Here is a 72,089-nt window from a genome sequence, read left to right on the forward strand (position 1 = left end):
TTATTGGATACAAAAGTTGAACAAAAGAGGATGAAGGTAAGGAATATGAGGCTGATATGTTTAGATCAACTTATTTAATAGAAATGCAACAGATAAGTTTGGATTGAAAGGGTTATACCAAACAGCTTGCTCTGAAATGGAATCAGTAATAATACCTGAGTGTTATTGCTTAAAAGACAAAATATTAATGAGGAAATGTAGGCTACCTCAACTACCAAAAGATGAGCAGTGATCTATGGTAGTGGTAGTTCCATCTGAACATCATAATGAAATTTTACAAGTCACTCACGAGATTCTAATGGTAGGTCACTTAGGTATTCGGAAAACACTGGCAAAATAAACAGTAAAGCATTTTTACTGACCAGGATTACAATGTTCGGAGGTCAGTTAGCTCAGTTGACTGGTTTGTGATACAGAGCGATACCAACAGCGTGGGTTGAATTCCTGCACCAGCTGAGGTTACCATGAACTGCCGTCTGTCTTCAACCACCGCCACCCTCATCTGAGGTGTAGTGACCCTCTAATAAGAGAGCAGCCCTATGGTCTGGTAAAACTATGGCAACTTTGAACTTTTTATAGAAAGATCTGATCACATTTTACCAGCCTTACATCAATTAAACTTCGAAGAACTGTTTAGCAGAGTCTTAATAGATTCTGTAAGATCCCTGCCGAAAGTCAGATTGGGAATTTGTATTGTTTAACAAGTATGGATATTTGCACAATATTTCCCAAAACAGAGCCTTTAGGAAAAAAATATTGAAAAATGGTAATGTAAAAGTTAGTTCAATTTGATTCACAAAGTATGAATTACCCAAAGAAATACAATCATAGAGTCATAGAGTCACAGAGATGTACAGCATGGAAACAGACCCTTTGGTCCAAACCGTCCATGCCAACCAGATATCCTAACCCAATCTAGTCCCACCTGCCAGCACCCGGCCCATATCCCTCCAAACCCTTCCTATTCATACACCCATCCAAATGCCTCTGAAATGTTGCAATTGTACCAGCCTCCACCACATCCTCTGGCAGCTCATTCCATACACGTACCACCCTCTGTGTGAAAAGGTTGTCCCTTAGGTCTCTTATATTTTTCCCCTCTCACTCTAAACCTATGCCCTCTATTTCTGGACTCCCCAATCCCAGGGAAAAGACTCTGCCTATTTACCCTATCCATGCATCAAGATTAAAATTTTATGCCTCAATTATTCAAAGAAACTACTATTTGCTTGAGAATAAAATAATTTACATCTTCTGTTAATCACTCACAATCTCAAGGTGCATAGGAAAGGTGGCATTAAAAGTTTGAAAACCATGATTGAACTTGTTGTCAGTAATATCATATTGATTGGAATAAAGAAATAGCTATATTACTATTTGCTATTAAGAATGCTCCTAATGAGGCCATAAGATTTAGTTCTTCTGAACTAATATATGGACATGAGGTGAGAGAATTACATACTGATTAAAGGAAAATTGATAAACCAGAGCTCAGAGACTACATTTCCAGCCTGTGTTTCCAGTTTCAGAGAGAAATTGACTAAAACAATAACTAAATAAACATTTTAGGGGTGCTCAAGAAACAACAAAAACCAGAGCAGGTTAAAAAATAGACCGAAATTCAAATTTTATTGCAAGCAAGGGAGTTGTGTTGTTACTTATCTCTGGGGCATCCTTAATTGCAAAATCGAGAGAGCTTGTTAAATCAAAAAGAAGCTCAATCTTGTAAATTATGCAGAGACTCTACCTGACAGGAAGAAATAAACAATGAGCTGTTACAGTAACAATGTAAAGAGATATAGTATAAAGGAAAAATTATGTTTATAGTTGTGAAAGTGGAGAATGAAATTGAAAATTCCTAAGTTGTCTTTCCAGCAATCAAACTGGATATTACAGAGCAATGAGGTTTAATAGCATCTTGATCTATCTTCCAAAAAATTACCAAAGTGACTTATGAAGCATTCCAGAATTGGCCAGGAAACCAATTTTGGCTGGTCGTGATTTCTGGGCGGCACGGTGGCCCAGTGGTTAGCACAGCTGCCTCACAGCACCAGGGACCCGGGTTCGATTCCAGCCTCGGGCGACTGTCTGTGTGGAGTTTGTACATTCTCTCTGTGTGTGGGTTTCCTCCGGGTGCTCCGGTTTCCTCACACAATCCAAAGATGTGCAGGCCAGGTGAATTGGCCATGCTAAATTGCCCATAGTGTTAGGTGCATCATTCAGGAGGAATGGGTTGCTCTTTGGAGGGTTGGTGTGGATCTGTTGGGCCCAAGGGCCTGTTTCCACACTGTAGGGAATCTAACCTAATCCAGATGTTAATCCGGATATGTGTTGTCTACAAAACAACATCTTTAAAGACTGAATCCAGACAAAAGCCCAAGTTCATGATAAAAAATAACAAAGTCATAGTAGCTGGAGGACACCTAATGTGACGCCACTGAAACCAAATGAATTACAAAGATTCTTCCAAAAACAATGTGATAACAAAAGGAGACTCATTTCCTATTATAAGATTAAGCTGCGTTAAATAAATTAGGTGCAAGACTCGCCACAAAAATTGACTTGCTAAAAGGAATTGAAATTTTCAGATCAAGTTCCTTTGAGTGAACCAGCCAAAGAAATATTGGTCTTTGTAGCACTAGATGGACTTTATCAACGTTAACTCATGTTGTTTGAAAAGAAAAATGCAACAGCTACATTCCAATGATGAACAAATAAAGACATTGAAGGAATATGTAACTATATGGTTTACAGTGTTGATTTAATTATTTTTAAGTGTGGGAATAACAGTTGCAGAGTCATAGAGCCAAACAGCACAGAAACAGACCCTTTGGTCCAAACAGTCCAACCAAAACATAATCCCAAACTGAAATAGTCCCACCTGCCTGCTCCTGGCCCTTACCCTTCCAAATCTTTCCTATTCATCTACTTGTCCAAATGTCTTTTAAACGTTGTAATTGTATCCACATCCACCACTTCCTCAGGAAGTTCACTCCACATACGAACATTTGCCTCTCGTGTCTTTTTAAATCTCTCTACCCTCACCTTAAAAATGTGCCCCTTAGTGTTGAAACCCCCATCCTAGGGAAAAAAACAACTATCATTAACTCTATCTATACCCCTGACGACTACCTCTCAACCGCCTACATTCCAGTGAAAAAAGTTCCAGCCTATCCAGCCTTTCCTTATTACTCAAACCTTCCATTCCTGAAAACATCCTGGTAAATCTCTTCTGAACCCTCTTCAGCTTAACAGTATCCTTCCTATGATTGGGTAACCAGAACTGGACACAGTATTCCCGAACAGGCCTCACCAATGTTCTATACAACCACAACATGACTTCCCAATTCCCATACTCAAAGGATTGAGCAATGAAGGCAAGCATGCTAAACGCCTTCTTAAACATCCTGTCTATCTGTGCAACATTTTACAGAATTGCTTGATCGACTGAAAAGTTAAGTGATAGTGGGACTTTATTTGCGTTGTGAGAGTTTTAAAATAAACATGGAAAAGCAATAGCTTGCTCTCAGTTTAGTGGACTCAACAATTCAGTTTGTTTTGCTTAAAGGAAGAACGCAGAGATTGGAAAGATTTCGGTTTTGGTTTCAGTTTACCAAAACCCCTGGTTGACTTTTGATGCAAGAAAATTTCTCCTGAAGAAAGGAATTAGTTAGAAAATAGATTAACTCCCTGTGAGTGTTTAGATTGAAATGTCTTGAACTCTTTGATATTCGGGTAAATTGATGGTTTTGGGAATAGATGGGATTGTATTTTTACTGTTTTGAAATCTTTCAGATTGTGTTATATGTAAACAGCTTGGTTTATTCTAGTTCATCTTTACTTCTATGTCATAAACAGCTGTTTTCTTGTTAAATTCACATCTGCAACATTGTGTGCTTTTGTTCCAGTGAACAATTGCTGCATCACATTAAAAAGAACTACATATGATCTATCAAGCCAGATTTCAGTCTTGAGTCTCGATGCCAGCAGTGTTTGGTGTTGGTTCAGTGTTTTACAGAAGGACAAAATGGAGACTGAGTGACCAGTTAGTTACTTTTGTCAAAAGCTAAATTCTTGCCAGGAGAAATATTCAACAATGGGGAAAGAGAGTTGTTTGGTGTTAGCTCTTCAACATATTCAATAAGTCTACAAAGCCTTACTTTAATCCATTACCTCTCTTAGCAAGGTTTCATACAAAGTATTTTAGACTTGTTTTAGGTGGAGTTTAATGTTACACCATTTCATTTGACAATCGTTCATGTAGCAAAAATAAACAAAATCATAGTGCATGCTTTGCCAAGAGCAAATATAGAGGAAAACAAATGTAATCCCTGGAAACCCATGTCTGCGTGGGCTTCCTCTGGACGCTCCAGTTTCCTCCCACATTCCAAAGATGGGCAGCTTAGGTGAATGGGCCATGCTAAATTGCCCATTGTGTTAGGTGCATTAGTCAGGGGTAAATATAGGGAAGGGAAATAGGTCTGGGTGGGTTACTCTACGGAGAGTCGGTGTGGGCTGAAAATGTGTTGCTGGAAAAGCGCAGCAGGTCAGGCAGCATCCAAGGAACAGGAGAATCGACGTTTCGGACATAAGCCCTTCTTCAGGAATCTAATCTAATCTAAATACATAAGGACTTTTCATAACAATCATATTCTACTCAAGTCCATTTAGATTAGTTTAGATTACATTACCTACAGTGTGAAAACAGGCCATTTGGCCCAACAAGTCCACACCGACTCTCCGAGGAGAAAGTGAGGACTGCAGATGCTGGAGATCAGAAAAGTCCTTATGTATTTAATGTAAATATATTGTCTCTGTCAAAGTGAAATCTGTCTTAGTAAAGCAGAAATAGGGATAAAAAAAAACAGTTATTATAGCATGAAAATACCTTTTAAAGATACAGTTTTTTTCATTATGAAGGTTTCACTCGGGGATATGACTTGCCCAGTATTGGCATCCGCTGAGACCCTAGACGACAGTTCCACATTAGGAATATCAACTTTGCTGCATCAAATGGCCCTTCACCATCTTTGGCTGTTTCTTATTAATTGTGGTTAAAAATGAACTTGCCCCACTTCCTCCATAGTCTGATTTCCTTTGGTGGGGGAATGCAGATCAAGGGAGCACTATTTTAAAATTAAAGCAAAGCTGCTGAGAAATTCAATTAAAATATAAGGTGGGCATTGGAAATCAAAAGCCTCTGAATGCTGAGGGTGAAAGTTTCCAAGATTGAAATAGCTAGTTTTTTTGTAAGGTGTGTAATGGAGTTGGGATGTGTGATCTATAAGCAGAACAAACTCAAGGGGCAGAATAGTTTGCTCATGATGCTTCGCACAATGTGTCAGACATGACCAGGTAGATGGGGAAGTGATGCTGCTTTTGAAGTCACATTACCTTGTTGTACAGAACATGATACTGTTTAATATTCACATTTAAAGCGTGGCAAGCATTTGCTTTGTACAAAGATTAGGACATCACAGACAAGATTCCAAAGACAAAGGCAAGAAGCCCCAAAAAGACGGACAGACAGACAAACAAACACTGTATATTTGCTATTCCACAGAGGGAATGTGGCTGGTTCAGATCAAATCATGAAGGAGACTTTTATTTTACTGTTAAGAGCTCCAAATCGCTGATACCCTTACCCTAGTGCAGCTGCTAAAAGAGAAACACAGATCCTCACACACACACACAGACGTACATGCATGTGCATGTACACACGTTGTACACTGCTGCGTGTAGACACACTTGTGATGGTACACACATACATGGACACACACGTATGTTTTTTACTCTGTAATATCTGCCAGCACTTTTTTTCTTCTGGATGCAGGATAATGTAAAACAGAAGCAGAGAAATGTACTGGGCCAATTAACATTTAAAGTTCACAGTATTTGAATAAATTAAGAAAAACACATGACAATGTCTTTGAAATTGTCCTGTTTCTCCCCTCTCTTCAAGATCTTCCACCGCTTTCAAAGTGTCCCAGTTTTGTTTTATTTAGCACTCCTGGTTTTTGTCCTTTCGAATTTTCAAAACAGCAACCTTTAGTGGAACCAGAGATTTCTTTCCAAAATATAATATAAAGAATAATTCACATTAAATATGACAAAAATAAAAAATAAATTAAATTAACTGATTCAGTACAATATAATCTTCAAGTGCCCAGCAAATCAGGTGCTGCCTCAATATTTTGTTTGTTTGTTCAGTTTCTTTGTGTTTGAAGACATCTTGGAAGTCTTTGGCCTCTTCGTCTTCACTAAATTAAAAACTAATCCCAGTATGTTTGCAGGACCAGGACCGAGGGAGAGAGCGAGTGAAAGAGATGAACAGGGCAGGCACTAAGGCCCAATGTTGCAACTTTTTTTTGAGACCGGGGGGAAAAGGAACAAAGTTTGGGGTGTTGCACCAAGTTTGCACCCAACTCGGTTCACAAAGTTTACGCGATTTGCACCTCCTTCCGAGATACTTCGTCTTCTGAGCAAGAGCTGTTGGAAGAGTAGCCTAATTCTGTGCTACACTGCAGGAATTTTGTGCTGTGGCTGTTGAAATCCACACTCTCTGACTCCGACCTGCTCTCACCCCCCGCTGCCTTGTCTAAGTATTTCCCAGCTCGCTGCTTCTCTGCCTCCTGCGCTGCCTGCTCCTTGGCTTTCCGACTCCGTTTCCACTTCATCCTTCGGTTCTGGAACCAAATCTTCACCTGAGTGAGATTAAGACAGACAGAGAGAGAAAGAGAATAAATCAACAGTAGTTGACTGGCCAACTTTAAGGGCATTTAAATGGTAATTGGATAAACACATGGATGATAATGGAATAGTGTAGGGTAGGTGGGCTTCAGATCGGTTTCACAGGTCAGAGCAACATCGAGGGCCGAAGGGTCTGTACTGTGCTTTAATGTTCTATTTTCCACGATCAATGGTCTTACAAGTCAGACTCTCCTTAAAGACTGATTGGTTAGGAGTATATTCACTAGAGTTCAGAAGTGAATTGTACAGAAACCTATAAATTTCTAACAAGACTAGACAGGGTAAACACAAAAGAAAACACAGCAAGGGTGTTCCCAATGACCAGGGCAGTCCAGAATCGGGGGGAAGGTCACAGTCTAAGGATAAAGGCAGCATGGTAGCTCAGTGATTAGCACTGCTGCCTCACAGACCCAGGGACCTGTGTTCAATTCCAGCCTCAGGCAATTGCCTGTGTGGGTTTGCACATTCTCCCTGTGCCTGCACAGGTTTCCTCCGGGTGCTCCAGTTTCCTCCCACAGTCCGAAGATATGCAGATGGTTTGGCCATGGGAAATGCAGGGTTACAGGAGTAGGATGAGTCTGGGTGGGATGCTCTTTGGCTAGTTGGTGTGGACATGTTTGGCTGAATGGCCTACTCCCATATCGTAAGGATTCTATATATGATAGGCCATTTAGGACCAAGCTGAGGAGAAATATCTTTACCCAGAGAGTGGGGAGCCTGTGGAATCCTATACCACAGAAACTGGTTGATGCCAAAACATTGAATGTTTTAAAAAAGGAGTCAGATTTAATTCTTAGGGCTAAAGGGATTAAAGGGTATGAGGAAGAAAAAGGGAGCAGGGAACTGAGCTGAATGCTCAGCCATGGTCATATTGAATGGTGAAGCAGGCTCAAAGGGCCGAATGGCCTACTTCTGCTCCCGTTTTCTGTGTTTTGCCCACTGAAAGAAAACTTGCCATTTAGAACAAAGAACAAAGAAAATTACAGCAGGAACAGGCCATTCAGCCCTCCAGGCCTGCACCAATCCAGATCCTCTATCTAAATCTATAGCCTATTTTGTAATGGTGTGTATCCCTCTGTTCACTGTCCATTCATGTATCTATCTCGATACATCATCAATGATGCCACCATTCCCACCCCAACGACCTCCATTGGCAACATGTTCCAGGCACCCACCACCCTCTGCGTGAAGAACTTTTCCACGAGTATCTCCCCTAAACATTTTTACAAGATTAAAGAATGTTTCCAGTGCCAAAGGAGGCTGTTCAGCCCATCAAACTTGCACTGGCTCTTTCAATAAACATTACCCTGAGCCAGTCTCTTGTTTTTTTCTCCATACCCTTACACACTATTTCTAAGGGAAGAATCATCCAGTGCCTCTTTGAATGTTTCAACTGAACCTGCCTCTACCACAATCCCAGGCAGTGCATTCCAGACCCTAACTACTCACTGCATTTATGTTTTATTTTTAATGTAATTTTTTTAAAAGTTAGTTCACTCGGGGGGTGAGACAGAGCCGGCATTTGTTGCACATCCCTAACTGGGTGATAAACATTACGAAGGCATCTACGGATCTCAGTGCACCTTGAGTGTAGGGCTATTGTGCAAATGCTGCAAAGTCGAATTATAATGGGTAGCTCCTTGATTGTCCAGTACAGACATGATGGGCCAAATAACCTCTTTCTGTGCCAAATTAGGATTCAAAAATACAAAAGTCCACAGCAGTACAGTAAAATAGATGAGATTCTTGAGACACAGGCATTGTTAGTCATTTGCCCATCCTGAATTACCCTTGAATTGAATGCCATTTCAGAGGGTAATTAAGAGTCAACCATCTTGCTGTGAGTCTGGAATCATGTTCAGGCCTGACTGGGAAAGGACATTAGATTTGCTTCCCTAATGGACATTACTGAACCACCAAATCACCCATTTCACTAATTAAAAAAGCAATTAACAAGCGCTGCCCACCAGAGCAACAACTACAAAAATAAGAAAGAGTAGGAAAAGAGAGCATAAAAACTAGGAGCAGGAGTAGGTACACCCTGTTAAGGAATAAGTTCCAGGATTTTGACACTGAAGGAACAGTGATATATTTCCAAGTCAGAATGGTGAGTGATTTGGCAGGGAGTTTATATTGGAAGGTTGGGTTTGGAAGGTGCTGTCTAAAGATCTTTGGTGAATTTGTGCAGTGCATCTTGTAGAACTAACTAACATTAGGTAATTATATTAATTACGAAGTGTTTTAATATAGTAGAGATGGAGAAACTACTTCCAGTGGCAAGGGACAGTAATCAAAGAGATAGGAGCAAAATCCTGCAGATGATGGAAACCTGAAACAAACACAGAGAACACTGGAGAAACTCAGCAGGTCTGGCAGCATCTGGAGAGAAAACCTGAGTTAATGTTTTGAGTCCAATATGTCTTTTCATCAGAACAGTACAGTTCTGAAGAAGATTCATGTTGCACTCGAAACATTAACTCTTTCTCTCTCCACTGATGCTGCCAGACCTGTTGAGTTTCTCCAGCAATTTCTGTTTTCATCCCAGTGACCAGGGAGCTAGAGATTTAGCAAAACTGGCAAAAGAACCAGGGGACAGATAAAAAGAATTTTTTTAAAACAATGTGTGAGTGTGATCTGGAAAATTCTGTCTGAAGAGTTGAAAGTAGCAAGTTCAATCTGAGGAATTCCCCGCCCAGTGAAGTAATTGAGGCTACCTCATTGCATGTTTTTGAGGCAAAGATGGGTAGATTTTTGAACAGTGAAAGATTTAAGGGTTTCGGTGAGTGAGCAGGTAAGTGGAGTTGAGTCCACAAAAAGATCAGCCATGATTTTATTGAATGACAGAACAGACTCGATGGGCCAGATGGCCTACTCCTGCTTCTAGTTCTTATGTTCCTTTATAAGAGGGAATTGCATAAATACTCAAGAGGGATATAATTTGATTAGATTACTTACAGTGTGGAAATAGGCCCTTCGGCCCAACAAGCCCACACCAACCCTCCGAAGAGCAACCCACCCTACATTTACCCCTTAAGCTAACACTACAGGCAATTTAGCACGGCCAATTCACCTAACCTGCCCATTTTTGCGCTGTGGGACGAAACCCATGCAGACAATGTGCAAACTCCACTCAGACAGTTGCCTGAGACGGGAATTGAACCTGGGCCTCTGGCGCTGTGAGGCAGCAGTGCTAACCACGGTGCCGCCATGCCGCCCGTAAATTTGTAAGGCGATGTCAAAAGAGCAGGGATCTAATTGGATCAAAGCACAAGCTTTGACACAATGGGCTGAATGGCCCCGTTCTACGATTGCGTTCTTACCTGGGTTTCGGTCAACATGAGGGATGTGGCCACCTCGAAGCGTTTTGGCCGAGACAGGTATTTGTTGAGTTTGAATTGGTTTTCCAGCTCCAGGAGCTGTTGACTGGTGAATGCAGTCCGAGGCCGGCGGCATTTCCCCATCAGTCCTGGCTGCGACTGAGCTGTGAAGCAGACAAAGGTGATCAAATCAGCTTCAATTATGCATACATGCACATGACTTAAGAATAGGAGTAGGCCATTCGACCCTTCAAATCTGATTTACTATTCAATAAGGTCATGCCTAATCTGGGTGTGCTTTGAAATCCATATTCTCATCTACCCCAATAACCTTTATTACCTCACCTGACATGAACCTCCACCTTTAAAATATTCAATGACCCCCCACCCCATCTTCACCATCTTCTGAAGCAGGAGTTTCAAATCCCATAAACAGTGCAAAAGTGAGGACTGTAGATGCTGGAAACCAGAGTCTAGATTAGAGTGGTGCTGGAAAAACACAGCAGGTCAGGCAGCATCTGAGGAGCAGGAAAATCGACGTTTCGGGCAAAACCCCTTCATCAGGAATGGAGACAGGGAGCCTCCAGAGTGGAGAGATAAATGGGTTGAAAGGGTTGGGGTGGGGGGGGGGGGGGGGGCTGGGGAGAAGATAGTAAAGAGTGCTGTGGTAGCGGGTTTGTTTCAGGACATGGTTGAAGAGCTTCAGGGCAGAGGAGATGACCTGGGGGTTGCAGTGAGAGAGAGACTCACTGAGATTCTTGTGGAGAGAGAAGGAAAACTTCTTCAAGGTAGGCATCCTTGCAAGAGGATTCACAGTAAGGTTAAAATCAACTAGGTGTAGAATGTCGATCTAGAATTGTCCCCCTTGTAGAATGGACGACGTGCATTTAGAGCATATTTTTCGTGGCATCCCAAAGACTTTACAATCAGTGGCATGTGGTCACATTTGGAGGCAATTTGAGCACAGTGCACCAGGTTTGGGATTGTTTAGTCTCCCAAAGGTATGGTGTTTCTGTCCATGGTCTTTTTTTATGCAAGAACTCTTTAATTAGAGCCCAGTCCATAGCATTGTGGTAATGTTACTGGATTAGTCATCCAGGCTAAAGGACATGGGTTCAAATCTTATTATAGAAGCTAGCAGGTGCTAAATTCAACATCAAATTAAAAACATGTCTTAGTCATGCTGATAGTGAAATTATCATCAATTGTTGTTAAAAAAAATCATCTGGTTTACTAATATCCTTGAGGAGGTCTTCCAGGCAGGCCTACATGTGACTTCAGACATACAGCAATGCGGTTGATGCTTAACTGCCCCCTACAATAGCTGAGATGGATGGATGTTTAAGCAGGAAGGGAATCAAGGATTATGGAGAAAAGGCAAGAAAGTAGAGTTGAGGATTATCAGATCAGCCAGAGTAGACTTGATGGGCCGAATGGCCTACATCTGTTTTTCCCTGTGATCCTCAAATCCCTCACTGATTAAAACTCTGTCTATCCCAGCCTTGAATATACTGAAAGCTTGGCAGCCTTCTGTGGTTAAGAATTCCATAGACTCACTCCCTTCTAAGAGAAGAAATTCCTCCTCATCTCTGTCCTAAATGTGTGTCACCTTTCTCTGACATTCTGCCTGCTGGCCCAAGACTCTCCCACATGATGACACAACCTCTCTACAACTATCCTAACAAATTCCCTCAGAATCTTGTATATTTCAATCTTAAGACAAGAGTTTTTCTTGTGAAGACTTCTTTTATTACAAAATATTCATTAAAAAAATCATATATTTATATATACACGGTCACAAATGCAGTTCGGTTCCGTATAGGAGCATATCATGGAAGCAAGCAGACATTGGAGTTTGACTCTATCCAAACAAACCAAAGACATCTCCCCCTTGAACCAGACTATATTTACAAGCCTTTGAGGCACCAGGAGGGTCCGATAACTGAAAGAACCCCAGTTAACTTGAGAAGAACGATGTCAGGCATGGTCTTTCCTCACTAAGCTTTAGTGTGTCCCTCAGCACGTAGTCCTGAAACCTTTGAATGTGCCAGTCCACAACATTCGGTCAAAACCAACACTTTGTTCTGGAAGATCCGCAAGTTTCGGCCAGACCAAAGACTCACTTGAGGTTTTTCTGTACCACTGCAGACAACGTAGACCTTAGGAGTCAGTCGGGAAAATGGGACAATGTCAGCAACTCTCCTCACCTCAAATTGATAATTGTTGGTGTTACTGCACACACAACAGCCTGGTCTTGAGTTATAGTCGACAGACCTGTTTAGCTCCCTGCAGTTAGTCAGAGGTTTAAACGAGGACAGAGTGAAAAATAAATCCTTGAGAGTTAGGAGGCAGGAAGGAATACCCTTGCGGGAGACCAACAGAAAAGGACATTGCACAATATTAAGTTGAAGAGATATTAATCATTTGAGCACTAGGTGGTGCTCTGAGTACACAATGGGTGTAGAAATGAATGAAATCCTTTTGTCTGCCTATTCCATATTGCTCTCTCTTTCTTTCTGGGCTCCCTCTCCAACTATCGACTCATTCTTACCCCCTCCATCATCAGCACAAATATCACCTTTTCGTAGCTGCTATCAGTTCTGAATAAGGGTCACTAAAATGTTATCTCTGCCTTCTCTTCACAGGTGCAAGCAGACCTACTGAGTTTCTCCAGCAATTTCTGATTTTATTTGTTTCATCCGCAGTCCTTTGTTGTGTTCACATGAATGAAACGTTCCTTTGTATCAGTCCTTCCTGTTCACTGGCCATAATGACCTAAACAAAACCATAAACTGATGGGCATGTAGATAATTTCTGATTGATCCCACAAAAGTAGCATTAATCGATAATCTAATGGTCAGTTTCAGTGAGTGTTAAAGAATCGACAGGTAGAAAATTTTAATCTAGAGTTAGAGGTGGGAGCAGTCAGCTCAAACATTTACTGAGATGTACATTGCTGGAGAGGAATAAATGACACAAAATTGTATCTCACAGAGAGAGATTAGATTCATATAGCATCTTTTTTGACTTGGGGCAGCCCAAAATGCTGAAACATCAGTGGAGTGCGCTTTGAAGTGTTGACACGGACATCATCTTGGAGGCTGGCCCCAACTTGCCCACAGCCAGCTCCCACAATCAACGGTATGATAACAACAGGAAAACCAATTATTATGGTGTTGATTTCCATCCTTATCTATTTGCTACGTGCCATGTACAATACACTTGTTGGACCTTACCTGGAGCTTTGTGTTATCAGCAGCAGTCCTCACAGACTGGCAAATGTCCATTTTAATGCAAAGTCATTAAACTCACAGTCCTCAAAGACTCACAAATAGGCCACTCCTATTGCTTATGGTCTTATCTCAGTCTGTGAGGGACTGCTGATGATGGTGACACAATGCTTCAGGTGAGGTCCAACAAGTGTATTGGCACATAGCAAAGAGATAAGGATGGAAATGACCCACTCTGAGGGTGAGTCCGTAGGTGGCTGTACAGACCAATGGGGCTACTGCAGGCTCTGTTACACTTGGGGTAGAAGGTAGTCACGGTAAAGAGGTGGGTGGGGTGTTGGTGTGGCAGTGCGCTCCTTACGCTGTTTCCTCTGGCTTCCAATCTTCCCAACGGCAAGTCTCGAGGCTCTTGATGCCTTCCCGGTTGCTCCTCCTCCACTTTGCACTGTCTCAGGCCAGTGACATCCAGGTGTCTGTGGGAATGCCACACTTCTCAAGTGAGCCCTTGAGGGTATCCCTGAAGTGTTTCCTCGGCCCCACCTGGGGCTTGCCTGCCGTTTCGGAGGTGGGAGTAGAGCAACCTGTTGGGGGAGCCTCATCTTGGTCATGCAGACAATGGGCCCAGCCCATTGCAGCTGCTCAAGATGGGGTCAGTGCCTCGATGCTGGGGATGTTGGTGTGGTCGAGGGTGCTGGGGTTGGTGTGACTGTCTTCCCAGCTGTTTATAGTGGTGTGATGGGGTCTCCCCGCGCCCCCACTCCACCCCCAATGCAGAGTACAGTTGTGGGCATCTCATTGTTGCAAAGATGTGAATGCACTGGTGAGAATGCAGAAGCAGTTTGCAACGATGCTTTCTGAAATGACAAATCTCAGTGATGAGGGTAGATTGGGGAAGATGGGACTGTTCTCCCTGGAGAGAAGGCTGACGGGAGGATTTTCAACATTTGCTTTTTGTTAATACTACTCACTGGCTAAAATAGAAAGCATACACTGTATGTAGACTTTACCGTTATGATGAGTGCACTAAGATAGATAGAAATTTATTACCACTTGTATTTGTGAAAATACAAGAAAATGTGGACATAAATTGCCACAAAAACAGTGCCATCTACTCTTGCAACATTTAAGAAGCATCTGGACGTACAATTAAAATGCCAGGGCACAGTAGACTTTGGACAAGTGCAGGTACAGGACTAATGCAGTTTGGTATTGGTTGGTTGGCACAGACATGGTGGGTCGAAGGGCCTGTTTCGATGCAGTATGACTCTATGACTATGACTCTAGGTCCACCTCTCTTACGTTCGCCCCATCCCCTCATAGTGCCTTAAATTTCCAAACCATGGAATGTTGAGCTGCCACTCATGCCCTTCCTTCAACCATGTCTCAGCTATCATATTCCTATGTGCAGATCAATGCTCTAAGTTCATGTGCATTACCAGTCAAGCTCTTTGCATTAAAATAGACATTTTAGCTTTCTGGACCTCCCTTGTGCCTTATCCTTCCCATGTCTTTTCCACCTACTGGATTATCCTAGCATTCCTTCTTTATCTAATACCTGTAGAATTCGTTAAACTTCTTCTCCACTTTCTGACCCAGGATGTTGCTGTTTTCTCCATTGATGACCTCATGAATATGGAAGGTGCTAGCTATGAAGAGAGGTTGAGTAGGTTAGGTTTATTTTCACTAGAAAAAAGGAGATTGAGGGGGGACCTGATTGAGGTTTACAAAATCATGAAGGGTATAAACAGGGTGGATAGAGACAAGCTTTTTCCCAGGGTAAAGGATTCGATAACGAGAGGTCACGCTTTCAAGGTGAGAGGTGGAAAGCTTAAGGGGGATACACGTGGCAAGTACTTCACACAGAGGGTGGTGGGTGCCTGGAATGCGTTGCCAGCAGAGGTGGTAGAGGCTGGCACGGTAGATTCATGTAAGGTGCATCTGGACAGATGCATGAGTAGGTGGGGAGCAGAGGGATACAAACGCTTAGGAATTGACCGACAGGTTTAGACAGTACATTTGGATCGGCTCAGGCTTGGAGGGCTGAAGGGCCTGTTCCTGGGCTGTAAATTTTCTTTGTTCTTTGTTCTTTGTTCTTTGTTCTAATCAGTAAAACCCTTACAGGTAACTTTGAATATTTTTGATCAACTTGTTCAAGCACCCCTTTTGGGCAGGCGGGACTTGGACCCAAAATCTTCTGGGCCCAGAAACGGGAATGCTACACTGCAGAACAAGTGCCCTAAGCAGATTAGTCTATCCTGAAGTTGTGTGCATCTATTGTGAGCAGAGTGCATTGACAACCTGAACGGGTTAGTTTATCCTGAAGTTGTCAGCATCGACTGTGAGCAGAGTGCATCGACAACCTCAGGCATTACAAAGAGCAATGTCTCAATTTGAGGAACAAATGTAAATAGCCACATCACATTTTAACAAGATGTGATGAGCTGATCGGACAACTGTTCGAATTTGCCCAAATTACCAGAGTGTATAAATCATCAGTTTGCATTTGACACTTATAGGATTGGCAATCACTTGATCCCATTGTAAACATAACCAAGGGCAGCAGAGATGCCAACAATTCTATCGGAGACATCAAATTAATATATATTAGTGATTATGTGGTACCCATAACAGGGATTAGACAGTGACCAAGTCATAGAGAGGTTGTAGGAAATCCATATGTTATAAGTAAAGAGATTGCACAAAACTGAAATGTTCAAAATTCACTCTCTGTGTAAAAACATTGCCCTTAATGCCTTTTCAAAATCTTTCTCCTCTGGTCTTAAAAGCATGCCCCCAGTCTTGAAGTCTCCCACCCCAAAGAAAAGACACCTGCCATTCACCTTATCTATACCCCTGATTATTTTATGACCTTTTATAAAGTCACCTCTCAACTTCCTACACTCCAGTGAAAGAAGTCGCAGCCTATCCAGCCTCTCCTTATAACCCAAAGCTTCCATTCTGGCAACATCCTGGTAAATCTCTTCTGTACCCTCTCCAGTTTAATAATATTTTTCCTATAACAAGGAGACCAGAACTGGACACAGTGCTCCAGAAAAGGCCTCACCAACATTCTGTACAACCTCAGCTTTTCATCATGCGCTCATGAGGTCAAATGCAAGAATGCCAAATTTCAAATAATCATAAAAATTTATACCATAGGAGAAAGGTGCTGAATGATTGGTAAGTCAACTCTGATTGACTGAGGCGTTGCCATGGAGAAAGCATTGGAGCACTATATGCTCTCCAGCATCCCACATAATCCCAGATAATCCCCGGTGTTATGATGAAATTGTATAGAATTGTATATGTAATTTCTGACAAATGTAAATGAGCCAGATTACAAGATCAAGTGGTTATTTTAAACTAATTCTCAGTGACGTTATTAACACAGCCCAGAATGTTCAGCAAGTGCTGGCCAATCACAGAATCACATCCAACAATCGTCATTTTGCTTTGAGTTTTGCAAGCGCAGGCTGGTTGAGGATGGTCTGAAATCTGCCTCTTGTGAATAAACAAAGCAGTAAGCTCTTTGGTTCCATCAGCTGATTGTAAATACCTGGGGCTGCTTCAGCATTGAAGTTCAAACATGGCTCAGTTGTATGACAGGGAGATGGCAACACCGTGTTAGTGAAAATACTCACTGTAATTTGCACTTTGTAATAGCAGTTTGAATCGCTTGCTTAACTTGTCGCTCAGATTTTTGAGATTCCTTGACTTTCAGGTTAATTGGAGGTAGATCAGGCACTCCTCAAGTCTGAGCATTATGGTGTTTGGCTCATTTACTTTAAACAATGATTTGATCAGGATAGCTTTGATGTGGTCATTTCTGTGTTGAATTTGAGAAGTGAGCAAATGGCTGATACAGCAGCGCTTGTATAACATGGAGAACTTTAGGAAACCCTACTTGTACACTGAACAGTGAAGATAGCCTTCAAGCACCTTCTGCATAAATGATTTGAATTATGCCATCTAGCAATTGTATGATGTTTCTCTTCTCAGACAATAGTGAATCTATGAAATTCATTTCTACAGAAGGCTGCAGAAGCTGGGTTGTGGGTATATCAGAATTTTTAATCTGGAATGGAACAAGAGTTGAAAAGTTGAAGTGCGAAAAGGCAGTAAAATGGAGTTGAGGTTTATCAGATCAGCCACAATCTTATTGAAAGGTGGGGCAGGCTCGATGGACTGAATGGCCTCTTTGTGCTCCTATGTCTTACGTTCTTATGATAAAATAGACCATGTGCAGTCCTTACTGTCTATGCTCCATATCAATGCTCAATGGACATCAATCTTTTCTAAGACCTTTAGACTAATTTATTTTGAATCATTCATGGGTTGTGGACTTTGCTATTGTCAATCTTGAATTGCCCTCAAGAGGTGTGGATGAGCTGTCTTCATGCTTCATCAGACCAGCTCACAGGAAAAGTAAACCACATTACTATGGACCTGGAGTCACTTATAGGCCAGATCACAAAGGATGACAGATTTCTGTCCCGGAAGGACATTAATGAGCCAGATGGGTTTTTACAATAATCCACTCACCTCATGGTCATCATCACTGGTGCTAGGCTTTTGTTTCACTAAATACTTTCAGTTCACAAAGTGGCGCTATTTGAATTCACTTAACTCATGTCACCAGTCAGAAATGTTAAATGTCAACAACTCACAAAAGCAAACTCCAACACCTGTTCAGTGTCTTTAATGCAGGGAAAACCTCTTGAGGCATTTCACAATTATCAAGTAAAAATTTAACACCAAGCCACAAGTGAATCTCCAGTTCATTCTTTTTTTTAAGTGAAAGACACAAAGTGCACCAATCTTTATTCAATTTCCACCACCAGGAAGATAGGAAAACACCCGAGTGGCCAGTGACAAACACTGCCCTTCACATCAAAGGACAGTGCTGTGTGTCCAGTTCATTCTTATCAACATACATGCAGTTAAATACAATTAATATGTCAGTGAATACAATTAAGATACAACTAATTCCCACCTCTAAGGGAATTGTGGTTCTATCTACAGCACACAGGTGGCAGCAATTCAAGAAGGCACCACCACCTTCTCAAGGGCAATGAAGAACAAGCAATAAATGTTGACCAGTCAACAACTCTTCATTTTCACAAGTGAATACACAGCATGAGATATATTTTTTCTCTTTTAAAATAAGAATTAGAGTTTATATGAGTCACCCAAATTTTAAAAACTAAATAAACAAGTGTGACACGTGGCTCAGTGGTAATCACTGTTGCCTCACAGACAAAGTGACCTCAGGTTTGATTCCACCCTCAGGCAACTGTCTGTGTGGAGTTTGCACATTCTCCCTGTGTTTGCGTGGATTTTCTCTGGGTGCTCTGGTTTCCTCCCACATTTCAAAGATGTGCAGGTTAGGTGGATTGGCCATGCTAAATTGCCCATAATGTCCAGGGATGTGCAGGTTAGTGGATTGGCCATGCTAAATTGCTCATAATGTCCAGGGATGTGCAGGTTAGTGGATTGGCCATGCTAAATTGCTCATAATGTCCAGGGATGTGCAGGCTGGGTGGGTTAGCCACGGGAAATGAAGGATTGTGGGGATAAGGTGGGATACTCGTTGGAGAGTTGGTGTGGACACAATGGGCCAAATGGCTTGTTTCTCCACTGTATGGATTCTAAAAGGAGCTCTTCATTCTGGCCAAAGCGTTGTATTGCAAGATGTCTCTCCTCCTGGAACTCAAAAACTTATTTATATTTGCATACCCTTTTGTAAACAAATCGGACAGTTGATGGTTTGTATTAACCTTTGAGATTTTCTTTCTCTTTAGTATCTTTTCCGAACCAGCAAGGTGAGTCCATGAACTTTTCCTACATACTTCTGTATAGCTGAAAAAAGACACATTTTGCTAAAGCTTTTCATCTTGTTCTCATTAGCAAAAATCACCAATTTAAGGGGAATAGCTTTATAAATACTGTATGAAAGGACAGTGCTAATTACGAACTCTGATGAACTGCTCCTACAGTATAGCTATTGGTCTCCCCACTAAATTGGCATTCTTGTGAATTGTTCTGATGAGTGCAGGACTTTGAGCTTTGACAAAATGTGTCTTTCTACAGCAATTCTCATAATTTTAATAAAGTGTTCCTTATCCCACAGTGAACAATAATTTTCACCAGGGTATGCTATTTCAGCATACTCATTGTCACAGAATCACTCTTAATGTTTTTGCCAAGGAGAATCCTGTATTCACTTACTCTGCAGAAACCAGCATTCAAGCAACAAAAGTACTTTGAACAATCCCTGCAAATTTCTTTGCTTTGTAATCAAAAGGATATCTTTTTCTCTCTTCGCTATAGTTGATATTACAAAACCACCAGCACTCAAATATCCATCTGAAAGTGTTGCATCTGAGGCATCGCTAAAAGTGACTAATTACATGGTGTTTGGGTCAACTAAGGATGGGAACTGAACCACACACTTCTCCAGACTGATTTTTAAAAAAAATGTTTTATTTGCCTTCAAAATATTCTCTACTTGAAATTGTTTCATTGTGGTTCCTAACTCCAATGTATCAAAAATTGGCATCTGGTCTGATCTAAGTGCCCCAACAGTTCAACTGATCAATCAATTTAGTTATAGAGTCATTACAGCAAAGAAAAGGAAACCATTTCTGGTTCTCTTTCCATGTCTCTGTAAGTTTAAATCACTCAAGTGTCCTTCCAAGTTCATTTTGAAATAATTCATCATCTCCACTTCCACCAAGAAGATAGTGATCTCTTTCCCTGTCTCTTCTTTCAATAGAACATTTATCTCTGAAGACCATTCTACCATTAACCAGAGTGGGAGCAACACTCTAAATGGGATTGTTGTTTCATGTTATTTCAGGCCGATTCTATTTAATAGCTAAACCAATCGAGTTAAAAGACTCCACAAGAATAACTAACTGATTTGAATTCTACTCTAAACTTATGAATTACACATTTCTCAAATTCTGCAGTGCCACTCCATAAGAAATGTGCATCATAAAAATGCCTGCAAGTTTCTCCTCATAATGACAATAGAACATTGCAGGCTCTGTTATAATATATCTGATTTTCAGCAAAACAGATCTCATCAAAAATGTCCACACCCTACAAATATCTTCCAAATCATGGATACATTTGTTTAGTCTTCATTACTCCCTTTTTGTTTCTGTTGTCTTTTTGGACAGTTTCCGAAACCATTTTTCTCTGAAAGGTTTCACCCTGTAGATATGCAGGTTTTATATTAATTGATCCACAGTTCTATAAATAAATGGGCAAATAAGCTAAATCCATTTTTTAAATACTGTTCCTGCTTTGGGATAGTCCATTCTAATTTCTGCATCACCCAGTCACTCTTCCATTCCCTTCACAGCTCGTCTTTATTTAGTTTCTTTCTTCCATCTGCAATGCTTTTTTCAGTACAAATCCACCTCTGTGACAAAGAACGCTTCTGAGGAAGGGTCAATCGACCTGAAACTTTAACTCTGATTTCTCTCCACAGATTCTGCCAAACTTGCTGAGCGTTTCCAGCAATTTCTGTTTTTGTTTGTGCATTATCTGATACTTCTGAATAAACTCCAAATGTTCTCTACCTACCAAACTCTCTTTTGTTTTACCTCTATTATTAGTTTATCCTCACAAAAGCACCAAAATTTCATAATTATGACAACTTCTCATTTCTCGTTTTGTTTCGAGACAATTTTGTAACCTTTATTTTGTTGACTAATCTATTTAAGCAATGGCCTGTGCTTGCACTTTCGTATCTATTGGTACAACCATTGGGATAGCTCCCTCTCGCACTATCAGAGGTTTACTTTCTGATCATTGATTATTTCCTGAAACAAGAGCCACTACCAAATGCATTATCAGTAGTTGCACACTAATGCCTTATTCTCTATTGTTTCATCCCCTTCAGTCAGTTTCTGCACCTCACTTCTTGCCTTCAACCTGAATCTTTAGCCAAAATTTAATTTTTTTCCTGGCTCTTTCACAGTTTACCCAACAATTGTCACATTCCGCCATTCCCTAAACTCCCTGGAATAGATTCGGGAGTGTGGTGCTGGAAAAGCACAGCAGGTCAGGCAGCATCCAAAGAGCAGGAGAATCAATGTTCCGGGCTAAGCAAGTGCCCACTCTGGTCTTTTGGATGTGATAGCTCATTTACATATGTCATAATCACTCATTACCACTATCCAACTCCAATCTATAATAATTTGCTACAAACCGACCGACTCCCACAGCTACCTAGATTACACCTCCTCCCACCCTGCCACCTGTAAAAATGCCATCCCATATTCCCAATTCCTCCGCCTCCACCGCATCTGCTCCCAGGAGGACCAATTCCACTACCAAACAGCCCACATGGCCTCCTTCTTCAAAGACCACAATTTCCCCTCTGACGTGGTTGCTGACGCTCTCCACCTTATCTCTTCCACTTCCCACACCTCCGCCCTTGAACCCCGCCCCTCCAATCGCCACCAGGACAGAACCCCACTGGTCCTCATCTTCCACCCCACCAACCTCCGGATATATTGTATCATCCTCCGTCATTTTCGCCACCTCCAAACAGACCGCACCACCAGGGATATATTTCCACTCCCGGCACCTTCCCCTGCAACCGCAAGAAGTGCAAAACTTGTGCCCACACCTCCCCCGTCACCTCCCTCCAAGGCCCCAATGGATTCTTCTATATCCATCGCAAATTCACCTGCACCTCCACACACATCATTTACTGTATCCGCTGCACCCGATGTGGTCTCCTCTACACTGGGGAGACAGGCCGCCTAGTTGCGGAACGTTTCAGGGAACACCTCTGGGACACCCGGACCAACCAACCCAACCGCCCCGTGGCTGAACTCTTTAACTCCCCCTCCCACTTCGCCAATGACATGCAGGTCCTTGGCCTCCTCCATCGCCAGACCCTGGCCACACGACGCCTGGAGGAAGAGCACCTCAGCTTCCGCCTAGGAACCCTCCAACCACACGGGATGAATGTAGATTTCTCCAGCTTCCTCATTTCCCCTCCCCCCACCTTATCTCAGTCCCAACCCCCGGATTCAGCACCGCCCTCTTGACCTGCAATCTTCTTCCCGACCTCTCCGCGCCCCCCCTCTCCACCCTACCATCCTCACCCTCACCTCCTTCCACCTATCATATTCCCAGCACCCCTCCCCCAAATTCCCTCGCCCCTACCTTTTATCTCAGCCCACTTGGCTCACCTGCCTCATTCCTGAAAAAGGGCTTATGCCCGAAACGTCAATTCTCCTGCTCCTCAGATGCTGCCTGGCCTGCTGTGTTTTTCCAGCACCACATTTTTCAACTCTGATACTCCAGCATCTGCAGTCCTCACTTTCTCCCAATCTATAATAATCCAACTTTAGAAAGGATATAATTAAACTAGAAAGAGTGCAGAAAAGCTTTACTAGGATGCTATTTGGACTAGAAGGTTTGAATTATAAGGAGGGGCTGGAGAGTTGAAACTTTTTCCGCTGAAGTGTATGTGACTGAGTGGGGTGACCTTAGAGAGGTTTATAAAATCACGAGAGGCTTAGGTAAGGTAGATAGCCAACAGCTTTTCCCCATGGTAGGGGAGTCTAAAACTAGAGGACATAGGTTTAAGTTGAGAAGGGAAAGAGACAAAAGGATGAAAAGTATTAATTATTTTCACACAGAGAGTGGTGAGTGTCTGGAATGTGCAATGGAATAGAGGTAGTGGTGGAGTTGAGTACAGTTTATCATTTAAGGAACATTTGTATAGGCACATGGATGGGATGGGCATGGAGGGCTATGGACCGAATGCAGATAAATGGGACTAGTTTAACTGGACAAGTTGGGTTGAAGGGCCTGTAGGCATGCTGTAGACCTCTATGACTCTATGTGTCTTGTTTACTTCTATCATCTAAACTTTTCTAATTAATTCTGATTAATCATGAGGAATGAACTTTATTAGCTTGAATGCTGTGTTTGATAAGGATTGACTTCATGACCCATTACCTTACTAGGCTACTCTCTATAAACCTCTGCTTTTAATACACCCAATCTCCTGATTAAATTCAGTCTAGTGTCATTTTATGTAATGACTCAATGCTCCCTTAATTTTCTCCAGGATTTTAGTCTTTGGTAGCATATTTACCAACATGTAAAGTATACATGAAAAGGTGGACTAATTGCACTATCTTTAAAGGCTGGAGGACTAGTTCACAGCACGGAAATCAATTTGGGATTTTGCTTTAGAAATATTCTATAGAATTCTTCAACAATCTGAAACAAATTCTTTGTATGAAGCACCCGTGCTAGGGTAGTTCTTAACTTGTAGCTTGGTTGTTAAGTTACAATTTTACGCAGCATTTCAACAATCAGTACACGACTCCTTTCAAAGAGCCCATTATTGAGAGGAGTTTCAGCTGTGGTGTTCATGTTTTCATGCACATGTCTTGGAACTCATCATTGGCAAATTCCTCTCCGTTCTCAGACAGAAACATCACAAGCATCCTAAGTCTCTAGTCCCTACCCATGTCTCTGTGATTTTTTTTTCTGCCATAACCCTTTTATTTTGACTATGAATTGGAGAAAGACTGGATATAAGCATCAGATCTAACAATTTGTGAATGAAATTATTTCTGCATTTGTCCCATGCTTTTACATTCCTTACAATTACTTACCAGACCTGCATATTTTAGCACAACATTCAATCTACGACAACCCCATGTAACTGAAAGAATTTATTTATATTCTCTCTTGAGCTTAGGGAGGGGCTGAATAAGGTTAGATTCCTTTCAGTATGGAAACAGGCCCTTCGGTCCAACAAGTCCAAACCATCCCTCCGAAGAGGGACCCACCCAGAACCATTCCCCCTATATTTACTACTGACTAATGCACCCAACACTATCAGCAGTTTAGCATGGCCAATTCACCTAATCTGCACATCTTTGGATTGTGGAAGGAAACCGGAGCTTTCGGAGGAAACCCACGCAGACACAGGAAGAATGTTCAAACTCCACACAGACAGTCGTCCGAGTCTGGAATCGAACCTGGGTCCCTGGCGCTGTGAGGCAGCAGTGCTAACCACTGAGGCACAGTGCCGACCCCAAGCTGTGGCTATTTTCCCTGAAGTGTTGAAGGCTGAGGGGTGATCTTACAGAGATTTATAAAATCATGAGAGGGCATGGATAGGGTGAATAGGCAAGATCTTTTCCCCAGGGTAGGGGAGTCCAAAACCCGAGGGAATGGGTTTAGAGTGAAAGGGAAAAGATTTAAAATAGACTGGAGGGGCAACGTTTTTACACGGGGTGGTGCATATATGGAACTAGATGCCAGTGGAAGTGGCGGAGATGAGCATAATTACAACATTTAAAAGGCATCTGGATGGGGTTTAGAGGGATGTATGCCGAATGCTGGTAAATGGGACTAGATCAGTTTAGGATATTTAGTCAGCATGGATGAGTCAGAGCGAAGGGTCCTAGACTTTCTCACATGGGAGTCAAAAAGTGCAGGAATGGAAAAGCACAGCATGTCATGCAGCATCCGAGGAGCAGGAGAATTGGTGTTTCGATCATGGTCTTCGGATGCTGCCTGACCTGCTGTGTTTTGACTCTGACTCTCCAGCAACTGCAGTCCTCACTTTCCCCTTTCTCACATGGGAGACCACAGGTGGGTTACAAGACCTTTTTCTTTCATGAACCTATCACCAAATCACCCAATTATCCATTTATTTCTAGCTATTTATTTTCTTTTCTTGTATCTGGAAGTGTCATGACACCCAACTGATGCTGGTCTTTTTTCCCATCATCAAATCACCTGTGTCATCATGACTAAATCACCTGTGTTTCCAAGTTAGCAAATTACCAATGTGAGGGGAAGAGGGCTAAATCAAAATAGATTTGGAAGGGGAGATAAGGTACTCACCCCCTGAAGTAATTCTGAATTTGTTTTTGATTTTTTAATGTCAAATTCTGACTGTTCATAAGGATATATTACCAATCTTGTGCATCCGAGGAACAGGAAAATCAACTTTTCAGGCATAAGCCCCCCTCATTCCTAATGAAGGACTTATGCCCGAAACATCAATTCTCCTGCTCCTCAGATGCTGCCTGACTTGCTGTGCTTTTCCAGCACCACACTCTCGACTCTGATCTCCAGCATCTGTAGTCCTCACTTTCTCCTATATTAAAAATCTTGACAACTCCAATAAACTACACAAGGTGGCTCTTGTCATGCAGTGGTAGGGTCCCTCCACCTGAGCCAGGAGGCCTGGGTTCAAGTCTCACCAGCTTCAGAGGAGTATAATTGCATCTCAGAATAGGTTGATACAAAAAAGAGACACTGAGAGCCAGAGATAGTGGAGTGTGGGTGTTTTGGAGGATTGTAGGTTAAATTTAAACAGGAGTCCCTCTGTTAGCTATTGTGCCATTGTAACATAAAGGCGCCAACAATGAGGGAAGGATTGGCTGATTTGTCAAGCTTGCTTCTGTGGTCTTCCTGCCTCTCTTGCACCACAAGCTCCTTCTAAACTTTATTTTATCTTTCGTGCAAGAAGAGATCAAAGGAAATTTGTAGCACCAGACACAAAGACTGGGCCAAATGATGTGCTGCAGCAGCTGATATATTGTTGCTCAGACCCATTCTACAGCAACTGTGTCTCGGCTTTTTCTTTAAGTGCTGGATTTTAGGACCTAAGCCAGAAAGCATTATGACATGCAATGAACGAGGAAATTGTTCATGTGTCAGATCATCCGCCTCCACATTAACCAATTGATTTTGTGATTTTGTGAAAACATCTTGCTGACTACATCGTTCCCCCATTGCAGATTATATGGTCTCTCAGTGCTTCCAAAACTATCAAAGTGTTATCAGAACAAGGGTGATCCAATCAGCAACTCCAGGGTCATACAAGCCTTTGACGTGAAGCATAGGTTGTACAACAGATCAGCTAGAGTACAGTTTGAGCACCGGAATAACATCATTATCGAGTTACATCAATGTATAAGCACAAAGCAGTCCCTACCACTTAATGTGTTCATGTTAAAAAGAGAAATCACTCCTACTGAATGAAAGTCATAACCAGTATTCATTTGCAGTAATATCAGTTTCAAGGTTAGTAGTTAGTCAAAGTCTTAGTCATAGAGCTGTACAGCACAGAAACAGACCCTTCGGTCCAACTCGTCCATGCTGACCAGAACTGATCTAGTCCCATTTGCCAGCATTTGGCCCATATCTCTCTAAACCCTTCCTATCATGCACCCATCAAATGCATTTTAAATGTTGTTACTGTACCAGCCTCCACCACCTCCTCTGCCAGGTTGTCCAATATACAGTACACACTGTGTGAAGAAAAATACCCCTTAGATCCCTTTTAAATCTTTCCCTTCTCACCTTAAGCCTATGTTTAAGCAATGTCCATTTACCTTGTATGAAATAGCTATGTTTGTCATGTTTTACTATGTTAAAAGTTCCTGTATCCAGAGTTCCTTTATGTGAACTTCTTCAGTGGTAGTGATGCTACCTCTGAGCCAGGATGCATGGGTTCAAGTCCAGAGGATTGTCATAACATCTCTGAACAGGTTGATTAAAAATACATAGAATGCCAAATTTAATGCTGAAAGATACACAGAACACTACAACTGTGAATTTCCTTCTAAGCCATGCCCCCCCAGCCTGAAATCTGTCACAGTTCCTTGAGTGTCATGAGGTCAGAATCCTGGAAATCCCTCTGTAATATCACAGTGGGACTCCCTACAACCCAATGACTGCAGCAATTCAAGAAGATATCACCACCTCTTTAAGAGCAATTCAGGACAGGCAATAAATGCTGGCCAGTCAGCAACACCCACGCCACTCTCTTCTATATAGGTTTCCCGTCGTGTCTTTTTGAATCTTTCTCCTCTCTCCTTAAGAATATGCTCCCAACTCTTGAAATTCCTCACCCTAAGGAAAAGGAGGCGAGGATGAAATAGTAGACATGGATTGGAATAGGCCAGCTGGACAGATTGTGGTGCTTATTAAATTCTAAGTTCAAAGTGCATTTAGAGTGCAAGTGGTCACTTGCAGAATGTTGTAAACTAGAAACGAAAACAGAAGAATGTTGGAAAAACACACTTGGTCAGGCAGCATTATCAGAGAGAAAAATCGAGCTAAGGTTTCAGATCCGTGATGTTTTATCAGATGAGTTATAGAGTCCTACAGTCATACAGCACGGAAACAGGCTTTCAGTCCAACCAGTCCATGTCGACCATAATCCCAAACTAAACTAGTCCCACCTCCCTGCACTTGACTCACATCCCTGCAAACATTTATTGTTTGTGTACTTACCTAAATGTCTTTGAAATGTTGCAACTGAACCTACATCCATCACTTCCTCAGGAAGTTCATTCTACACACAAACCACTCTCTGTGTAAAAAAAAATGCCCTTCATGTCTTTTTTTTTAATCTTTCTCCTCTTACCTTAACATTATGTCTCCTAGTCTTGAAATTCCCCACCCTAAGGAAAAGATACCTGCCATTCACCTTATTTATAACCCTCATGATTTTGTAAACCTCTATAAGGTTACCTCGCAGCCTCCTGCGCTCCAGTGAAAAAGTCCCTGCCTTTCCTGCCTCTCCTTATGACTCAAATTGAGTTATGGCTCCACAAACATAGAACACTGCCTGGGGCAGAATTGCTCACTGTGCCTGCAAGTCATTCATTACCCGCTGAAATCTGCCCGCCTGGAACTCAAGTTATTACCTGTGAGGGTAACAATATGTGATCACGCAACAAGACTCCTGAATTTTTCTACAAAGCATATGATGGAATTGTAATGAACTAAATAAAGAGAAATGATTTCCACTGGCAAGAGAGGATCAATTACTAAAGGGCACGGGTTTAAAGTAACTGGATAAAGAGCCGAAAGGGTAGAAAAGGGTATTTTTTTCCTTCTTGTGACATGAGTTGTGGCGATCTGAATACATTACCTGGAAGGCAATTCAATAATAACTTTCAAAAGGAAATTGGGTAATTATGTGAAAAGGGAAAAATTGCAGGTCTATAGAGAGGGTTGGCTAACAGCAAGAATGTGGTACTAAGTGGTTAGCTTTTTCACAGAGAAGAAACAGGGATGATGGGCCAAATGGCCTCTTTCCATGCTGTCAGATTCTTAGTGCACATTCCATTGTTGATGTCTTACCACTTGGATTCTGGGACCCTGGGACATCAAACAGATGCTCAGACAGATTGAAACCTTGCCTCACACACCAGTCTCAGCATGCTGGCTGTTTTGATCATACCCAAAGTGCATTGAATGAAATACTGACAGTACACACAGAGAGGCAGCAACTTATTGATTACAAACATTTCTTATCTGTGCTTCAGTGTCCTAAGAGCCGAGCAGAAAAGATTCCCAATTGTTGCCAGGGAGAGGGAGAGATTCTTTCTCTCTCCTCCTGCAGACAGAAATCTTCAGACAAACAGCAGCCTAAAATACTTGCAGTATGCAATGAATTATGGTAAATGTTGATGTTACAATTAGTTTCCAGAATCCCTGTTCATAGAGTCTTAGGTCAAACAGCATGAAAACAGACTCTTCAATCCAACCAGTCGCTGCCAAACATAATCCCAAACTAAACTAGTCCCACCTGCCTGCTCCCGGCCAATATCCCTCCAAATCTTTCCTATTCATGTACTTATCCAAATGTCTTTTAAACATTATAATTGTACTCAGATCCCCGACCTGCTCAGGAAGTTCATTCCACATCTGAACGACCCTCCGGGTAAAAGGTTTGTCCCTCACCTTAAACATCTGCCCCCTAGTCTTGAAATCTCCCATCCTGGGGAAAAGACAACTACTATTAACTTTATCTATAACCCTCAATATTTTATAAACTTCCATAAGGTCTCCTCTCAACCTTAGTGAAAGAAATCCCTGCTTATCCAACCTTTCCATATAACTCAAACCTTTTATACCTAGCAATATCCTCGTAAATCCTCTGCAGCTTAATAATATCCTTCCTATTACTGGGCCACCAGAACTTGACACAGTAGTCCAGAAAAGCCCTTATGTAATAGACACCTTTTTGCTTTCCAAAGTAAGCACTACCTGTTTTAAGTTTACAATCGAAGCAGTATAGATATTGTCCTCATATTACATGTGATTACACACCTCTGAAGTAAGTGGGACCTGAACCAAGGCAAGCTGGCCCAGAGGTAGGGACACTACCACTGCACTACAAGAGCCCTTGAAGCAGTATATTGTAACTGATGATGGGTTCCATTATAATTGATTGCAATAGTCTGGTCCTAACAGGAGATTTCATAGTCAGTCTTAGATCAGAGTTTACACAGGCGACTGTAGGTTCCTTCAATGAGAATGTCTCTCTCTATATATTACAATTCCGCTTTTTGCTATCTGTTTCTTGCTGCTTCACAAGTTCTTTCTCAGTCCCACTTCTCTTTTAATTTGCTCCCTTGCTCATTTTGTGTCCTTCTCTTCCAGTAGCTTTCTCTTTTTGTCTATTTCTGCATGCTTTTAGTTACACTGATTTCCCACTCTTTCCATTTTGGTGATTTCTCTTTTGGTTATCTGCTACTTTCTCAATCTCTATCTGAGGAATGATATTGGATGAATATTTCCAGTTGGATTAATGATCCAAGAATATGAGTGGTGGCAGCTGTAGAAGTGGAACTCCAGTATATAAATGCACCTGAAATGAAAAAGATGGTAACATGAAGAGTGGCCTGTGGCAACACTGTACTTAAAAACTAGATTGTGTTTAAAAAAAAGACCATCTGGTTTACTCATGTCCTTCAAGGGGAGAAAAGCAATGGCAGATAGGAGGAAACAAAATTACACAGGATGGACTAAATGGCATAGAGTTGGACAATGTTTACAGCATCTGAAGAAGCCCATCACGTCTGTGTTGGTCAGAGTCATAGAGTCATAGAGATGTATAGCACGGAAACAGACCCTTTGGTCCAACCTGCCCATGCCGACCAGATATCCCAACCCAATCTAGTCCCACCTGCCAGCACCCAGCCCATATCCCTCCAAACCCTTCCTATTCATATACCCATCCAAATGCCTCTTAAATGTTGCAATTGTACCAGCCTCCACCACTTCCTCTGGCAGCTCATTCCATACACTCACCATCCTCTGTGTGAAAAGGTTGCCCCTCAGATCTCTTTTATATCTTTCCCCTCCACCCTAGTTCTACCCTATAGTTCTGGACTCCCCCACCTCAGGGAAAAGACTTTGCCTATTTACCCTATCCATGCACCTCATGGATTTATAAACCTCTATAAGTTTATCCCTCAGTCTCCGACACTCCAGGGAAAACAGCCCTAGCCTATTCAACCTCTCCCTATAGCTCAAATCCTCTAACACCTTTTTTGAGGTATTTTAGGTTTTGGAGATGATTTCTTCGAATTCCAGGAGCAGCAATTATTGTTTTATATGCTGTTGTATTGTTTTGGAACTTTTGGTCACCAAACATCCACCTATTCTAATCCTCCTCTGTGGTTACAATTCTATGATTTTTATAGAAGGCAATTCTCACTTGATCTTGCCCACATGGGACTCCAGACCCATGGTAATGTGGTTGACACTTGACTGCCTTCTGAGCACTTAGGGATGGGCTAGACTGAACAATACTCAAGAAGCCTCCCACCATCCAGCAACAAGCAGCCCATTTGAACTGGTTCTGTGACTGCCATAAATGCAGTGAACGGGGTTGATTTTGTGTGTAATGTTGATTTTGTGACCGCGATTAAATTGCCATCACTCGAATCAAGTTTATTTTTAAACATTAAGTCGAAAATGATTGATGGAACTTTTGTCCCTTTGCTAATGTCAAATGTGTCAACATCCCCGAAACAGCGTTAAAAGTTATAGTTTTAATCTTGAACGAGTGAGAGCCGTTTAATACAGACAGGATCAGCACCTGTCCGGGAGGTAATGGCTTAGTTCTCATTGGGCTGCTCATCTATGAGGCTCAGTTAATGCTCTGGGAGCAAGAATTCGAATCCTGCCATGGTCGATGGTTTGATTTAAATTATGAAGAAGCTGGGATTATGAATGTTGTCCGTTCTGAAGAAACATTAATTCTGTCTACAGACCTGCTGAATTTCTGATCGCTTACAATACTCTGTCTTACGTGTTTCCGCATGGGTGTTTTGGTGGTGAAATATTAATAAAGTTATTTACACAACTGGCGTTTTCAGTATGTGGTGCATTTTCACACACACAACATGGTGCTGGGGAAAATAAGCCACACTGCTGTATGACAGTAGTGCTGAGCTGTATAAAAAGAACAGAATATATATAAAAACCAGGAGATTAGATCTCCTCAATTCAGAAAAAAAGAAATAAAAAAACAAAAACAGAACTTGCTGAAAAAGCTCAGCAGGTCTGGCAGCATCTGTGCAGAGAAATCAGAGTTAATGTTTGGAGTCCAGTGCCCCTTCCTCAAGTGGGCAATAAATACTGGTCTAGTCACACACTAAAGGGAAGGTCATGACCTAGTGGTATTATCAGAGACCCAGGTCATGTCCTGGGGAAGCCGAGTTTGAATCCTGCCGGGCAGATGCTGGAATTTGAATTCAATTAAAATCTAGAATTAGGAGTGTAATTGTGACCTTGAAATTGTTGCGAAAAATCCATGTGGTTCCCTAATGTCCTTCAGGGAAGGAAACTGCCATCCTTACCTTTGGTTCCAAACCCACAGCAATGTGAATCACAGAACAATCCCTATACAATATAGTGTGGAAACAGGCCATTTGGCCCAACAAGTCCACAATGACCATACAAAGACTAACCCACACAGACACTTTCCCCTACCCTATTACTCTACATTTATCCCTAACAAATGCACCTTACCTGCACATCCCTAAACACTATGGGCAATTTAACATGGCCAATTTACCTCACCTGCAAATCTTTAGATTGTGGGTTGACTCCTAATTGCAATAAGTACTGGCCGAGCCAGCAACTCCCACATCCGTGAACGATGTTTTAAAAAAAAGTTAAAAATCACACAACACCAGGTTATCGTCCAACAGGTTTAATTGGAAGCACTAGCTTTCAGAGGTGATCCTTCATCAGGTGATCTTAAAAAAAACATATTTGAAGCTAAAATATTTGTCTGGTCCTGGCGAAAATACTTAACAGACGCCACCAGATGATGAATAAGATATTTCCCTGGAATCTCTAACAATTATCGTCCTGATAATTCCATTTACAGAGTCCCATGTTGGTTGACCACAGGCAGTGATTAATCTTTACGGGTTTGGCGTTAGCGAAGAAACGAAAGTTTCGTTAATTGTTTACATTTAAAAACATAACTCGATCCGTGCGGTTTAATCGCCTTCACGACATTAAGTCGATTTTTAACAGAAAATTGTAATATGTGCACAACGAAACCTCCTTAAAAAAACTGAAAGAACTGTGGCTGCTGGGAATCAGAATATTTTTAAAAAGATATTATTAAAAATTCACCCATATAAAGGCGGTGCTCCAGGTTTAAATATAAAAACCCAATCTACACTCGAGTTTGTATTGATATGAGGATTGTTGCTGGGCTAAACTGTCGATTTTTTATTCCTGCAGCCTATGTTAATATAGAGATAGAGAGAATTATCCAGGTCAGAGGTCGCACGACACCAGGTTACAGTGGAACAGGTTGATTTGAAGTAACGAGCTTTCGGAGCAGCGCTGGTGTCTATAACCTGGTGTCGTGTGATTTCTGACCTTGTCCACCCCGTTGCAACACCAGTACCTCCACATCATCATTACCCACTGAGAGAAACTGCCGGTTTTGTTGCAAATCGGTTTTACTTATTGAATTTAGGGTAATAACAGCAACGTGACGGCAGTTTGCCTTTGAGGTTTGGAGATTAGCAAATAAAGCTGTGTTTTCGTATAAAATGTTTTTTTTTAAATCTTACCGGCAGAATAAGGTCCCCCTTCTATGGAACGGCTGAGGGCAAGGTGAATAAATATTGAATCCGCCAGGTTTTGTAGATATCGCCAATTCATTGCGGTTTATATGAATTTCCCGGGGATTATAGGCTGGGTATTATCGTGGTTTCGGGGTTTGACTGTAAACTCGCTGTTCGTGTGGATTGAGAGTGCACAAGCATATTTATTTGGGAGGGTCGCTGTTGTTTGTAAAATGGTCGGTTTTTAAAATTAAAACCAAGAGGTGCACACGTTGGAAATCTGAAACAGAAATTGCCGATAAACGTTCCCATGAAGAGTCTTACTGGCCTGGAAATGTGAACTCTCCAAGTCTTTCTCTCCACAGAATATGCCAGAGCTACTGAGCTCCCACTGCAAGTTGTGCGATTATTTCGTTTCTTGTATCTAAGCGCCTGTTTCTCCTGGTCACTGACTTCCCCCATTAAACAGTTCGTTCTCCGATGTGTATACCGTTTTCAATTTTTGCGCTGTATACTTCCACATCAATCTATGTACTCGTTACAAATTATAAATGTTCAGACACACGGCGAGTGGGAATTGAACCCCGACAGTTGTGTCCCTGACTGGGCCCAGAGAGCAATTTAGCACTGGCTCCCACCATACTTACAGTTCCAAATATTCTCATGTTCAATAAATCCTAAATTTCAGGTTTATACTTTGTCGCAATGTGCTAAAATGAACCGTACATTTACCTTTTTTTAAAACAGTAGCAGGAACACAGATTGTAGAACCAGCCAGAGTCAGTGCCCTGAACTGAGGAGACTCTAAATCTCCTTGTTATATATATATATATTCTCTTTTTTTTCACGCTCTCTTCATTACCCTTTGATCAATTCAAACATCCCCTCGGGATAAGAGAGACAGAGAGAGCAGGTATATCCTCTTAAACCCATGGAAAGCCAAATTACAGTATATATACATATATTTTAAAAAACACATCTCGACTATATTGAAGTTGTTAAATGAAAGCCATGCTTTGCAAAACAAAAAAATCCAAACGATTTAATTAATACCAGGCTCCAATTTTTTAAAAGTCATTTAAAATATTGTCGAAAACACATCTCATTCTGGATCCTACATGGACATGATTTAAAATATTTCAGGTCTCGGGAAAATCTCAACCCGTTATTCTTATTTGTAAGAAACCAGATTGGGTTAAAAAATTCCGCAACATACACAACAATTCTCCGGCTTTGTTTCGTTCAAAATTTAAAAAAAGAAAGTCCATCTTTTGATGTTTTAAAAGGGTGAAACTGTTTGGATTTGTCAGCGTTCGGCTATTGGCCGAGGCTACCAAATGTGATTTTGTAACGGCGCTGATGTTCCAGACCGGGATTCCCGGGAGGTTTACCAAGAAGGAGAATGTCACAAAATCTCAGTGAAATTCAGGGAATGCCTCCCCTCTTTCTTTCCCCTTCCCTTTCATATCGATTATCCCCCTCGCTTAAACCACCAAGAGAATTAAATCCCGGGGTCTCGGTAAGAACTGCTCACTGCAATGTTGCTGTTTGTATGTTGCCAAATTGCTGTTTAGATATTCTACACACTTACAGCATCGAACTATATGTATATATATATTTTTTCAAAAACACACAATTTAACTCAACGAAGTAGAAACAATAACACTCCTCTCAGAGAGAGAGAGATTTACAAACATACATCTGTACACAGCAACAGGCCTGCACGAATACACCCACTGAATTACATGCATCCACATCAACTGAATCCTCCCAAAGAGAACACAGTTTAACATTCCCAACATGGAACACCTCACACAAATTAACACGAGGCCATTAATATGTACAATACTGAATAAACCGACCGAGTGCTTGAGAAATCACACACAGCGTGTAAGTTTAAGGAAATCCTTTATTTAAAAAAAAAGTCATGTGCAAACTTACATTCCCCTCCTCCCCCACTGTTGCTATTTTAGTTTTTAAAATTAAAATAACGCTTCCTGATAATTCATTTTGTCCCCTGCGTTAGCCCAGTTTTGAACCCCTCTCCCCGATCATCGACAGTTCGTTTTTTTTTTATTTTACTCCAAAGGTGACGCTGAGAATTTACGGTCTCTCTCTCTCTCTCTCTGAGAATAACCTGCACAAAACTGTATGGCAACAAGGCACGGGTCTCAGTCCAAATCCCGCGCATTGCAGAAATCCGCATTTCAGCTCAACCAACCGGCCAGGAGTCCCAATGAATTCAGAGTCCAGCCGCGGGCAGATGTGAAAGGAGGGTTTAGGAAACCTTTGTATTGACCACTCTTTCACCCCACAGGTCAGGGGACTGTGCGGCCATTCAGCCCCTCTAAAACCTTCGTTATTAAACTTTATACCCCCCCCCCCCCCCCCGGAAAGGTCTTTCTGTTAGAGCACCTTCCAATCTTTTCCCGTTCACCGAATGCAGGAGAGATCGATTTCATTTATGTAGCGCCTTGCGCGACCCCGGGCCTCCCAAAAGCGCGAATGAAATACTACTTTTATTCAGGAATGGAATAAGCAGCGATTTACTTGGAACAAGTGCGCTGCCTGTCCCCCTGTGAACCGTGTCAATGAAAAACACAAAGTTTTAGATCTACCCCGCCCGATCCCGCTCTCCCAAACCCAGGCAGTGAATTTTTGGCAATCTTCCTCGAGATGGCAAGAACATCAAAGAGCGAAGCGAAACTTTCCGTGTGTCTGCTCCCAGTAATTTAGCCAACTTGTTTTATATATATATATATATATATATATATACGTAAAGTGTCAGTCTCCGAGCCGACTGGAGCTGGCTCCAATGTACTGCCGGCTCAGTGCGAGAAGCTGCTGTCAGAGAGCTCCAGGGTGACAACCCTCTGTCCAGCTCCCTCACTGAGGGACACTCATATTGGCGATTTCTCAATAGCAGCGGGAAGGGTTTCATTCATTTCCATAGAAGTGCCCTTCCGTCTGAAAAGGGTTTAGGTTTAGGTTTGCAAACTTCACGGGGAAAAACATTGCACCTCGACTCTGAGGCATCCACTGTCAAACAGAACCCTTAGGCCTGACAGAATAATTTAAAATAAAGAACTGCGGACGCTGGAAACCCGACACAAAAACAGAAATTAGCGGGTTTTGAGAAGATTTGCAGCTCAGGTTGAGGTTCTGAATGCAAGTTTGCTCACTGAGCTGGAAGGTCCGTTTTCATCTTCCAAGCTTACATCTAAAACCAGAAATTGCTGCGCAAACTTCTAAATAGTTCAGAAGATGGGTTCGAAGATGGGCTGGAAACTCTGTTTCTCTCTGCAGAGACTTGTTGAGTTTCTCCAGCATTCTTTGTGCTCATTTTGGTCTGCACATGGTGTTAAATAGTGAGCTATACACACACACTCACAGACACACATGCACACAAATACGTACACACACATTCACACAGGCAAACACACACACATACACATACTCATATACACACACACATACACACATACAGACACACATACAGATACAATAATGGTAAATCGTTCCATTTTGCTCACATTTAATGAAGGAGAATTTTGATGCTGTTCCTGTCTGGTTTCAAACTACAAATCCTTTCCCATATCAGGCAAGTGACAAACACTGGAACCACACATTCACATTACATAAAGCATCCTGAAAACACATAGCAATTGCACATTTCAATTGCAGTTATATTGATATCTACACACATATTGCAACATAGAACAAGCAAGCATTCTTATTTTAAAATTCATTCACAGGATGTGGATATAACCCAGCAATTATTGCCCATCCCTAATTGCCCAGAGGGCAGTTAAGAGTCGACCACAATGCTGTGGATCTGGAGTCACATGTAGACCAGATCAGGGAAGGACGGCAAGTTTCCTTCCCCAGTGATTTTGGTGAACTCGATGGGCTCTCCTTACCCCTAACAATTGCCATGATTTCATCTTCATTTAACCCTTAATGCCAGATTTTGTACTGAATTCAAATTCCACCATCTGCTACAGCAGGATTTGAACGCTACAATGTTATATGGTCTCTGAATTAATAAATCTATAGATAATACCACTAGGACGTCACCTCCCACTGATAACAGTTCTGTACTTTCTTACAAAGCGATACACCAGCATATTTTTCGAAAGAACATTCAATACCAATATTTTAAGAGAAACAAATTTGAGGGACTGTGGAGAAAGCAACTGATGTAGTTGCTGTGATACACAGACATTACTTCAAAAGTACCTAATGGGAGGTATTGGACAACCTTGGTTTGTGAAATGAGATATTTAATTGCAAGTATTTCTTTAATTGGACAGCAGCAGATGCACAGTTATTCATTTCTCTTTCCACATTCTTTGACACATGTCTGCACAGCAACAAATACAACCAAATATTCACTCAGAGGGGGAAATGGATTAAAGCTGGGGACTCAACCCCCACCTAGTGTCCACTAATCAACACACCCACAAAGACGACATCTTGCTAGGCTAAAAAAAACAAGGTTCATCAAGTTTTTTTCTCCCCTGAAGCCATCTTTAGAAGAGCAATCAAGTTGTTGACCAACGGATCCAATCAATCTCTATCAATTGGTTTACAACAGACCCAGATGGAGAGCTTTGGGAAATGAGGGAATAAAAATGATTCACTCAGATGCTCTATCTCAGGTAATGGATACTTATCTTGAGTATGGGATTATCGGTTATGTTACAAAAATGTGTTTACATTGATTTTACAATCTATCTGGCCCAATAGTTCTGTGTCTCTATTTATGCCTCCCACAATCATTTAACCCAATCAGCATATCCTTCTATTTGTTTCTCCCTCCTGTGGCCACCTAGTTTCCTCTTAACCGTCTCTCTACTACTCACTTTGACCACTCCCTGCGTTAGCAAGTTCCACATTCTCACTGCTCTCTGGGTAGAGTGGTCTCTTCTGAAATCACCTTGTTTTGTGTTCCCTCACAAGTAGGAAAGTGTCTAAGCCTAACTTCTCAATATTTCTTCACAAATTTAAAAGCTTTCATTAGGCTTTTGTTCCGAGAGCAAAAGAACTTCATTGTGCAATAACTGACCCTTATAAATATCATTTTGTGGTTGGACCCAACATCAACATAATGACTCCAGCATCCACTTAATTGTGTCCAGAATGGGACCCACATTGCTAAGATTGTATGGGACTACACAATCATAACAAAGCAAGTTGTAGAGTCACAGAGATGTACAGTACAGAACCAGACCCTTCAGTCATAGAGTCATAGAGTCATAGAGTCATAGAGATGTACAGCATGGAAACAGACCCTTCGGTCCAACCCGTCCATGCTGACCAGATGCCCTAAATAAATCTAGTCCCATTTACCAGCCTTTGGACAATATTCCTCCAAACCCTTCCTACTCACGGTAAGGTCCCATTGCTGAATGAAGAGACCTTGGAGTGCAGGTTCATAGCTCCTTGAAAGTAGAGTCACAGGTAGTTAGGATAGTGAAGAAGACATTTGGTATGCTTTCCTTTATTGGTCAAGGTATTGAGTACAGGCATTAAGAGATAATGTTGCGGCTGTACAGGACATTGGTTAGGCCACTTTTGGAATATTGTGTGCAATTCAGGTCTCCTTCCTATTGGAAGGATGGTGTTAAACTTGAAAGAGTTCAGAAAAGATTTACAAGGATGTTGCCAGAATTTGAGGATGTGGGCTACAGGGAGAGGCTGAATAGGCTGGGGCTATTTTCTCTGGAGCATCGGAGGCTGAGGGGTGACCTTATAAAGGTTTATAACATCATGAGGGGCATGGATAGGGTAAAAAGACAAAGTCTTTTCCTTGGGGTGGGGCAGTCCAGAACTAGGGGGCATAGGTTTAGGGTGAGAGGGGAAAGATATAAAAGAGATGTAAGGGGCAACTTTTTCACACAGAGAGTGGTACGTGTGTGGAGTGAGCTGCCAGAGGAAGTGGTGGAGGCTGGTACAACTGCAACATTTAAAAAGCATCTGGATGGGTATATGACTAGGAAGGGTTTAGAGAGAGATGGGCTGGGTGCTGGTAAATGGGGACATTTGGTCGGCATGGACGAGTTAGACCAAAGGGTCTGTTTCCATGCTGCACATCTCTGTGACTCTATGACTCATATAATCAACCAGATGCCTCTTAAATGTTGCAATTGTACCCGCCTCAACCACTTCCTCTGGCAGCTCATTCCATATACACACCACCCTCTGGGTGAAAACGTTGCCCCTTAGGTCCCTTTTAAATCTTTCTACTCCCACCTTAAACCTATGCCCTCTAGTTTTGGACTCCCTGATCCAGGGAAAAAACCTTGTCTATACACCCAATCCATGCCCTTCATGATTTGTAATCCTCGGTAAGGTCAGCCCCCAAGCCTCTGACGCTCCAGGGAAAATAGCCCCAGCCAATTCAGTTTCATCCTATAACTCAAACCCTCCAACCCTGGCAACATCCTTGTAAATCTTCTCCGAACTCTTTCAAGTTTCACAATATCCTTTCCTGTAGCAGGGAGACCAGAATTGCATGCAGCATTCCAAACGTGGCCTAGCTAATGTCATGTACAGCTGCAACATGATCTCCATACTCAATGCACCGACCAATAAAATTGTTAGAAAATTCCCCAACCCCTGCTCCTGGACTATTAACCAAATTGTGTGCAATTCACCCATATCATTAAGATCCATATATCTAATGTGTAGGGCTATAAGTAGAATCTTTGGGAGTTTAAAACATTTGCCATTGTATAGGCCTTTGGTTTGACCACATCTGGAATATTATGTGCAGTTTTGGTCTCCTGACCAGAGGAAGGGTGTTCTGGCCAAACAGGGAGTGCAGCAAAGGTTTGTCAGACTGATCCCTGGGATGGCGGCACTGATGTATGAGGGGAGATTGGGATCTCATCGAAACCCATAAAATTCTAACAGGACTAGACACGGTAAATGCAGGAGGGATGTTCCCGATGGTGGAAGAATCCAGTACCAAGGGTCACAGTCTAAGATTAGGGGACTGAACCATTTCGGATTGAGATGAGGACAACACCCACTGGGTTTTGAGTCTTTCTCGCCACTACAGAAAGCAGTCAAGGCTAAAACATTATCCAATTTTAAGAAGGAGTTGGATATAGCATTTGGGGAAAAAGGAATCAGATGATTTGGAGGAAAAGCAGGATAGAGTACTGATTAGATTACTTACAGTGTGGAAACAGGCCCTTCGGCCCAACAAGTCCACACCGACCCACCGAAGCGCAACCCACCCAGACCCATTCTCCTACATTTACCCCTTCAACTAACACTAGGGGCAATTTAGCGTGGCCAATTCACCTAAACCTGCACATTTTTGGACTGTGAGAGGAAACTGGAGCACCCGGAGGAAACCCACGCAGACACGGGGAGAATGTGCAAACTCCACACAGTCAGTCACCTGAGGTGGGAATTGAACCCGGGTCTCTGGTGCTGTGAGGCAGCAGTGCTAGCCACCGTGCCACCCACATGAGTTGGACGATCATACTGAATGGCACATTTTTTTAAAGATTAGATTACCTACAGTGTGGAAACAGGCCCTTCGGCCCAACAAGTCAACACTGACCCTCCGAAGAGTAACCCACCCAGACCCATTTCCCCTCTGACTGATGCGCTTAACGCTATGGGCAATTTAGCATGGCCAATTCACCTGACCTGTAAATCTTTTGGACTGTCGGAGGAAACCCACACAGACACATGGAGAATGTGCAAGCTCCACACAGACAGTCACCCAAGGCTGGAATCAAACCTGGGTACCGAGTGCTGTGAGGCAGCAATGCCAATCACTGAACCACCGTGCCACCCTACTGGGCTGGAAGGACTGAATGGCCTACTCTTGCTTCTATTTTTATATATCTATCCCCTTATGGAAGAAAATGAACAGGCTGATCAGTAGTGTTCTGACATAGTCATATCTCAAAGCTGTGGCTGACCTGAGGATCCAGAATTAGGCATCTACTCACCATCAAGGCTGATTCCTGTGATATCTAGCAAAAGTAATGCCTCTTTGCATCCTACAGTCAGATTTTCAACTTCAAACAAGTTAGAAACATGGAAAAAGGAGCGAGAGTAGGCCATTCAGCCCTTCGAGCGTGCCATGCCATTCAATATGGTCATGCCTGATCACCCAATTCAGTGCTCTGTTCCTGGTTTCTCCCCATACCCATGTCCCCAACTTGAAAAAGAACATGTGGGAAAACATGATCCCTGGAAGCTATGTGTTGGGCTGAGGATATAGATTTCCCTGACTTAATGCACTCATTCCAAAGAAAATTTCATTTACCCTGCAATTCCTGATGAAGGGCTTTTGCCCAAAACGTCAATTCTGCTCCTTGAATGCTGCCTCACCTGCTGTTCTTTTCCAGCACCACTCTCTTGACTCTAATCTCCAGCATCTGCTGTAGTCACTTGCATGTGGAAAACAACCCCTGTCTGCCCAATCTCTCTTTATAACTCTCCAGTTCAGCAACATCCTGATAAATCCCCACCTTCACATTTTCCAGTACTATCACGTCCCTCCTGTAATGTGGATTCCAGAATTGCACACATTAGGTGATTCCAAGGTTATTGGGGTTGGTTGTTTGAAGACAGGGGTGTGGGCAATGAGGAAATAGTAAAACGTGTCTAGTCATGGTTGTCCAGCTATAAAATCAGTTGACTTTTTCGCAACTGAGAATCAATATTACATCTTTTCAACAAACCACTGACTTGCAAACAAGACATTCTTCCAAATCCTACCTTTGATTGAGGGACATCCATTTTATCTACTTTACCTCAAAGTAATGCAAAGAGACAAGCAGATTATCAGGAAGAGCTCCCTGATGTGAAAATAGGAAGAGGAGTCAGTCAGCCATTCAGCCCATCAAGCCTGGCCCACCTGTCTTGACTATGGCTGATTATTTCCTCAATGCCTTTTTTTTTGTATGACCTCCATACCTCTCAGTGTCATTAGTCTCTAGAAACCAATTGATTTCTGTCTTGAATCTGCTCAATGACTATACTTCCATCATCTTCCAAAGATGCACCATCCTCTGAGGAAGAAATTACTCCTTGTCTCAGTCTCAAATGTTCTGCCTCTTATCCTGAGATTATAACCCCTGGTTCTATAGTCACCAGCTAGGGGAAACATCCTACTTATATTCACCCTGTGGATAACCACTCTATCTATAGCCTGTCACACTCTGTGAGAATTTTGTGAAAATCAATGAGCTCACCTCACATTCTTGGGTACCTCAAATGGTTACACTGTCAATTCAGAACCAGAAGCTTTATTTTCAAACCCCACTTCAAAAATGTAAGTACATAATCAATTGGGGGAACACTATACTGTTAGAGAGGCTGTCTTCTCACAAACTTTGAAGGCTGTCTTTTGGATAAAACATGATATTCACCTCTCAGGTGAGATATGAAAGACCCATGGCATTATTTGGACATTCACTGGTGTTCTGATCAATATTTACTCCTCAATCAACACCACAGGCAGATGATCTAATCAATATCACCTCTCTGTTTGTAGGAGATTGCTGTATTTCTAAGTGACTACACTTCGAAAGTACTTCATTGTCTGTAAAGTGCTTTGGGATATCCAAAGGTCCTTTAAATAAAAGGTATTTCTCTCTCTCTCTCTCTCTCTCTCTCTCTCTCTGTCCTTCCCCCCACCCCCTGCCCCATTGCAAAGAATGCCATGACTGTTATAAGCCTCTTTGCATAGAACAAACACCAAACATGCCTACAAGAGAGGACACTGCTCTTAGTGGAAGTTCTTGACACGAGAGGGTGAGTAAATTGCTTACGCTAAGTGTGAGAACACAATCAGTTCACACAGAGTGGCTTTACAACAACCAACATGCTATGATTTTCTTTTCAACATGGATTATGTCCGTCAATGTGAACTAGTCAAACATTACTGACCTCTAAAGTAGATTATTTGAATATGTTCGCACTGGGTGGAGTAGAAATTCCTCTAGTTAAGCAATTTCTTAACACTCTTTCTGATTGGTGAGACTAGAGAGATTCAGGGAATCCTGTTCCTGCTTGAACTACAGAAGGAGTCATCCCCCTCCCCCACCCTTTGTTGGAATAGATTTGGAATCTGTCTCTCTTTCGGTCATAAATCTTGCTCTGACTAGCTCCCAGTGTCGGACAGAGCGAGAGAAAATGAAGACTGGCCAGCTAAACAGTATCAGCAACGGTATCCACAGGAGTGCACATCTGACAAATCCCTCACTTTGTGTATAAGTGTTTCTCTGTTCACTCTATGTCATGAATTGTTGTGTTAAGAGTGAGCTATGCTCCTCTTATTACCCTAATTTCCTGCTAGTCCACTTGAATGAATGACCTAAAGTGGTGTGCCCTTTCGCCCTGCGTGTCAAACGCCTAACTAGCTCATAAAGCCAGCTTTGATTTCTTTATGTTGTGTTTATTACTGTGTGCCCCATTCCATAGGTTAGACTTCTTAACAGCCAAGTGACTTAGAAACAGTGCAAGATGATTTTAAGACTATTTTAACACTCTAGAAAACCATCTGATATTCTACAAGTCCAGAAAAAGGGGATTTTACCTTAATGTTTTAGTTAAGCCAGTTAAGGATGATGTCAGGAAACACTTCACAAAATAAGGTAGAGAAATCTGGAATTCTTTCATACAAAAATTGATCAGTCGGAGGGGTCAGTTGAAAGTTATTAGGTCATAGCATTAAGGGTTACAGGAACAAAGTGGGTAAATGCAGCCAAAATGCACATCACCCGTCATCTCTATGAATAATAGAACTGGCCCAAGGGGGCTGAATGGCCTCAACTTGATACCTGTTCCTGGAAACCACAGTGCCTATAGTGTGCAGGCATGATGTGGAGCAGCCAGTGTTGGACTGGAGTGGGCAAAGTTAAAAATCACACAACACTAGTTATGGTCCAACAAGTTTATTTGGAAGCACTACCTTTTGGAGCGCCGCTCCTTCCAAATAAACCTGTTGGACTGTAACCCAGTATTGCGTGATTTTTTAACTATAGTGCACAGGTAAGCCTGACTGCTTCTGTGACAAGTTGCCATTCTGGTGTTATTGTAGCAGGGTTTGTTTTAATATCTGCTCCAAAAGACAGCACTCCAACACAGCAATGTTCCCTCAGCAATGCACCGGGAGTGTAAACCTTGACTTTTGTCTTCAAGTGGAACCCAAGACTTTCCCGCTCAGAAGTGACCCATTGCGATGCATCAAAAACCCATCATCACAAAGTCCTAGGCTTAGAGTCTTTTTAAAGACATGGAATAGTTGCTAGAAATTTTAATTTGAGGCATTAATTTGTTTTGTTGTTTCTGCAGTTTGCTAATGTGCTTCAATCCCCACACCGGCTGACGTTACCAAGAAGGACTCTCTTTCTCAACTTCTCTTGAGCCATGGTGACCCTCAGGTTAAACCACCACCAATCTTCTCTCTGTCTAATGAGAGAGCAGCCCTATGGTCTGGTTAGATTATGGAGACTTGAATTAATTGTTGTTGACCTTCTGGGGAAGGGATAACTCTGTGAATATAGACTTTGCTGTAGTAACTTGAAAACAGCAGAAAGTTCTGGAAACATTCAGAACAGGTTGCAGCACCTGTGGAGAGAGAATCAGTGTTAGCATTTCAAGTCTAGTATGACTCTTCTCTACAGATGCTGCCAGACCTGCTGAGTTTCGCCAGCACTTTCTGCTATTATTTCAGATCTGCAATGATTTGATTTTATTCCAATGTTCACTTCTGTGTCAATGAGTGGCAGTGTTCAGAGTAAGAACATCTGCTTGTATACTTACAATTGTCCGTGTCACTTACACACAATATGCTCCTGTTCTATCTTTGTACAAGAGTCAAAATTGACTGGATAATAGCAGCTGTCTAAAAATAAGGCTCAAGGAAATACAATGCAAGTTTGTGTTAGCCGCACTAATTGAAAAATCTACCCAGTCTGAGGATATTCAATGGATATTTAGTGCAGTGGCCATGTAACAGAGTTCATAATCCAAAACCATGGACTCATAATCCAGGAGAATATGGGTCCTAATTCCCACTAGTTTAAGTATTTGAATTTAGTCCTTTTTAAAAAAATGTTGGGGCCAACAGACATAACTATAAAGTTGTTAGATTGCCACAACAAAACTGAACTGTTTCACTAATGCCACATAAATGCCATCCTCACTCTGTCTGGCCTACATGTCACTCCAATCCCAGAGCAATGTGGCTGCCTAATGTGCACCCACAAAAAATGATCTAGCAAGCCATTCAGTTGTATTGAATTACTCAAGGCTTTAGGAGATACAGCACTATCTTCTCAGGCAGGCTTACCAGTAATGCCCACGTCCTGAGAATGAATGGAACAAAAAGACTTGAAATTCTATGGAATTTTATCCTGTCTGTCTGTCTGTCTCTCTCTCTCCCTCCCTTTATACACAACAGTCAAGTTTTGTTACATTAATTCTTAGAATATGAGTAATGCTGGCACAGCCCCATATATACATGTGGAGACAGAATTAGGAGTAGGCTGCATGGCCCCTTGTTGAAGAGTGTGGTGCTGGGAGTGCACAGCCAGTCAGGCAGCATCCAAGGTGCAGACAAGTCGACATTTTGAGCATAAGCCCGGCCCCTTGGATCTACACCACCACTGAGCCAGATCATTGCTGATCTGATTCCTCCACAGTCCTGCCTACCCACTATAATCTCTCACACCTTACCTATCCAGAATCCTTTTACCTCGCCTTTAAAATAATCAACGACTCTGTTCCACCACCTTTTGAGGAAGAGAGTTCCAAAGACATTGACTGTCCCTCCATATTTGCCATGAGAAGGTGGAGGCAGTGGACGTTTTGCTTGGTTTGCCAAAATTATTGATCTTTAATAACTCTGCAGCTTGTCATGGCATTTCGGAGGATATTGGAAGTCAACCACAACGTGTGTGACAGGAGTCAAATGTAGGCCTGATTGGCCTTCCCATCCTTGATGAGCATTCATGAAAATTATGTTTTTACAATAATCTGACAGCTCTGCAGACAGTTATTCTCCTGATGACAGTCTGCAAATGACAAGATGTATCAAATTCAGCATCACATGATGATTGGCTGAACTCATAATCTAATAACGCATTACAATCCGAAGACAGGAGTCCCCAACATGGCAGCTGGGAAATTTAAATCCAGTTATAGAGTCATAGAGTCATAGAAATGTGCAAACTCCACACAGTCAGTCGCCTGAGGCGGGAATTACAGCATAGAAACAGATCCTTCAGTCCAAACTGTCCATGCCAACCAGATATCCCAACCCAATTTAGTCCCAACTGCCAGCACCCGGCCCATATCCCTCCAAACCCTTCCACTTCATATACTCATCCAAATGCCTCTTAAATGTTGCAATTGTACCAGCCTCCACCGCATCCTCTGGCAGCTCATTCCATACACGTTACACCCTCTGCGTGAAAAGGTTGCCCCTTAGGTCTCTTTTATATCTTTCCCCTCTCACCCTAATTAGGGCGGCACGATGGCACAGTGGTTAGCACTGCTGCCTCACAGCACCAGAGACCCGGGTTCAATTCCCGCCTCAGGCGACTGACTGTGTGGAGTTTGCACGTTCTCCCCGTGTCTGCATGGGTTTCCTCCGGGTGCTCCGGTTTCCTCCCACAGTCCAAAGATGTGCAGGTTAGGTGAATTGGCCATGCTAAATTGCCCGTAGTGTTAGGTAAGGGGGACATGTTGGGGTATGGGTGGGTTGCGCTTCGGTGGGGCGGTGTGGACTTGTTGGGCCGAAGGGCCTGTTTCCGCACTGTAAGTAATCTAATCTAATCTAATCTAATCTAATCTAATCTAATCTAATCTAATCTAATCTAAACCTATGCCCTCTAGTTCTGGATTCCTCGATCTCAGAGAAAAGACTTTGTTTATTTATTCTATCCATGCCCCTCATAATTTTGTAAACCTCTATAATGTCACCCCTCAGCCTCCAATGCTCCAGGGAAAACAGCCCCAGCCTGTTCAGCCTCTCCCTATAACTCAAATCCACCAACCCTGGCAACATCCTTGTAAATCTTTTCTGAACCCTTTCAAGTTTCACAACATCTATCTGATAGGAAGGAGACCAGAATTCCACACAATATTCCAACAGTGGCCTAACCAATGTCCTGTACAGCCGCAACATGACCTCCCATTTCCTGTACTCAATACTCTGACCAATAAAGGAAAGCATAACAAACGCCTTCTTCACAATTACTTAATTAAAAACAAATCTAGAAATAAAACTACTCTCCATTATGATGACAATTAATCTAATGGATTGTAAGAATGCAACAATTTCACCGCTATCCTTCTGGGAAGTGGTTCTACCATCTGCACCCTTACCCAGCCTGGCCTAGAATTGGCTTCAGATGCACAGACAAGTTGGGTAGAACCCAATGTCTGTCAAACCGGCAGGAGGGTGATGGTAGTTCCTCTGCTCTGCCCCCTGCCCCTGGGGTTCTGAATAACAGGGAATGCCAATCAGTGGCAGTCAAGTGCCCAAATGGAACAAGATTTCCATGAAAGAGATAAAATTTTTCATTTTCTATTTATGGTCTTACAAGATCAGCTTTGACTGCCCATCCCAAATTGTCCTTCAACAGAGTGGCTTGCAGAGGGTGGTTAAGAATCATCCACGTGTTGTGGGCCTGGAGTCACATGTAGTCCAGACCAGGTAAGGATGGCAGATTTCCTTCCCGGAAGGAATAGTGAACCAGTTGGGTTTTGACAACAATCAATATCTGTCATAATCACGATCGCCGATACTAGCTTTCAATTCCACATTTACTAATTGAATTTAAATTCTATCAGCCACAGAGTTGGGTTTTGAAGTGATGTTCTTAGAACATTAACCTAGGCCTTTGTGTGCTAGTCCAGTGACATTACCTCTGTATCTCATTATTAATGAATGAAATGTACAGTCAAGATGCTCCAGGATTCATGAGTGTGGGGCAAGTTTGATGAACTAAATAGTCATTTACTAATGGTCTTTTTCATGTATTTAATGAAATTGACAAATACATTTGCACAGAAACATACATATACACACAGTTGCACATTTACACTTACACACAGACATACACACACAGATGCGTCAAGAAGTATAGTGCTGGAAAAACACAGCCAGTCAGGCAGCATCCGAGGAGGAGGGTTGATGTTTCAAGCATGAGCTCTTCATCAGGAATTCTGCTCATTCCTGATGAAGGGCTCATGCTCAAAACGTCGATTCTCCTGTGCCTCAGATGCTGCCTGACTGGCTGTGGTTTTCCAGCACCACACTTTTCAACTCTGACCTCCAGCATCTGCAGCCCTCACTTTCTCCATACTCACACATGCACACCGATACATGCACAGAACCAATCATTCACACACATAGACACATACATGCAGACATACACCATATTCAGACACATACCCACACACATACACACATTCAGGCACACACACACAGGGACATACAAAGGCAGACACTAACTCACATAGAGACATACACACAATTCACATTGAAGTTTAACCTGCACATGCTCAAATGGTTCCGTCATGCAGATACATCACATAAAGAAAAATATACCGTCTAATGTTCCTTGCTGCCCATCAGAGGAAATAATCATGTTAAACTGACTGGCCTTGCTGTCAGCTACGTGTAGGGTGCCTGACAGAGTTTTAGATATGATTCGGAAACTTTGCCAAAGTTTGCATCACAGTTTCAACACCATCTGTTTAAACAGAAATAAACAGAACCTTGATGGACAGAGAAAAATGATAGATTAATATTTCATCATAGCCCTTTAATATGTTGACTGGTAGCCTAGATGCAGATTGTGAAGTTCCTCACTGGAGTGCTATCTTAAAACAGCTTTCATCACAAAAAAAGGGGGACAATTATTAAGAACACAAATTAAAGTATCTAAGGTAATAAAGGATAGAGGGATTGAGCAAGGAAGTGAAGTTGAGGTAAGAGATTTACCATGATTTTATTGAATGATAGAGCAGACAAGAAGGGCAGAATGGTCTACACCTATTCTGATATTCTAATAGGTCACCAAGTGCCACAGTAGAATCAAACGCAGCCCAGACTGACAGGATATAGGTTTTCTCCATCCAATAGTGCCCTTTGGTTTTGGACAGCCACTGTCCAGTATCTACTCAGTGGAAACTTATACTGACCACAGATTGGTCATCTCACTCAAAGAGGTCATGGCATTATTGCCATTGGAAATGGTTAATGCTGCAGTTACTGGACCCCTGTATTTACCCTGTTGGATGCAGCTATCTTAAACCCAATGCCAGAATTGTTGGGCTGAATGGCCTACCTCAGCTCCTACATCTTGATCAAAGGCAAATCTCAAATTAAAAGCGATTTGCCCATTTGGATTTAGCAGGAGGGCAGGAGTAATATTCAGGAATATGGAATAAAACTACATCAATCTAAAACTGAACAAAACAGTAAACATAATTTTTTTTAAAAAATGCTATACTGAGTAAATACTAAACCTACTTTAATATCAGTTTTGTTGGGTATTATAACCATTTTTAAAAAAAACTTGAGTGGATATCTAAACCTGTTTTTTAAACATGATTTGGAGATGCCGGTGTTGGACTGGGGTGTACAAAGTTAAAAATCACACAACACCAGGTTATAGTCCAACAGGTTTAATTGGAAGCACACTAGCTTTCGGAGCAACGCTCCTTCATCTGAATTACCTGATGAAGGAGCGTCGCTCTGAAAGCTAGTGTGCTTCCAATTAAACCTGTTGGACTATAACCTGGTGTTGTGTGATTTTTAACTTTGTTTTTTTAAAGTAATTTTCAGTCAAACTATAGGCCTGGTTAAAATCCTCTCAACACAACAAATTTAAACTTAGACACAGACCAGCAAGTAACAATTAACCCTCTCATTCCTAACGGTCTTTAGACTGTTTGAACATCTGTTGGCTCTGGAGTGGCAAGTGGGTTAGTAACTGGGGCAATCAATACCTGGGGTGTGGTGAGAAAAAAAATCATAAACCTCTTTAATTCAACAGCTTTGTTTTTATAATCAGTAACAGGGGTGCCTCATGCTAAAAATAGGTTAGCTCAATTGATTAGTAATACCCAATGTTGTGGGTTCAATTACCTGTACTGGCATATGTTACTGTGAAAAACTATCATTCTTAATCTCACATGAGGTGTGGTGACCCTCAGGTTAAACCACCGTCTCTAATGCATCTATTGTACTCTGTGACAGAAACTGCAGCCTTTTCCAATTCTGTACAAAGGCATATTGACTGTTTAGCTCGACTGTCCCTTGTTCGGCATTGGAAGGATTACTACCAGCAGCCCCATTCTCACTTAGGATCCTTGTTCCTATCTGTGAACATTGTGACCTGTTCTGAAGACTGGATTAACTCTGCTTCTCTCTCCACAGGAGCTGCCAGACCTGTTGAGTTTCCCCAGCAGTCTCTGTGCCTGTTTCAGATTTCTGCAGTGTGAAGGAATCCCACATGTTCTTGCAGGCTTCACTTTCATTGTAGAGACCAAATGTTGATCCTGACTGTCAGTTATTAAAAAGTAAGTTATACCATTCTATACAGAAATTAGCTTCTGACAAGCTTAATGTTCTCAATTAGAATGAAAACTATTTCTCTAACACTACAGTAGTCATGTTTGGGGGAACATGGGGATTAAATTGTGAGGCAGTGGGGAAGGAGAGGGAATGATTTTAGTGCGGAACTGCCACTCTGAACACACACGCGCACGTATCAATCTCATTTCTCACAAACTCATCAAGTCATGTCCTTTTTTGCATTCTCCCTGTTTTTCTGTACTTCAACTGTCTCAGCAAACTGAGCTAACCTACCTTTAGCATGAGGCACCCCGTTAATGATAACAGAAACAGAGCTGCTGGATTAAAGAGGTTTATCTTTTTTTCTCAGACTCAGCCACAATTACACTTCAGATTATCTTCGAGAGAAAAGCAGGCTTACATCTTCCAACACTTCTTCTCAAATTCTTTGTCCAAGGGAATTTTCAAGGGAAAATAGGGTTGCAAACAAGGATCAGCCTACAAAAGGATAGGAATAATGGCCGAGAGGTTCTACTGGACTATTCAGCCAAAGACCCAGATAATGTTCTGGGGACCTGGGTTCAAAGGTTGGTTACAGATAGTGGAACTTGAACTCAATTCCATAAAAAAAAATTGGAATGTAGAGTCTAATGATCTTTTCGATTGTCTGGTTCATTAGCATCCTTTAGGGAAGGAAACTGCCATCCTTACCTGGTCTGGCCTACGTATGACTCCAGAACCACAGCAATGTGGTTGACTCTTAATTCGGGCAGATGGGATGGGCAATAAATAGAAACTGAATGAATTAAATAAAAGAACTATAAAGTCCAGTTCTTCCTTCATCTTTAGGAAACCCTGATGCCAAATATAACTCCCTGTCCTGAATCACTTTACGTTGCTAAGCAGGCTATCCAGGTTGATCAGATCCTCCCATCCTGGTGTTTTGTTGAAGGACTCTGCACCAGACTGCCCACACCTGTGTTTATATTATTTTTTGATTCTATTTACCTCTGGGAACCAGAAGATAGAACAGGATTCCTCCCAAAATAAGAGATCAAGGTGTGTCCCTCACCAAAATAGATTTCTGTTGAGAGCCTCTGCCCCGTTGACTTGAAAACCTGGCATCTTTGAGATGTAGAGCCATTGGAAGTGCAGATTGAAACCTGCAGCAGCCCTGCTCTCCTTACTGACAGAAGGAGGCTGGAAGAAGTTTGGAATTCTCTTCACGAGATGTTATTAATTCAACATTTGAGATTGGCTGTAACTTTTATCATCGCGTTCACAACGGGCTGTGCATCAATTGTCCAGACAGAGTGACCACACACAGGCGTTAGGAAAGATCACAAGAGGTGCTGACCCAAGTTAAGATTTAGCTCTGAAAACAAAAAATGCCGGAGGTCACAATGGGTCAGGCAGCATCCATGGAGAGAGAGCAAGCTAACGTTTCGAGTCTAGATTTGAAACATTATCTTGCTCTCTCTCTCTATGGATGCCGGCTGACCCACATAGAACATAGAAAATTACAGCACAGCACAGGCCCTTCAGCCCTCGATGTTGCGCTGATGTGTGGAACCAATCTGAAGCCCATCTAACCTACACTATTCTATTTTCATCCATGTGTTTATCCAATGACCATTTAAATGCCCTTGAAGGTGGTGAGTCTACTACTGTTGCAGGCAGGGCATTCCTACTACCCTCTGAGTAAAGTCACTACCTCTGACATCTATCCTAAATCTACAAATTGAGGCTATGTCCCCTTTTGCTAGCCATCAGCATCTGAGGAAAAAAGCTCTCCCTGTCCATCCCATCTAACCCTCTATCTTACGTCTCAATTAAGTCACCTCTCAACCTTCTTATCTCTAATGAAAACAGCCTCAAGTCCCTCAGCCTTTCCTCATGAGACCTTCCATCCATACCAGGCAGCATCCTAGTAAATCTCCTCTGAACCCTTTCGAAAGCTTCTACATCCTTCCTATAATGCAGTGTCCAGAACTGTATGCAATACTCTAAGTGCTGCTACACCAGGGTTCTGTACAGCTGCAGCATGACCTAGTGGCTCCAAAACTCAATCCCTCTACCAATAAAAGCTAACACACAGTGTGCCTTCTTAACAACCCCATCAACCTGGGTGGCAACTTTCAGGGATCTATGTACATGGACACCAAGATCTCTCTGCTCATCTACACTACCAAGAATCTTACCATTAGCCGAGTACTCTTTATTCCTGTTGCTCCTTCCAAAGTGAATTAGATTAGATTACTTACAGTGTGGAAGCAGGCCCTTCGGCCCAACAAGTCCACACCGACCCGCAACCCAACCAGACCCATTCCCCTACATTTACCCCTTCACCTAACAGTACGGGGAATTTAGCATGGCCAATTCACCTGACCTGCACATCTTTGGACTGTGGGAGGAAACCGGAGCACCCAGAGGAAACCCACGCAGACACGGGGAGAATGTGCAAATTCCACACAGACAGTCGTCTGAGGCGGGAATTGAACCTGGGTCTCTGGCGCTGTGAGGCAGCTGTGCTAACCACTGTTACCTCACAATTTTCTGCATTAAACTCCATTTGGCACCTCTCAGTTAATCCCCAATTTCCAAAACTCTCATTCCAGAATTATGATTTGGAGATGCCAGTGTTGGACTGGATTGTGGAGAAAGTGAGGTCTGCAGATGCTGGAGATCAGAGCTGGAAATGTGTTGCTGGAAAAGCGCAGCAGGTCAGGCAGCATAGGTGAGGTGAATTGGTCATGCTGCCTGACCTGCTGCGCTTTTCCAGCAACACATTTCCAGCTTTGGACTGGATTGTACAAAGTTGCGTGATTTTTAACTTCGTACATTCCAGATTTAGATAGGGATCGAGAGAAACCAGATCAACTTTCTTTTATACCTAAGTGGGCCTCTGTGTGGATTTGGTACTGAGTCCTGGGGGACATATAAATTCAGCAAGCGTTGTATTTGCCATTCGGCCCATCGGACCCATGCGGGAAATTTTTTTAAAACTTTCCAAAACCCACGGTGGTTTTCTCGAGGGCCTTTTCAATTGAAGATTTCTTCCAGGTCTTTGTTTTGTTTTTGCCAATTGCCCAGTGAAACAGATTCGATTGTTTACCCTGAAATCAGACCGCAGCTGCCTCTTCCTCCTCCACACAGTAAACACAGGCGCTCACAGGCAAAACATCATACGCTCAAAACTGTTCCACATCCCTGAACGATACAGGCGCTGAGTTTGTCTCGCTTTCTGTTTCACCCACAATCACATGAGGGCGAATGAATGTGGGAAGGCTGGAAATGGAATGGGATTGGGGGAGGACGGTCTTAAAACCTGAAATTATCTTAACAGGAATAAATACTGAGTAATTCTGGAAGGTAGATTTATTTCAGCCCTGTGTAGCTAAGTTTTTTTTAAAAATCTCTCATCTTTTACAACTCATTGCATTTGAAATATTAACTCTGGTTCTCTGTCCACAGATGCTACCAGACCTAGAGAGCTTTTCCAGCAATTTCTGTTTCTGTTTCAGTTCTCCGGCATCCGCAATTCTTCCTTTTATTTCATTCTAGCTCTCTCTTTCAATCTCTCTGTCTTTTTGCCTGTTTCTCCCGTTTAGGCATTAATTTTACCTCTTCTTTCAATATCTAACCGCTTGTTCTCTCCTTCCTTCTCTTCCTCTTTGTTATTCCCTTCCATTCTTCCCACAGCCCACATTACAAACACACACCCCAAACTATCTTCCGCAGCGTCTTTCCATTTGTTTTAACCGTCTCTATTCTACTTTCTCACTCTCTTTTCCCAATCTTTCCCTCGCGGCCTCTCTGTCATTTTCCCCCCTTCAATCTATGTCCCTGCTTTATTTCCACAGAGGCTGCCAGACCTGCTGAGTTTCTCCAGCAGTTTCTGGTTTTGTTCCTTGTGTCTCCTCCGGGTGTGGGATTGGTGTGTGTGTCGTCTCTACTCTCTCTCTCGCTCTCGCTCTGTGTCTCCTTGGTGTGAGGTGTAACCAGTCGCATTATCTACACATATACACACTGATCTCTTCATTTCAGCTAATGGGCCGTGAAACAACCTGCTTTCAGTTGCATTTTGAACTAATTTCTTCCAACAAGCAATTACACTGACAAAGACAATTTCCTTTGACAAGACTGGCCTCTTCACACACAAACACACACACACACACACCTCTCTCTCTCTCACACACACACATATACACACACATTTCTCTCACACACAATGCACATCTCACACACATCTCACACACACACATCTCTCACACACATATCTCACACACGCATCTCTCTCTCACACCTCACACACACCCACACTCGCACTCACACACACATCTTTCTCACACACCTCTCTCTCATACACACACACAGACACACATATACACACACAGCAGCCACTGTCCCAGTCATGGGAAGTATCACGCAAGGTCAGGGATAATTTCTGAAGATGTTAATACAGTCTGCGTAAAACTGACACACACACTTACAACTATGACTACACCCAAAAATACCTGATAGCTTGTTAATCTAGAGACCCAGGTAATGTTCTGGGAACCTAGCTCCGAATCCTGCGACGACAGATGGTGGAACTTAAATTTAATTTCTTTTTCTTTAAAAAAAAACCTAGGATCAAAAGTCTAATCGTGATCATTGTCGCCAAAGCTCATCTGGCTCACTAATGTCCTTTAGGGAAGGCAGGTTGACTTTTATCTGCCCCCAGGGGTAACTAGGGATGGCGAGCAACCCATGAATTAAAAAAAAACTTTTAAAACCATTGTGAAAGAGCTAACACAGATAACGATGGGTCGAAAGAACTCCTGCTAATAGGAACAGTCGTCCATTCCGTTTCCCATCCCCTCCCCCAGCCTATCCCTCAAGAATCCGGAATACAACAAGAACTGAAATTGCTGGAGAAACTCAGCAGGTGTGTGGAGAGAGAGAGACAGAGGTTAACGTTTCAAGTCTGAGGTTACTGCTTTTCAGAACGTGGTCTCTCACAGATCTGCTGAATTTCTCCAGCGTGCCCTGTGTTCGTTTCAGAATCCGTCATCCCACAATATTTAGCTGCGATTGTGGGAATTGAGTTAAAGTTAATATCTTCCAAAACAAAATCAACAAACTCCAGTCGGTTTTCTCTCTTGTGCTGGGTCCTTTTTCCCTCCTGGGATTTTCATTCCTGTTTTATTTGAGTTGTTACGAAAACTATTTCATTCGCATGTTATTAAAGAATCTCGGCGCGCTCTCTGCTTGTGTGTACACGCACGGATTAATCATATAGAGAAAGCGGTGCTGACTGCTTCTCACTTTCGAACTTCCCCCTCCCCCCCGAGTAAATTTGAAAGGACGGGATTTTCGGAGTGCGTGAAATTCCGAACAAATCGATCCCCTGTCCGATTACTTTGGACCCGAGGAGATTAAGAGGTTTAATCTCACATCAATGTCGGCGCTGCCTGAGAAGAAAGAGAGAGAGATCTGAGCTGGCGCTTTCCCCTCAGCCTGAAACATTCCAACAGGGAATTCTCTCCCAACTGGCCCCGCTCAAACACACAACAGATGCAGCCGCAGAACCCACAAGCAATCTCACTTTGTGGGAAAGGTCTGGATTGAACACACCGACATGTACAAAACCCCAGAAGGGATAGGAGAGGAAGAGGCCATTCAGCCCATCGAGACTGCTCGATGGGATCATGATAATTCTGATTATCCTCAGAATAATCCTGCCTTTTTCCAATAACCCTTGAGTTCCCGATTAAAACTTCTCAAATGTTGAATGTAATTCACCTTCTCTGCAGCTCTAACGTTGCGTTTCTCGCCCTGTTCTGCCTAATGCACTCTGTATGGTATCATCTGCCTATATTGGACGCAAAACAAAACTTTTCGCTGTAATAATAAAGCCGTGACAATAATAAAGCCAATCGAAAATATAAAGAAACAAAAACAGAAATTACTGGAAAAGCTCAGCAGGTCCGGCAGCATCTGTGTAGAGAAATCAGGGTGGATCCTAAACGTTAACTCTGATTTCTCTCCACAGATGCTACCAGACCTGCTGAGCTTTTCCAGCAATTTCTGTTTTTGCTTCTGATTTACAGCGTCTACAGTTCTTTGAGCTTTCAAAAACATAAAAGTCTGTCTATCTCAACCTTGAATATCCTTAGTGACCCAACCTCCACGCCCCTATGTGGTACAGAGTTCCACAGGTACCTTCTGAGAGAACTAATTCCTCCCCATCTCTGCGGTAAACCCCTTATTCTGAGATTATGCCCTCTGGTCCTAGAATCATAGAAACATACAATACAGAAGAGGCCATTCTGCCCATCAAGTTTGTACTGTACTAGACTCTCCAACAATGGGAAATGACCTTTCTGTATCTACCCAGCCTAGCCCCTAAGAATTTTGACACACGGAAGTAATATTTCACAGTTTCTCTGACCGAATGAAAATTGCTTGTTCTCTCAGTCCTCCATAAGTGTTTCTTGGGGAAATTCGACGGACGAGTTATAGAATCATAGAGATGTACAGCACAGAAACAGACCCTTTGTCCAACTCGTTTATGCCGACCAGATACCCTAAATTAATCTAATCCCATTTGCCAGCACTTGGCCCATATCCGTCCAAACCCTTCCTATTCGTATACCCATCCAGATGCCTTTTAAATGTTGCCATTGTACCAGCCTCCATCACTTCCTCTGGCAGCTCATTCCATACACGTACCACCGTCCCTTCCGACCCTTTTAAATCTTTCCCCTCTCACCTTAGACCTCTATTTTGGACTCCCCTACCCAAGGGAAAAGACCTTGTCTCCTTCCCCAGTCCACAATTCTCGTGATTTTATAAACCTCTATACTGTCACCCCTCAGCCTCGGACACTCCAGGGAAACTAGCCCCAGCCTTTTCAGTCTCATATAGGTCAAACCCTCCAACCCTGGCAACACCCTGGTAAATATCTAAACAGAAATCCTCTGAACGGATGGATCTGAACAATTTATACCTTAATAACCACTTTTCTAACTTGCTGTCTCTCTGTGTGTGAGAGAAACAGGCTGCTAACTACATAATGCTGTCCGGATAATTCACCACCTGCAACTGCAAAACTGAAGGCAATTTTAAAAAAACTAACAATAGGAAACAAACTACCAACAGGCGAATCGAAGAGAAAATTTGTTGATGATTTTACAACAAACTAATTTATCCCCGAACCCAATATCCACAGGCATCTTCGGCCCATCCGCCCGCTGCTACCTTCTTGCAATGCAATAAATTCCTGCCTATAACCGTGCAAATTCGCTTAATCGAGTCGTTAACAATTCTTTCCGAAAGTTATTTGTATTTGCTCGCGTGCATTACCATTTCTCAGCATCTCAGGTTACAAATTCTTGCTTTGAATCACCGCCGGCTTTACTGGTCTGTAACCGGCCTGATTTTAAATCTGCATCGAGTTAAAATCGGGCCCTCAGCCGCTCGGTTAAACCCGATAGAGTCCGCCCTTTGTAAACTTTACGAGACGCGCTGCGACTGAGAATAAACTTTGATGGGGATTTGTTAAGTTGTTCCAAGGGTTGCTGCTGGGTTAAGGTTGAGGCAGGTCCGACAGCGGGTTGGTCTGATTTGGTACTCACTGCTGTAGTCGGGTAGTCTCGGTATGATCATTCCTGCAGCTTGAGCCCGGAGCCAGTGATCTAACTGGAACGATCCAGCCGCCGCAGCTGCTTTCAGTTGCTCGGGATGCGGGTGCGGGAACTGCGGGAAGGCGCCGTAAGTCAGCGCCGGGTGTTGCGCTCCCAGTCCCGGGTAAGTGTACACCGGGTGACCGTACATAGCAGCGTGGGACAGGGAGCCCAGCCCCGGAGGCTGCAGGTTCAGCAAGCCCGGTTTGGGAATGATACTGCTGCTGCTGGCCAGCGGTAAACTGGCCCCTTTCCCCCGGGGAGAAGGCGTCTCGGTGCGGATGCAGGAGCCGGGGCTCCCCGCGGAACTCTCGGGCACCGAACTGGGGCTCAGTACCGGGGGAGAGGAGCTCGGCACCGCCCGGGGAGGCTCTTCAGCCAGCAGGGCGTCGATCCGGAAGTTTTTCGACTTTTCCATGTTGTGAAGGCAGGCAGGAGGGGAGATTCTGGAGCCGCTCTCTCTCTCTCTCTTTAACAACCTGTGACCCTGCCTGTACAACTGCTACCTGGATCGCTCTCTCTCTCTCTCTCTCTCCCTGTCTGCCTGTCAGCAGGGACTGGCCCACTCTCTGTCTCCCACCCACTGGCACTCTCTAAACATGGGCCACTCTCTCTCTCTGAGCTGCTGAGAAACCTCGCGGGGTCAGTCGCCAGTTGGGCTCAGTTTGTTCCTACAGATGGTTTCTCATCGGATGACACCCTGTGTCTTCCAGTCTCTGTTATACTGCCAGCCTCTCCCTGTGTGTGCACAGTCCCCCTCTCTGGGTGCTACTTTCTCTCCCTCTCTGTCGCAATCTGTCCCTGTTTCTCTGTCTCCTTTACAGCTGATCACTTTCTCTCCCGTGTCTCCCTGCCTCTGGTTGTCTCTGCCTTTGTGTGTGTGTCTGTCTGCGTCTCTCTCTCTCTCTCTGTCCGCCTTTCCCTCACTTTAGGAGTGTGTCTGTGTGTCTCTGTCTGTCTCGCCCTCCCTTTCGGAGTCTCTCACTGTCTCTCCGACTTTCGGAGTGTGTGTATATATATTCGGAGTGTCTGTCTATCTGTCTCTCTCTCTCTATATCTCCCTCACTTTCGGTGTATGTGTGTGGTGTCTGTGTCTGTTTGTGTGTGTGTGTCCCTCACTCTCCCTCTCTTCGGAGTGTGTGTCTGTGTCTCTCTCTCTTTCTGTGTCCCTCTCACTCAGTCTGTATCTGTTCCTGTGTCCCCCTATCTGTGTGTTTCTCTGCTAGTGTGTCTATCTTCTTTCTCCCTCAACAGTGTTTAGTTCCCTGTCTCTATCTCGTTCTCTGAATATCTGTCTCACCCACCCTCCTTATTTTCACTTCTGACAGCTTGTCCCTTTTAGTTCTTAAAATCTCCCCTTTTTTTGTTTGAATGAGAGGAGTCTCAGTGTCCGAGATCCCCTACATTTCTTGCGGCTTATCTCACGCCTCTGCCTCCCGCCTGCTGCGCTGTCTCTGATCTTTCTGGGTGTAGGGGCGATCCTACATGTTGCCTTTGACAGTCCCTGTGACAATCTCAGCCTCTACCCCAGGCGATGTCCGGGGAGAAGAGTCAACTCAAACCGCATTTCATTAACACATTAGCCTCCAGACCACCTCCTCCCCTCAATTAACCCACAAAAAAACCCTCAATTCTCTGAAGCGGAGAAAGACTGAAATATTCAGCCGGACCTGCCTCAGATCCCTGATGCAGCAATAAGATTGAACTTGCTTCTAAACTGTTCTCTCCCGGATGTTTGTGGATTGAAATGACATTTTCAAATTTGAGAATGTTACCTGCGTACAGATATCACATTTTTCGTTTATTTAAATTTATCGATTATTAAAATCAATCGAATATCATAATTTAGACATCGGAAACTGCATTCAAATTTCCCCCCAATTTTAAAATCCCTGGCTCTGCTTTGGTTGCTCAGCCGTGAGATTGCCTTGAACCCAGAGAATCAGGCACACACACGCACACACACACAGGCACGCACAGACACACACACACACACAGACACACACACAGGCACGCACAGACACACACACACACAGGCACGCACAGACACACACACACAAACACAGACACACACACAGGCACGCCCAGACACACACATACACACACAGACCGAGATTGATGAGGGACATTGGGAGCAGGGAATGAGGAAAGGCAGAGCTTTCTCAAAGGGAGGTTCGCTCGACTGTACAGTCTCCGGAGCTTGTAAACATCTCTCTCAGAGTCTGATCGAATAAATACAGGGAAACGGATTCCACTGAAAGGAAGAGGGGACCCCCTCATTGAGAAACTTGTATAGAAAATCGAACAGTGATCAAGGGGAGGGAAATGATCAATTTTGAACCAAGACATGTTGCCTGAAAGGCTGGTAAAAGGCGATTTTCTAAAAGGGGATTGATGTAATTATTTAGGAGGGGACAGGTTATTCTCGTAATAGAGACTAAATTTGCAAAAGGCTGACACGCACAGGATAGGTAGAATGGCCCCATCTCAATTATATGGGAGAAGACACGGGCCGAGGTGTAGCTCACCAGTGGCAGAGTTTAAGGCCCCTCCACTCCCCAGGCTGAAGTTCGTCTGAAAACAATTCACATTTTAAACGCAGCCATATGAGTCAAATAAAGGCGACGCCACCAAACCAAGGGGGTACGGTGTGTGGTATTTATCTCTCTGTTCTGTTTTTGAACGAAACCCACGGTTATACCGTGACTGAATTCGCGGGCAAAAGGTAAGCAGACTGTTTGAAGATGTGACAGTAACCAGTGTCGCATCTGAGAATGTCTGCCCCTTAGACTAAGCCCCGACCTCAATCACACAGGAAAACATCCTGCACCTCGGATGCTGCCTGACCTGCTGTGCTTTTCCAGCACCACCCTCTTGACTCTAACCACCAGCACCTGCAGTCCTCACTTTCGCCTAGAAACCGCCAAACAGACCATTAGAGAGAAACAGAAACAGAAACTGCTGGAGTATCTCAGCTGGAGTGGCAGCATCCAGAGTCATAGAGATGTACAGCACAGAAACAGACCCTTCCGACCAGATATCCTACCCTAATCTAGTCCCATTTGCCAGCACTTGGCCCATACCCCTCCAAACCCTTCCTATTCATATACCCATCCAAATGCCTCTTAAATGTTGCAATTGTACCAGCCTCCACCACATCCTCTGGCAGCTCATTCCATACACGTACCACCCTCTGAAAAAGTAACCCCTTATGTCTCTTTTATATCTTTCCCCTCTCACCCTTAACCTTTGCCCTCAAGTCTGGACTCCCCCCCCCCCCCCCCCCCAAAATAAGAGAGCTTGTCGATTTACGCTATCTCGGCCCCTCATGCTTTTATAAACCTCTATAAGGTTGTGGGGGGGGGGGGAGGGAGAGAGTTTTCTAAGCAATTTCTGATTTCGAGAAACAAAGAAATAACAGAAATTGCCGGAAAAGCTCAGCAAGTCTGGCAGCCCTTTTGTTTCTGATTTCCAGCATCCGCAGGTTTTTAATTTGTTTACAGGGAGAGAGAAAGAGAGAGAGAGTAGTGGTTTAACCGCAAGTCAGCCAGTGTGGGAATTGTCCCACGTTATTGACATCGGAAGTTCAGGCAGCATCCAATGGCTTTTGCCCGAAACGTCGATTTCGCTGCTCCTCGGATGCTGCCTGAACTGCTGTGCTCTTCCAGCACCACTAATCCAGAATCTGGTTTCCAGCATCTGCAGTCATTGTTTTTACCTTTTACATCACTGCATCAGATTCACAGCAGAAAGCAACTTCGGGGGAAAAAATGTCGAGAGGATATGCAGATTAAAACGACACGAAAAATATATTCTGAAGAAGGGTCACTGGAACCGGACTGTTAATTCTGCTTTCTCTCTCCACAGATGCTGCCAGACCTGCTGAGCTTTTCCAGCAATTTCCGATCCTGTTTCGAAAAATATAGTGTTTTGTAACAAATCTTGGACAGCCTATAATCCCAGACCAGGCGGAAGTGGGGTCTGCAGCCGCTGGAGGTTAGAATCAAGATCTGAGTGGTGCTGGAAAAGCACAGCAGGTCAGGCAGCATCCGGGGAGCAGGAGAGTGGACATTTCGGGAAGGGCTGTCGATTTTCCTGCTCCTCGGATGGCTGCCTGACCTGCTGTGCTTTTCCAGCACCACTCGAATCTTGACTGTAATCCCAGAGCAGTCAGTTCAACGAATGGAAATGTCGCCTCGTTTTATTTCACCCTCATTTCGAGGAATCTAAATCGATTTAGAAGAAAACAAAAGGCGCAAAATGTGCCCCATTTTCTTTTTCACCAACTCGTTCGGTCCAGCTCTCTTTTAATCGGTTCTGAGCGGAGAGTTCGTTATGTTCTGAATTTCGCCAGTAGGTTTAGCTGTGAATTCACTGTGTGTGTATGTGTGCTTTCACTCTCACCTACTCTCCCTCCATCACTCCCCTGAAGCCTGACTCCCCACCCCCCCCCCCTCCCTGTTTCACGTACCCCCTCCCTAAATGCAGTCTGTACGGGGCCATAGTGAAGGTGACGGATGCCCCATGGGCTCAGAGTTATTCCGAACAGCCTCACAACCTTTTTACCGTCTAATGTAAAGACATCTGTCTAATTTTAAAACCGCCGTTCACTACCACTCAGCAACACCGGGAAACTTCCAAGCATCGAAATCCAGGAACACTGGAACAGGATGAGGCCATTTCAGCCCCTTTAGCCTGCTCTGCTAATTTTTCATTGTATTCCCTCTCAGGATGTGAGGTTTGTGGGCTGTGTCACCATTAGGTCGAGCGGTGGTAGAGTCAGACATCAGGGAAACAATCCCTTCAGCCCTACTTGTCCACATCCACCAGACAGTTCCATCTAACCTAGACCCATTTGCCAGTAACAAAATCAGAAATTGCTGGAAAAGCTCAGCACTTCTGCCAGCATCGGTGAAGAGAAATCAGAGTTAACCTTTCAGGTCAAGTGACCCTTCTTCAGAACTGCATCATGCAGTCATCCAGATGTATGGCACAGAAATAGACCCTTCGGTCCAACTCGTCCATACTGACCAGATACCCCAAGTAAATCTAATCCCATTTGCCAGCACTTGGTCCATATCCCTCTAAACCCTTCCTATTCATATACCATCCAGATACCTTTTAAATGTTGTAATTGTACCAGAGTCCACCCCCTCACCTTAAACCTATGCCCTCTAGTTTTGGTCTCCCCTACCCTGGGGAAAAGACCTTGGCTATTCACACTATAAACCTCTCTAAGGTCATCCCACAGCCTCTGTCTAAATGGTTTTAAAATGTTGAGGGTTCTCACCCCCACCACCCCCTCAGGCCTTGAGAAGATAATGGTGAGCAGACCATTTTAGCCTATGTGCTGTGGGTTGTCCCACAATGCTGTTACGGGAGAGAGTTCCAGAATTTTAACCCAGCAACACTGAAGGAACGGCAATGCATTTCTAAGTGAGGATGGTGAGTGGCTTGGAGGGGAACTTGCAGGGAGGGTAACGTTCCCATGTATCGGCTGCCATTTTCCTTCGTGTGTTTGGAAGACGCTGTCTAAGGATCCGTGTCGAATTTCTGCCGTGCATCTTGTAGATAGTATGCACTGCTGCTTCTGAGCAGCAGTCTGGGAGGGAGTGGGTGCTTGTGGATGTGGTGCGAATGCGGGCTGCTTTGTCCAGGGTGGTGTTAAGCTTCTTGAGTATTGTTGGAGCTGCATCCAGGCAAGTGGAGAGTATTCCATCACATCCTGACTTGTGCCTTGTGTCATAGAATCATACAATACAGAAGAGGCCCTTCAGCACATCGAGTCTGTACTATCTAAAACACACTACTATCTACACAAGTCCCACTTACCCACATTAGACCCCAACCTTGAATGTTGTGGCACTTCAAGAGTTCATCCAGGTACTTTTGCATAGTTCCAACTTAACCTCTTTCCTCTTATGATCTAAATCGAATTTGTAGATGGTGGACAGAATTTCAGGAATCAGGAGGCGAGTTACTTAATGCAGGATTCATTGCCTCCAATCTTTTTTTGTATCCACTGTGCTTATGTACCAGTCCAATTCCGTTTCAGGTCAATGGTAATCCACGAGGTGGTGATAGTGGTAATTTCAGTGATGGTAATGCCGTTGAATGTCAGTGACCTCAATAATATTAACCCATTCGGTTCCCATTCCCTTGATGTCTTTAGTAACTGGGAATCTATTAATCTCCAAAGAGGCTTTTTTTTTTAAATACACACTGAGGGTTGATGGAGATTTTCAATCCTTGCTGTAAATAGACTTCAACCAATGTTTGAAAGTTTTAGAAAGCTGAATTTTCCGACATTTAAAAAGAAGCAGCTTTGAATTAAGAAAGGTCCCTGCAATTATAACGCTAATAATTCTTTCCCTTCCTTATTTCTTTACAAAATCATGAATATACACCAAAATAAAAAAAATCTAATAGTTGCCTGGTAGAATGGGTATTTCTGTATTGTGTTTTGGATGTAGCTAATATCTGCAGCTTGGAATTAAACAAGATCTTTCCAGCATGTATCGGCATTCATTGATTTGCAAGCAAATCAGAGGAGTTCAGTGGTTACCCTAATATACCCACAAGCTACACCTTCTTCTCCCACCCAGCCTTGTGAACACAGACTCTGACATTCGTACCCTCAGCAAATTTCAGACCTGTGAGTTTAAAATTATTTCTTCAACCCATGTTGTGTTTGAATGAGGTGAGTGAGTATTATCCTCCACTGTTGCAGATGATGGTTAGAACTGAAAGTGGGAAAAACTGTTTATCCATTATTTACTATCTGTGCTACGTAACTCTGTGACCTGCCTGTATTGCTCACAAGACAAAGCTTTTCACTGTGCCTCGGTACATATAACAATAAATTCAATTCAATTGAATTCAATTCGATTCGATTCAATTCAAAAAAGGAACTGAAGGATTTGCTTAGAAATTCATCACTTTAGATGATGCCCTCTGAAAGATGAGTAGTACTAAAAAGTGAAGAGATTGGATCAGTAGTAGCTGCAGTAAATGGAAGATGAACTGTGAATAATGTTGGTATATAGGTCAAGACAGAAAGGCAGTTAAGAAGTGAGTTGGAACATTTTGAAACAAACTTCGAACAGATTTCAATGTGTGGTCGGATTGGTCAGAGAAGCGTAAAGTTGAAGTGTGTAAAAGATTATTTGTATATGGACCAAATTGTTATGAATAATTTCTGAAGGCAAGTGAAATTCAATATTTGAGTCCGAACTTGAGTTTGCAAAGCACTACTTCAGCTGAGTTTAATGGCCAAGGTGATGACACTACAACTGGCCTTTTGGATGCTCAGTAGAATTCAATGGCAATCTGGCAGGATCGACCAGCTGATGGGGCTTCCACCCCTTTCAGAATAGAGGTCCTGCCTCCAAGATCTAACACCACTTCATTCCCAGTTGATCCACTACAGCAGTGGCCACTGTTGGTAGTACAGCAGGCAAACAGTGCTGAAGGAGGTCCTGTCAATATGTGCTGTAAGTTTGTGGTGAAGGCTGAGGTGGGTCTTTCATTGCAGGTTGCTCTGATCACCAGTGAGCATGCCTTGGCTCATGGAAACCCCTTCTTGAAACCTAAAGGACACCATCAGCTCTTACTGGACAGCCTCCCTACATGGTTGCTTGGGTAGAATTAGCCATTTAAGAGCTTCAAATAATCTCTAGTAGGAAGGTCAACATCAACATTGCCCACACTTGACTGAATTGGCAGGATTCCAGAAAGCCGTGGGTATTCCATTCATTGCCTTCCCCCTGATTTTATGGTCTCCCCTCTCCCTCCAATTCCCCAACACCTAGCCCACTCCTGAGGGCTGGTAATGTAAGTCTGTCTTTCTCAATTGGTCAGACCCCTTCATGTGCACCTCAGGAAGATATATCAATGAGATGACTCTGGGACAGCATATCAATTAATCAGAAACAGAGAGGGGCTTTGCACTGTTGGTTTGAAGGTAGGAGACACAGGGTGGATGCAGAGGGTTGCTTTTTGGACAGGAAATCTGTGACCAGTGATGTGCCACAAGGATTGGTGCTGGGTCCACTGTTCTTTTTATCATTTATATAAATGATTTAGATGTGAACATAAGAGCTATGGTTAGTAAGTTTGCAGAAGACACCAAGATAAGAGGTGTAGTAGACAGCGAAGAAGATTATCTCAGAGAACAACAGGATTTTGATTTGATGGATGATGGGCCGAAGAGGGCAGATGGAGTTTAATTCAGATAAATGTGAGGTGCTGCATTTTGGTAAAGCAAATCAGGGCAGGACTTGTACAGTTAATGGTAGGGCCCTGGGGAGTGCTGCTGAACAAAGAGATCCAAGGGTGCAGGTGCCTAGTTCCTCAGAGTTGGAGTCATAAGTAGACAGGGTGGTGAAGAAGGCATTTTGTACGTTTGCCTTCATTGGTTAGTGCACTGAGTATAGTCACGTTGCAGCTGTCCAGAGCATTGGTGGGGCCACTTTTAGAATACTGTGAATAATTTTGGTCGCTCTGCTACGGGAAGGACGTTGCTAAATTTGAGAGGATGCAGAAAAGATTTACAAGGATGTGGCCAGGAATGGAGGGTTTGAGTTATAGGGAGAGGCTCAAAAGTCTGGAGGGTCAGAAGCTGAGGGGTGACCTTATAGAGGTTTATAAAGTCATGAGAGGTGTGGATAAAGTGAATATCCGAGATCTTTTTCCCAAGGGAGGGGAGTCCAAAACTGGAGGACATAGATTTAAGGTGACAGTGTAAATATTTATAAAGAACCTGAGGGGTAACTTTTTCACACAGAAGGTGGAGTAGTGCATGTATGGAACAAGCTGCCAGAGGTGGTGGTGGAGCTGGTCACAGTTACAACATTCGAAAGACAATAGGGTAGGTACATGGATACAAAAGCTTTAGAGGAATATGCACCAAATGCAGGCAAATCTGACCTGGTTGGCATGGACAGGTTGGGCCGAAGGGCCTGTTTCCCTGCTGTATGACACTATGATTCTAAGTTCCTGAAAAATTATGTTTACTATCTTCTCATAGAAACCAATGTAAATGTTTAGGTTATGTTCTGGAACATCAAACAAATACAGAATTATGTTTAATATAAAATATAGATGAAAATATGAAAAAAAGAATACCTTCAAATGTATCTTGCTACAAATTTAGATGTAGAAAGCAGTGGATTCAGTATCTTTCTGATCTGCAGCTCTGGAAATTGAAGGTTGAGGATTATCAAACTGTTCTTCAGTTGAGGTGGAGGTGGAGGGTTGAGTTTGCTTGGGGACATATTTTAAGATCTCATCCAGCTTTAAGTAAGGCAAGCAACAGCCAAACGAGCTGAACGAACAGGAATGTACGCAGGAATGCTGAGTTTTCCATGCGTTTGTTACTTTGCAGCACTGGGAGTCAGGTGAGAACTGTGTTAACATGAATCTGGGATCACAGGTGGGGAAAGTAAAAAAACAACATAGCATGGCCAAATCTTGTAAAAAAAGGATGACCTATATTCAAAACCTTGGTGAAAGAGCTAGGTTTTATGGAGAGTCTTAACAGAAGAAAGTGAGCTACAGAGGTCTCTGTCTATCAGGCAACCTGTCTGTCTAAACATCAACCTATCTGACTATCCCTCACCTACCCACTAAGTAGACACTCACCAATTTATTATACGCTTCCACCTTTAATGTCAACCACCTATCTTCATCTTAGCTCATCTGTCATCTCTGACAGTGCAGCACTCCCACTATACTATACCTGAATGATCTGCTTCAACAATGTATAATGACAAAATCGAGCTCTGGATAAGACCACAAGAAATAGGAACAGGAGTAGGCCATTCAGCTCCTTGAGCCTGCTCTGCCATTCAGTGGGATTGTGGCTAATGGAACATTCCTCATATCCACTCCCCTGCCCTTTCCTCCAGCACTTGATTCCCCGACTGATCAAGAATTCATTCAAGACAAAATCAGAAATTGCTGGAAAAGCTCAGCAGGTTTGGCAGCCTCTGTGGACGGAGAGAAACCGAGTTAACGTTTTAGATCCCATGACTCTTCTTCAGAAGAATTTATCCAACTCAGCCTTAAATATATACAAGAACTCCACCTCGATACTTCTCTAAAGGAAGGATTTCCAAAGACTCATAACTCTCTGAGAGGACAAATTCCTCCTCATCTCAGTCTTAAATTGGTGCTCGTTTATTCTGAGACTACGTCCTCTGGTCTCAGACTCTCTCATGAGAGGAAACATCCTCTCAGCATTGACCCTGTCAACTCCCTTAAGAATCCGACATGTTTCAATATGATCACCTCTCACTCTTCTAAACTGCAGTGAGTAGAATCCTAATCTGTTTAATCTTTGCTCATAAGACAATCCCTCCATACCAGGGACCATCCCAGTGAACCTTCTCTGAACTACCTCCCATGAAATTATAGCTTTCTTTAAATAAGAGACCAAAATTTCTCACAGTATGGCCTCACCAGCACCTTTTCCATTGCTCATTCAGTTTTCTGATTACTTGTCCAAAATCAAGTCACACATTAGTCAAATCTTCCTCATATTTAACATCGATAAAAGCAACAACTTCATTTGGTCCCAATCAAGAACTTCATATCCCCACCCAGTATTTTCATCTCCTTTCCCATTTGCTCACTGTGGATAAGCCAGAGACTGTGGGAACTCTGTCCTGTTTTACACCATATCTACTTCATTATCAAGACTGCTGCCTTCTATATCCACTAAGTGACTTGCTTCAATCTTTCTGAAGAAGCAATCATTCCTGAAGAAGGGCTTATGCCCGAAACGTCGATTCTCCTGTTCCCTGGATGCTGCCTGACCTGCTGCGCTTTTCCAGCAACACATTTTCGGCTCTGATCTCCAGCATTTGCAAACCTCACTTTCTCCTGCTTCAATCTTTGCCTCACCACCTCCATATTTCTGAAACACCCAGGTTTTACATCTCCAACATCCTTCATTATGGTCTTCCAAACTCTAGTTTGCATCTAATCTAAATTATTTTTAGGGAATGGATGAGATAGATCACAGAGAGGATGTTTTCACAGGCAGGTGAAACTAAGACAAGAGGGAATAGCCTCAAAATTAGAGGAAGTAGTTGGAGATCGAATTGAGAAGGAACTTCTTCACCCAGAGGGTTGTGAATCTATAGAATTCCCTGTCCAGTGAAGTATTGATGCTACTTCAGTAAATGTTTTTAAAGCTTAGGTAGATTTTTTTTTGAGCAATGAAGGAACTAAAGATGGACAGTGACAGCGTGGTTAAGTGGAGCGGAGACCACAAAAAGATCAGCCATGATCTTATTGAATGGCGGAGCAGGCTCGAAGGACTAGATGGCCTACTCCTGCTCCTAGTTCTTATCTTCATATGTTCTATTTCTTCTATCCATGTCCTGCTCTGCTTTAAATGTGTTGCTGGAAAAGCGCAGCAGGTCAGGCAGCATCCAAGGAACAGGAGAATCGACGTTTCGGGCATAAGCCCTTCTTCAGGAATCCTGAAGGGGGGCTTATGCCCGAAACGTCGATTCTCCTGTTCCTTGGATGCTGCCTGACCTGCGGCGCTTTTCCAGCAACACATTTTCAGCTCTGATCTCCAGAATCTGCAGTCCTCACTTTCTCCTGCTCTGCTTTAGCCATTTGAGGACTTAATAACTATGGATAAGGGTAAACCAGTAGATGTTCTGTACTTTCCAGTAGACATTTGGCAAGATGCTACTAACAAAATAAGGATACATTATAGAGAATAACATATAAGTGATGATAGAGAATTGGCTAGCTAATAGGAAGCAGATGGTGGGCATAAATGGATCTTTATCATGTTGACAGGATGTGACAATTGGTGTGGCACACGGCCCAGTTTTAGGGATTCAATCATTTACAATCCATGTAAATGACTTGGATGAAGGGACTGACTCCTAATGCCCGAAACGTTGATTCTCCTGCTCTTCAGATGTTGCCTGACTGGCTGTGCTTTTCCAGCACCACACTCTTCGACTCTGATCTCTAGCATCTGCAGTCCTCACTTTCTCCTGAAGAGATTGATTGCACGGTTTCTAAATATGCTGATGGTATTGTCACAACTCACTGGAGTAGTGCACTGGTAATCAAGCCCCTCTGTTCATGGAGGTATTGCAAATATAAAGAATTGGTTTTCCCACCAAATTGCCCAATAAGAACTTACTGTCTAACTCAGGTTTTAAAAATTATCTGCACCAGGTTTTTGTTCCATTAACAAACTTATTGCAAATAAATTGTTTTTAACCAATGACAGTAAAATAAATGAATTGCTAGCTTACAATTCTGTAGCTTAAACTCTACCCCTTTTAAAAAATCCCATGCACAGACAAAGAGATACAGAGAATGACAAGACAAGTCACAAATGTAATGGGCGTGGAAGGGAGAAAATAACAAAGCAGCACAGCACAGGTCATGGATGTTGATTTTTTTTTGGTTTCTTTCAATTTCTTCTGAGTCTTTGCTGATATCCTGAGATTGTGAGTACATAGATGTTTGTTCTTTCATTCACTCACTTATTAAGGATTTGTCCTTTCACTAGCTCGGCAGGTGGCTTTTACTCCTTTTCCTTTACAGGGGAATTTTCAGAGAGAGCAGCTTAGAGAGAAAGGTAAGGGAGAGTAGCTATTTATTCAGGATTTTCTTTAATCTGTCTACACAGAAGGGATAGTAAGGAGAATTTCTCATGCAAGCTCATTGTTTCTTCCTTACTGTCTTCACATAGAAGCTGCTCTGCTCTCTACTCTAGAAGGCTGCAGTCATCTGTCTGGGAACCGTTCAGAAGCTGTTTCTACACTTTGGTGGTCATTGGTAATGTACTGTAACAAAAAAAGTGTAATAGACAGTGGAAACTTATAGAAATATAACAAAAACTTACCAAATTCAAATCAAAATAACATTACACAGGGTGCACCCTGTGGAGTCCACTGGTCTTTGAAGGCAAGAGGCTGTTTTTCTGCTAAGCTCTCCTGATCGCACAATGGCTGGTATCAATTTTCTTGAATTATCTCTCAGAGAGACACTGTAGATGCAACTCAATGTGTTGTAGCTTGTTTTTAAAATTGGAAACACATTCTTACACAGCTCTCTTGCAGCATCTTTTTTCTGTTTTCAGTCCATTGTCCAAAAAAAGGTAGCAGTACAAGGTAGGGAAGTAAGTTAGGAAGAGGGCAGAAGGTTAGTGAATGGGAAAGAAAATGGCAAATAGTGGAAAAGTGGGAAAATGTGAAGTTGCCCACTTTGTAAGCAAGAAGAGAAAAATGGTATGTTATTTTAATGGAAAGAGATTGTAGTACAGAGTGATCTGTGTGCCCGAGTAAGGTGAATCACATAAAGTTAGCCTGCAGGTACAGCAAGTGATTAGGAGGACAAATGGAGAGCTGTTGTTTACTGCAAGGGGAATGGAATATATAAGTAGGGATGTTTTGCAGCAGTGTAAACACAGCTCACAATGAGTTCCTGCAACTTGCTTACAGAAGTTCAGCTTTATAACAAGCACATCGATTCCTCTTAATATTCAATTATCTGTGAATCTTTATTCCATTTATCCTCCTCCAGTTGTTTTTTTAATTCCTCAGTCCCATTTGAGTCGATTTATTTATTGTCACATGTATTTTGTTACAAACTCACTGAAAAGC

General features: G+C 42.8%; 1 protein-coding gene across 1 annotated transcript; it reads right to left on the reverse strand.

The window, feature by feature from the left end:
- Window positions 1-3,160: 3,160 nt before the first annotated feature.
- mnx2b (motor neuron and pancreas homeobox 2b) lies at window positions 3,161-59,393 on the reverse strand. The gene is made up of 3 exons (XM_043694599.2): window positions 58,396-59,393; window positions 10,071-10,231; window positions 3,161-6,704 (listed from the first exon to the last, which is right to left on the reverse strand). The coding sequence occupies exons 1-3, from the start codon at window positions 58,859-58,861 to the stop codon at window positions 6,441-6,443; spliced, it is 891 nt and encodes a 296-aa protein (XP_043550534.1). The 5' UTR covers window positions 58,862-59,393; the 3' UTR covers window positions 3,161-6,440.
- Between the last annotated feature and the right edge of the window lie 12,696 nt (window positions 59,394-72,089).

The sequence above is a fragment of the Chiloscyllium plagiosum genome, unplaced genomic scaffold (genome assembly GCF_037043375.1).
Source record: "Chiloscyllium plagiosum isolate Xiang-an unplaced genomic scaffold, Cpla_swu_hap1 HiC_scaffold_7, whole genome shotgun sequence".
Lineage (NCBI taxonomy): Eukaryota > Metazoa > Chordata > Chondrichthyes > Orectolobiformes > Hemiscylliidae > Chiloscyllium > Chiloscyllium plagiosum.

Coding starts and splice junctions, on each gene's coding strand:
- mnx2b (XM_043694599.2), bottom strand. CDS start 58,861: ATGGAAAAGTCGAAAAACTTCCGGATCGACGCCCTGCTGGCTGAAGAG. Junction 10,232..58,395: donor GAGACTACCCGACTACAGCA/GTGAGTACCAAA, acceptor TCTGCTTCACAG/CTCAGTCGCAGCCAGGACTG. Junction 6,705..10,070: donor TCATGTTGACCGAAACCCAG/GTAAGAACGCAA, acceptor AATCTCACTCAG/GTGAAGATTTGGTTCCAGAA.